This window comes from Papaver somniferum, chromosome 1, assembly GCF_003573695.1.
Source record: "Papaver somniferum cultivar HN1 chromosome 1, ASM357369v1, whole genome shotgun sequence".
Classification (NCBI taxonomy): Eukaryota; Viridiplantae; Streptophyta; class Magnoliopsida; order Ranunculales; family Papaveraceae; genus Papaver; species Papaver somniferum.
In genome coordinates this window covers 142,451,316-142,523,404 of record NC_039358.1, presented here as the reverse complement: position 1 = coordinate 142,523,404, position 72,089 = coordinate 142,451,316, and the positions used below count along the sequence as shown (strand labels likewise).

General features: G+C 37.7%; 2 protein-coding genes and 1 long non-coding RNA gene across 3 annotated transcripts; 2 read left to right on the top strand and 1 right to left on the bottom strand.

Moving 5' to 3' along the window:
- The first annotated feature begins 27,895 nt into the window (after positions 1-27,895).
- LOC113351662 (protein TANC1-like) lies at positions 27,896-42,635 on the top strand. The gene is made up of 14 exons (XM_026595607.1): positions 27,896-28,753; positions 29,233-29,292; positions 29,756-29,847; positions 35,094-35,159; positions 35,243-35,419; positions 37,635-37,766; positions 38,368-38,507; positions 38,645-38,728; positions 40,048-40,179; positions 40,545-40,697; positions 41,484-41,585; positions 42,151-42,321; positions 42,404-42,483; positions 42,593-42,635. The coding sequence occupies exons 1-14, from the start codon at positions 28,659-28,661 to the stop codon at positions 42,633-42,635; spliced, it is 1,527 nt and encodes a 508-aa protein (XP_026451392.1). The 5' UTR covers positions 27,896-28,658.
- A 3,884-nt stretch (positions 42,636-46,519) lies between these two features.
- On the top strand, positions 46,520-48,679 carry LOC113333222. Its single transcript, XR_003351832.1, has 5 exons — positions 46,520-46,709; positions 46,788-46,886; positions 47,615-47,814; positions 47,929-48,217; positions 48,329-48,679. It is a non-coding gene; the product is annotated as an uncharacterized LOC113333222 (long non-coding RNA).
- Positions 48,680-49,416: 737 nt separating this feature from the next.
- On the bottom strand, positions 49,417-52,989 carry LOC113302997 (ribonuclease Y-like). The gene is made up of 2 exons (XM_026551973.1): positions 52,456-52,989; positions 49,417-49,928 (listed from the first exon to the last, which is right to left on the bottom strand). The coding sequence occupies exons 1-2, from the start codon at positions 52,909-52,911 to the stop codon at positions 49,758-49,760; spliced, it is 627 nt and encodes a 208-aa protein (XP_026407758.1). The 5' UTR covers positions 52,912-52,989; the 3' UTR covers positions 49,417-49,757.
- Positions 52,990-72,089: the final 19,100 nt, after the last annotated feature.

Below are 72,089 nucleotides of genomic sequence, written 5' to 3'. Positions count from 1 at the left end.
TTAAACATGGGGATGCAAATATGATATGAAACCAATAAAAACAAAAAAAATAAAAGGGTTGAAGATACAAAACCTATTGGTTTCCTCCCATTTATCTCTTGTTTTAAAGTCGTCAGCCCGACTCTTTTGTTATCGTCCATAAACCAACAATCTGAAAATCTGGTAGTCTGCCCAGAAAACAATCTGCAAATATAGTAACAACTTCAAAAAAACATTTTCATAAGATATAAATAATGAAATTGTTATTTCTTGGAAGTTTCCCCCACACTTAGCCCTTTCTACACTTGGAAGTGGATAGAGAACATAAAATAAGGGAACTTCTTCGGGTTTCTCTCGGTGAGCCTGCACAATGCTAGAATCAAACACATCAAGTGGTGGATAATTAGAAGTAAAATAATCCTTAAAAATTTTAGAAGCACACAACTCCAATCCTAAGTAATGTCGATCAAAAGATTTAGAAATATGCAAAGGATTAGACAAACCTTCCACAATATCTTGTATTACAGGATCCTCATCATTCTTAAAGAATTGCAATGAATTATTTACCTCATTTTTATCGTGATCCTCTATCAAACTATTTATCCATTCTTCGTCAGTTTTTGCTTCAATCAAAATCTCAGCATCATTATAATCCTTGGCTAGCTCAATTGGGTCTTCCACAACTTCAACCAATTTGGTTTCATTCTCAATCTCTGGCTCTTCAACAACCTCGTTATCGGAATCCGAATCATCTCCTAGAAAGTCTAGTTCATTAGTGCAAATCCTAAAATCATTGTTTGAGTACGTTACACCATTTATAACAATGGTTATGTCATATCCATTCTCCTCCTTTTGAATAGGCGAGTGATCATTGTAATGATCCAGAGTTGGAATAACATTACCATTATTGCAAGGACTTCCCAAAGGTTACTCATCTTCAAGATACTCATGAATCACATATCCATTAGTGATCGTGGGAACGTCAGAATTGATTTGGCTTTGAGGCCAAAATTTTTCCTTAGTTATTCCCTTCTTAATTTGATCCATTTCTCTTCTTAGGTTTTCAATAACCTCTTGAATCTCTTGAAGTGTATCTTCAGTCTTTTTGTTGTGTTCATCCAGCTGTTGGTTTTCCCGATCCAGACTATTCATAAATTGGTGGATTAGATCTTTGAGAGTAGAAGAACTATCTTTAGGAGCATAAATTTCCATGGTCTGGCCGCGTTCATCCATCATTTGAATGTGTTGGTCCAACTTTTGACTTTCCCGATCCATATTATCCATAAATCGGTGCACTAAATCTGTAAGACTAGAAGAACTGTGATTAGAAGCATAACTATCCCTCCATCCTTGTGGTTTTTCACTTACATACCCGTCATAAGTTTGTTGATATGCATGAGAATAACCATATAGTTCCATAGAATATTGATCATAGCCAAAAGATTGGTTTTGATTATTCCCATGGAATGGTTGGTAGCTGTCATAATATTGAGATTGAAAACAAAATTGATTACCACTATAATATGATGATTGGTCTTGTGCTCCGTACATGTTATGTCCATAAGGAAACATGACAACTCACAATAACAAAAGAAAAAATCTAAAAACAAAAACAAGCTAAACAGATAACAAATCAATTAACAACCACTCCCCGGCAGTGACGCCAAAATTTCACTTTGAAGTTGAGCTGTGATATTAATGAGAATGATGCTCAGTGACGCTGTGATGTTTCAGATGAGCAGATGGATACGAATCTGATGATGTTGATCGATCTTGATGGACGTTGCTGAATGCTGATATTGCATGGAGATTGATGTGAGCTCGAGAACAAAATAGGGAGAGCCATGGCTGGCAGTAGTTCAGTTAAGAATGATGAATGGTTGGTGGCCGTAGTTGATCATTGTTGATGGAGAAGAGCTGAATAGCAGATGTTAGCAGTAGTGATGAACAGAATTTGATGACGAGGATTGATTGATAATGGGTGTTGTTGTTATTTTAGTTGTTTTCTGCCTTAGGTCGATGGTGTGAGTCATGTGACCAGAGAAGAACTCAAATTCAGTTACTGATGGAGCTAGTGGTATGGCAAGATGGTTGTGGTCGATGGCAATGAGCTTGAGTTCGAAATGGGAAACTCGAGTAGGTATATCTCTGGTAAACCCTCACGAGACTATAACTCGTCCACTAAGGACACCTAGGGGTTTAAAGGCCTGTTGCACATGCTAAGTGCAACCGTATCCTCGACGACATGGAGTTGTTGTATTTTAGATAATTTGCTTGAGGACTAGCAAAATCCAAGTGTGGGGGAATTTGTTAAGTGCATATTTTGCATATATTTAGTGTCGAATCCATGCTAGTAATTGCTATATAATCTTGCGAATTATTGTATATTACACTTGTTTTCTTTTATTTATGTTTTGCTAGGTGAATCGTCCAAAAGAAGTGAATTTGCACGTAATTGTGCAATAAAAGAAGTTAGCTACAAGTGGAGAAAGCGCAAAGACCAAGTGAAACTCGTTTTAATGCAGGATTTCTTGCTGTCAGCTCGAAGAGGGCGAAAAGACGAAGCAAATGGCAAAAGAATGAGCTCATTCCGACATCGTATGAAGAAGATATAGGTGAAATAAGAAATTAGGCCTGTCAGTTCCGCGGAACTGACAGCTTACCAAGAATGAAGTAGGAAAGGTTAAAGGCACCTTTATTATTGATCAGGGCACTTTATCCTTTTATTATTATCACGACCAGTTTTTCTGGTTCAGTATATATGAAGCTCTGCCGATGGGTTTTGACGGAGAAGAAGTTCAAACAAACTGCCATTACCTCTGACAGAGGGTATGAGAACGTCTGGACAGTGTTTGACCGAGAATGTTGGATACAGCCAATGCCGAGTAAAGATGGAAGAAAGGAGGAGAACATGGGATGGAGTTTGCTGTGGGTTTGTTAATGCTGGTGACGATGAGTCGAAGGCCGTGTCTGTGATGCTACTATGGCTTATGAAGAATGAGAAGAGAGATGTCAGTTGAGCTCGATATGAGCTAGAAGGAATGGTCTCTGTTGCAGCCGGACTGATGGGTGTTGTTGTGGACGGTGATTATGGCAGTTGACGGAGTGAGTGACAGTAGGAGATACTCGATTCTGTATGGCAGTTAATGGTGGAGTCGATATGATTTGATGGCTGTTGAGAGAGATGACGAGCTCTGGCTACGTACTACAGAGATTGATGCCATGCATCGATATTAATGGCAGTGATGAAGATCGATGGTTTCATCCATGAACGTAAATTGTTAAGACCGAGAAAAGAAGAAACAACAGTGCAGTCGAGAAGGATGATTGGTGGTGATAGAAGTTGATGCTGGTGGTTGAAATGCAGTTGGCAGAGAAGCTCGAGAATGGAAGATTCCGAGTTTGGGTCGCCGTTGATGGAGTTTGATGCTGATGGAACTCGAGCTGATGGTTGAGCTGCAAATAATGGAAGCTAAGGTGCTGGCAGTGATGGTGGTAGTGAATGATGGAGTACGAACTTGGACATCATTGAGCTATATCAGTAGTGATGAGAGGATGATGGAATGAGCTCAGCTCGATCGAGAGAAATCAGTGAGCAATATTCGCTGCCATTGATTATCGATAAAGAGGTCAGAAATGGAGCACGACTGCATGAGCAGTGTTGGTGGTGATTGAGAGAAAGCTAAGGGAGACAGTGAGGACGAGAATGGTGATTGATTTCCAATGGAAGTGACGCTGGACAGGAAATGAAGGTTGTTCGTTTCCATTGATGGCAGACGAGTCGGGAGAAGAGTTTCGGAAAACACCGAGATGGACTCAGTTTGGGTTCTGTTTATTAATGGAGTTGAGCCATGGTTCTTGCCGGTAATGGCTCTGCGTCGGTGATCGTGGATGGAAGGGAACAGAGAAGTTAACGGCTGGGAGGTTTTAGCCGTAGAAGTAGTAGAGAATGGAGAAAAGATACAGGAGAACTTGCGTATTGAAAGTCCCAGCCGTAATTGAAAGAACAGAAACCAAGAATGTTACAGTAGAAGTTACGGCCGGAAAGTCCTGGACGGAAGAAGAGAGAGCGGACATAGGCTGTCAGTTCCAACGAACTGACAAGCCAAAGACTAAGCGGGCTGAAGTTTACTGTTAATGGGCGAAGCCCATTGCTACTTCTTTACACGAACAGCCTTGGGAACGAGTTATGCTAGGCTATTTTTGGCGAGTTTGCAACCTAATTCTTGGGCCAGTATGCGTGTCCATAGTGTACGATTTGCAGACACGCCGGTTAATTTGTGAGGCTATAAAGTTGGTTTTATTAGACACGCTAGTATGCGTGTCCATGATGGGCGTTTTATAGCCACGCCGGTTTTATTGCGTGGCCAAAAAGTTCGGTTTATTGGACACGCTAGTATGCGTGTCCATAGTGGGAGTTTTAAAGACACGCTGGTTTATATGCGTGGTTAAAAAGTTGGTTATATTAGACACGCTAGTATGCGTGTCCACAGTGTGTGTTTTATAGACACGCCAGTTATATTTATTACTGGGATGGATATACATGAAATGGGTTGTAACTGCGACAGCACCGACCCGGCTCTGTTGAGGGCCTTTTTCTTCTCCGCCCAACAATCATTAATTGACTTTCAAAAAATAAATAAAAAAGCTTCTGCCCAAATTCGAACGCATGGTCTCGACTCGAAGGAGGTAGGTAACAAGACGAATCAATCCACCAAGATGCCCATCTATAGTTGTCTAAGATTAGTTACAATAACCTGTTTCTGCTATTCCATAGGGACCAAAGGATAGTTGCAATAGAACCTTGATGCTCCGCAACTCACAAAGAAGAAATTCTTCCTCTTCCTCCTCATGCTCTGCAACTCATTCATCTACTTTACCCCAAACCTATTTTTTCCATTTCCTCCTCCTTTACTACTCTTTCACCCCTTTAATCCCAAACACTAGTACTAATGCTTGGACTTAGTTTTGTTGTTGTTTCTTGTTTGCTGCTGAATCCATTAAAATATTTTGGTGCTTGTGTAAGTGTTTTAATGGATTCAACAGCAAACAAGAAGACAACAACAAAAACTAGTCCAAGATGCTCTGCCAAGTTAACCTGCAGCTGAATTGCTATAAATAACTCATCTGATAGACTTGCCTTCTATGAATGCATAAAACCAAACGGTTGGCCTAACAATGCACCTCTTAATTGGAGTAAAAGCTAATGAATAAAACGACTATATTTAGGCTTTGTAAATAGGGTACATTTAGCAGAGTAATGACGGCTTTGAAGAGGGTGCGCATGGCATTGAAAAGGCGTTAATAGCCAAGCGACAGACACTTGACCAAGCTCCATAAAAGACCATTTATGGCTAAGCTACTACCATTATCCTAGCATGATAGAATATTAATTCCACAATCAGTATAGCCAAATCCAAACTCATCCAACATTGCTAAAACCCATCTGCATACAAAACCCAACAATCCATACATTCATTCTCTAGTTAACAGGAAAATCTAAACTGCTAACTTAAATTTGAACCAAATTTAGTACCATGATGATCATCATTACCAAAATAGTATAACCCAAAATCAAAAACAAAGGCTAAGTGTGTATAATTTACACTAACCAATTCCTTAAACAAAAACCAAAAAATGCTCCAACCTAATCATTCATCTATTAGCAAACACAAACAACTACATTCTATCACCTGGCTTGATTATCGCTTAGTCCCTTGGAGATGGTTGCTCAGATGCAGTCGTTTGAGAAGCAGGGACTGGTGTTGGCTCAGTCGGTTGCTCTGGTGGTATTGCACTCGCTGGATTTCGCTGACCATTACCTTCTGATGCGTGTCGTAACCACAACAAATTAGTCGAAATATTTTCCACTAATTAAATAATAATATAGCGGTAGTAAGGATCGTTCCCACAGAGAACTATGTAATTGATATGTTATTTAGATAGCAAAACAAAGTAAAAGCAAAGGGGGATTGGTTTAAAGTAAAATAAAAAGAATAACAAATAAAAGAAAGAGATGATCAAGGAATTCTTCGCCGTTACCAAGCGATAACTGGATTAGTATACTTATCTATATTCGATAAACGGCGCCAAAATTTGACCGGTTGTCAGCCGTGCAAATATAATTCACTTTCTCACTCAACTAGATATAAATATAGTACGTGATAAAAAAGAGTTCGTTCCCACAGAGAGGCTTTTGTTGTTATAAAATTTCAGATTCTTAAGTAACCAAAGGGGGGGAATTTTAGTTTTATCTAAATAAACAAAGTAATTGAAAGCAAAGTAAATAATTGGAATAATCAATAAGGAGAAGATATTGGTCACGGGATAGTATCATTCACAAACATGTATTTTCATCAATGACTAGAATTAGAATTTTAATCTCTCATTTACTAAAAGTCCTAGGATATCTTGATCGCAAGAGTATCCCGTTTATTTCCCGATTTTATCATAAACAACATTAAAAGATGCTATTGTGAAATCTACCTAGAAAGCAACCTAAAGTGTAAAAGCACAATTAAGTTTAACTCCTTAAGAGCAATAAGTTCTATGAAATAAGACTAATCAATGCAAACAAACGTGTAAAAGCACTAATTCGTTTTAACAAAGGTTATGATTCATATGCAATTATAAAGATGTATCACTACAAGTAATAATGGTACTATGCTACTTAGAATCAGAGATAAACAACTATTTCGTATTGAAAACCCTAATCTAGCAATAGAGATGAAGACTAATCTAATTGATTCCGGACTCAACCAAACTAGCATTCAAATCATAAAACAATATCAACCATGAATCATAAACAACAAAAGTTTTGAGACAAAACTAATTCATTGATTTAAATAACATGCTTGAGAAATCAACTTTTATCCCATAACCAATAATTGAGTTTAGTTACTCATAATAATGGAGTTCATCATAATCATAATCATAAAATAATCGAAGAAGATGAAAAATAAAACGAAAGCAAATCCTAGTTGTAGCTATCTCCAAAGCTCCAAGAATAATACGTGATCCCAAAAGTTGTAGAAAACTTTTCTTTTGGTAGCTTTTCTCCCTTCCAAAATTAGGTCAAGTCTTCAAAAAACCAAAGTCCAATAGCAAGATGTCCACCAAGCCCATATGTGAGAAAAACCCAGGTAGAAAATATGTCCAAAATCGTCGCCGGAAAAGTTGCCGGGAAACAGCTCAGGTGACCGGCAAAGTCCGATCGGTCGGGTCAACTGAGTCGGACTGGGGTTAACTCGGTCAAAGTCAGACCGAGTCAGCATCTTACTCAGCTGGATGGGCTGAGTGGCTTTGTCTAGGCCATTGCACTGGCCTGAACTGCTGATGCACAATGATTGTGCATCACAGCTTCTTCTGCTCAGCATCTGTGGTGCACAATGATTGTGCATCACTGACAGATTGCCAGCCATGTTTTGATGCACAATGATTGTGCATCACTGCCAGCTTCAGTTTTCTTCTCAGTTCAACCACCACTTCTTTGCTGCTCAAATACCCATTGTAGTCCTTTCATTATCAGCACCACCTGAAACACCATGTTTTCTACCAACTTCAGATACAACTTCAGCTAAGCAGCATATCCATTCTTACACAACCCATCCATCCTAAATTCCATGTTCATCCTTGCAATCTTCCTTGGATTCCCTGTAATAACAACACAACTACCACCTGCAGTCTTGCATACATAACCAGCATCACCCCAAAGCCATTTCAGCTGCTCATCTGCCCAGCTCATACCCATTCTGCACTTACCAGAACAGCAATGCTCAGCTGCAATCTGAACTGACTGCCACAGCAGCAACCCAGCTCAAGCTTAGTTAGCGCATCTCAATTCATTTACAAACCACATTCATTCCTATTCCACCTGCAATGAGATAGTACAATCATCTCCTCAACCTCGACAACATCACCAAAATAATTTCGCCATTCCTTGTACCACCTTGAGTCAGTTCACACACTGCAACCTCAGCTCAATGCTCTTCTTTGCGACTGCAGCTGCAACTCCATTCCGTTCGGATGACCTGCAATCACTGCCATCACCTGTATTTCATTCAGCCCATCAGCTTACAGCTTCTGGCCAACACTTTAATCACTGAAGCCCAAACAAATCTAAGGCAGTAACTTCCATTTCCTACACACTGCCATCACAGCATCACCTGTAGTTTATACTGAATAAGAACTGAACCTGACAATCAACAGCACCAGATTCAGCCTCAGTTCAAATCCTAAGCATTCATCCCCATCAATTCCATCATCTCAGCTTTAGTCCCATTGCATCGTGTTGTTCCCCTGCACTAACATTCCTCCTGCAAGACCAACTCCATCTTCTTTCGAATCCAGCACCATAAGCTTCAGCAATCCTCATCAGTGCATGAACATAACTCAGAGAAACAACTCCCAACTCCAGCTGCAATACCCATTTCCTACACTGTGAACCCTTGGTAGCAGCATCTCCATTTCAGCTTCAATTCCACCATGTCAGGTTCTATCACACCATTCTTGACACAACTGAACCCTAAATTCCATCACCAACATCATTACTTACAGCTCAAATTCATCTTCACCGTTCAGTTCAACAGCAAACCCTAAACCTCCATTGACGGATGCAGTTCACAATCGAACTCAAAATCAAACACAACCCATCTTCTTAAATCAGATTCACAGCATGACACATAGAAACCCATCACCAATTTCTTCTTATCTGCTTGATTTCAAAATCTCACAGATCCCCTTTTATTCTTGTTCTTCATATCAACACCACCGGAATCAAACCCCTTTAACAGCAAATCCACCCTCTTCTCGATCTGATTCTGAGCAACAGATCCTCATCCTTCTTAAACTCTCGATCTCTCCCTTCTTCTGAATTTGTGTAATCTTTCAGATATCAGCCATTTTTCTCAGAAGTTTAGGTTGCTGTAATGAGACGGGCTTTTCTCGATGCCTAGGATAATAAGATTAATCCAGCCACCCTACACCTTTAGATAAGGGTTATCTGAATGATTCTAGGCATTCACCGCACAGATAAGGGCCACCCACTGAAGCAGCAACCCCTTAGTGATTTCAGTTCAATTGTCAGTCCTGCAAGACTGACAATTCAGTTAACAAACTCCGCAACTCTGATATGCTTCAAATGCTCGCAGCTTCTTCATACGATGTCAGAATGATCTCATGCTTCCATCACTGGCTTCGTCTTTTCGTCATCTTCAAGATGACGAGAAGAAATCCTGGATTTGAACTAGTTCCGTTTCCTTTTGCTCCAATGACTCCATTGCACCTAATATCTCAAAACTAAACATAAGAGATGCAATTCACAAGGATAATAGCAAAGAAAACATAAATACTAGATATGAAATTAGGTGTTTTATAACTCCTATCATCTATAAACACGCCCAACCAAAAATTAAAAGTTAACGTGACTAAATGGTAGATATTTGGACACGCTACTAACCCCGGCGTGGCTGAAAGCACTTATATTAACACGTTCTACCCTGTAGACACGCCAAAACCAAAAAGGCGTGAAAGGAAAATTTATATCTGGCGTGGATAAAGGCCATTTCTCTACTAGTGAAAATTGTCATTTTTCTGTTTGTTTTTTTAGGAAACATTAGATCGATACAGTTTGTACCAAAAATTACTTTCGGCACAAAACACTATTGATTTGATGATGATGATGTGAAACAAGGTTAGGAAAATCCAAAATAAATAATAAAGTTATGCCTACATGTCTATGATGGTATTTTTCAATGATGTTGTAGTAAGATGATTCGTTCACTCAGATTTGTTGAGAATTTGTTTTAAGACTTAATAAAGAAAATAAGGAAAAATATATATACACAATTTGTCACAAGATGAAGAGACGCTGAGACGCGGGATTCCACTACTTTTTATATTGTTATGGTTCAGTCATTAACTCTAGACAATATAGCTCAAACAAAAGAAGTTGTGACTCTAGTTCTTTGCCAAAAATAGATTTCGTAAAATATTATTTGTAAGTTAAAGCATGACGCATCTAAAGTATTTAGAACTAAGCATGCGTCATCTAACAAAATAACAAATAATTAATAGAAATCATAAAGCAATTAAATCTATGCAAAAAGTCAATAAAAGAATTAATTCATTTACCACAATCATGAAAAGTTGCTTCCTCCGTCGTCCCAGCGATGGGGTCTAGCTCCTCATACTCAAAACACGCTCAAAATAATTTTTCGTAGCTCAAAAAGGTGTTTTATTGAAAAAAAGATATAAAGCAGTGTGTTTGTAACAATTATAATTGTTACAAAACCTACTGTTACAAATGAGTTGTTAGAAAGTAGATGTTACAAGAAAACTATAGCTCAAAACTGTCGCAAAACAACTAGAAAACGTAACGGTTTTTTCGACACTAGAAAACGACTGCTTTTTGCAGTCTATTGTTCCTCGTGTTATTCTCTCATGGCAGCAACATCAACTCTCTCCAACTCTAATTCCTACACTCTGTTCTCACCCCTTACTCTTCATAACCATATACCAATCCTGTTTTACCGAAACAAGATACATCAAGTCCAAATCCTTTGAGAATCTCCAACAGAACTCGTTAAAATCTTCCCCAGAAATATCGCTGCTGCTGTATATTTCTTTCCGCCAAAATTTCATTTTTAAACCGTGAAGAAGAAGTGCCCCCTATCCAAAATATGAGAGCCTTTAACAGCTGGGGCGCCTGGGGGTGCCCTAATCCAAAGTGAGTGTGCCTTTAACACTTTTTCTGGGGTGCCTTTAGTAATTTTCTCCGGGGGTCCAAATAGCACTTTTCGAGCACTTTTTCCACACAAATGTATTTCTCCAAAAACACCTATCCAAACACAAAAGCACCATAATTAGTACAATATCGAGCACTAACAATACAGAACATTGAGAACAAAATAGACACATAAATGCGTCTATCAAATACCCCCAAACTTATTATTTGCTAGTCTCGAGCAAATTAAAAGAATAAAACCGAGTTAATCTCGGGTGGGTTTATCAGAGGTGTACCCACAAAAACCATGATTTCTAATTGGTCACAAGTATGTAAAGAGCTATGAGGACATACATATTCTCAACCTATCTCCAAGTAACTAGAATGCCAGAGAAATTAAAGGTGTCAGCTCTAAAGCTGACTGAAGAAAAGGGGAGACACATCCGCACCACTGCTAGATAAAGAGATATCCGCTACACAGCTAGATAACCATTGCAAGATGCGTCCGCTGCTTTACAGCTGGATAAGATTAGGAGAGAGATAAAAATGAGAGGGACATCTGCTACACAGCTGGACTAATTACGTGTGATGAGTTAAACCAGTGCTAGAAAGATCTTGTGCCAGATTGAAAGCAGACTAACAAAGCAACCAAATGTATCTTTCTTCGACTCTCTCATAGTGCTCAGTAGAAACAACGTCTTCTTCGGTCTTCAACTGTTGATGATAAACTATCGAACCTCATAGAACCTTGACAATTAACTCTTCTCTTCGATTTCTTCCTTGACTTGTAAATTTCTACTTCCCTTTGGCGTTATTGAACAAAACGTAACGATGATTTTTTTCATTTTTCATTTTTTTTTTTCATTTTTTTTTTTCATCTTTTTTTTTTGGAAACAAAAATTACAAGACAACAATTTACATGGCCATGAGAGAATGACTTTCAAAACTTGGATCTTCGCAACTTGTGATGTCTTAGTATCATGGATTCCAACAACTTATATCATTTGCTCTTATAACTTCAACTTTGATTTTTGAATTATTCTTTTCTATTGTTGCTTCTAAACCTAAAACGTCTTCAACTTTCTTCATAGATTTTGATGTCGCTCCGCTTGTTGATGATGATAAGTTTCTACTGAGAGAGAGTCGCAGTCCAGTAACTAAGACTACATTGTGAGGTTGCTTTGTCTTTCTGGCATTTCCTGACCTACTTGCCTTTCCATCATGTATGGTTAGGTCCATCACGGTTACCCTCTGAAAAAACAAATTCTCTTCTGAATTTCAAAGATCTCAATGTCTTTTTCTCTAATGTCCAATAAGTTGTTATCCTAGCATTCCAATTTCTATCTTTTCGGTGAGAAACAGTATGTAAACTTAGCTAACCAGATACCATGTGACGCTAGAAGTTTCAAAAATGCAACTAAAAAGTTTCTCACATACCCCCAAACTTAAATCTAACATTTTCCTCAATGTTCTAAAGATAAAATTAAAAGCATGTGAACAAGGAGAAACTATTACCATTTGAAGCAAAAGGGTTAAGGAAAGATATTACCGTGTTGCATGATATTGGGTTACCTCCCAAGAAGTGCTAAGTTTAAAGTCTTCAGCCAGACATCAGAAGGAATTAGTCACCTCATAGAATCATATAGAAGTAGCCGGAATAATTGTAGGTCATCTGGATCAAAAAGTGCTAACCACAAGAAGAGGAAACTGCAACAGACCAAGAAGATACCGAACATACCCTTATTTAACTTTTTGTTTAAGACAACTATCTCTAGTTGTGGCTCAGGTTCAGGATCTATAAAAGGGTCTAAATAAAAAAAATTCATAGGCAGGACTTCCTCAAAAGAAGGATTCTTAAGATCAGGTTGTAGAGTCTGGAAATACTCAAGTAGGAACTTAGAAGCACATAACAATAACCTGAACAACTGCGGATCCTTAAAGTCAATTAGACTTGACTCACAAAACTGACCACAATGAAAGAGTTGGTCTTCCTTAAGAAAATGTGTCGACCCCATTCTCCTAAAGTAATTAGGTTTAGTCTCAAAACTTAATAACCGACACATCTTAAAATCAAATGTTCCCACAATTGGAAGAAAAGTTTTTGGTGGGAAAACAAAGTCAATCTTGGTATCATAGCCTGGGTTAACCACATCAACCAGAGGATGGGTTTCTAACAAATGAGCTTCTCTCTGGACATCATTAGGTTCAGGAAAAAGTGTACGAAGATAATCTTGTAAGATAGTTGAGGCACAAATGTCAAGTCCTACACGAGGGAACTTTCTAAGAGTCAAAGCACACGGAGACTGATAATCACCCCCAAACTTAGAGTTTTCTGTGTCTCTAGAAAGACTAGTCACAACTTCACTAATTTCTAGGTCATCGGATTCCTGAAAGTGGTCAATTGATTCTTCTAAGTCGGGTTCATCCTCACTCATTTCTACGAGTTCATTTTCTTTTTCTAAGTCTAATGTTTCCAAATTTCTAGACTCTAAAACAATATTCTCCGAATAAACTCGTTCCTCAAAACTATCATCGGTTTCGTAGACATGAAATACTACATCATCTAAAACGGGGGTATCTCTAGTCAAATCCTCGTCCTTTTGAATAGGTGAATAATTAGTAAAATTATTTGGATTTGTACTAGAAACAGTACTATCATTATAAAGCTCAATCGGTGTAACAAATTCCTGATCACTATGCCTACATATTTCATGTTCTTCATCGATACTATCCTCATCATAATCATCATTATAATAACATGAAAATGATCGAACCTCGTCAAAACAAGTAGTGTTACCAATTCTAACCTCGTCATCTTGATTGTGCAAATAACTATCCTCATTTTTAAGGGCATTATTGGAAAGTAAAATTATTTCGAGCAAGTCTTTCGTTCGTCTCAGCCATCAACTTGAGGGATTCATCTATAGAAAGTTCTCTTTCGTCAAAAGCTAAGTTATTCATTTCTGCTAACTTACGTGTTGACTCAGCTAATTTACGTGTTGACTCTAGTAAAGAGGAATTATCAGAAGGATCATAAAAAGGACTACTTTTCAATAGTTTCGTTGCATCCTCCAAAGACGAGGAACTAGTGCTATAGTCTTCTTGCTCGTATGACCGGTGCGCATGTGGATAGTAATTTGGATCACCATGGTATGACCCGTAACCTTCAAAAGTTTCGCGTTCCCAATCACTATTCACACTATGGTCATAAAAAGGATAATGTCCAAGCTGCTCAGTCGGATACTCATTGTATTGGCTATTATAATACCAGTTCGACATCCTAACTGCAGGGGAATTCTAAACAAGCACAAAGAATGATGACTCGACCACAACAAGCCTATTTTATCTAGCAAACAAAAAGCATGATGGATCCACTTATATTGTTTCTAGACCAGCTTCTAATCCTTCGAAAGGGAATTCGTTACAATTTAAGCAAACCCCTCTGGAATCAATCCGAGTCAAAGCAAGTTGAATAGGGGCGAGGGAAGCTCAGTGGAGCTTTGATACCCAAGGCCTCACCGCTATTACAAGGCGGCGCAGTCACGCATTCAACTGACAGAAACCATCATGAACTTCGAAGTATGCTTAAAAGAGTAACCAATATTTCTCGAATGACTTTCCTATTAAGCTCGTTACCCTATCGGTCTCGTTCTAGTCAAAATTTTAGGATTAGGTTCGCGTTTGGTTTCGTTTTCCTAAGGCGTGCAAGAAGAGAACGGTAATGAAATCCGAACCCTTATCTTGTATGGCCAGGCCTTGCCCTTTACTGGGAAATTAAAACAGCCGTATTCGATTCCTCAACATATATGCATACAAAATCATCAAGTAAACCCGCTGACAGGAGATTAGCGGGAGTTTAGAATTCTTACCTCCCGTTCCAGACGGGGGATGAACCGTTGAAGTCGACTCGGGCCACAAATCCAATGTTGTGTACGAACCCGAGGGGCCGAGGTGATATCGTAATCACCGTCCTTCTCTGCAAACAGTTTATTTAAAATTACCCTTCCATAGGGTTTTAAAAAAAATAAAAATGTCCAATGTCCAAAAATAAAAAAGTCCAAAAATAAAATAAAAATTACAAAAATAAAAATCTACTTACAGTTTCTAAAAAAAAATAAAAAAAAATCTTTATATACAAAAATCTTCTTTTTCACTCCTCTTGATTTCTCCTTTTCTTTCCTTCTTTGGCTTAGCTTTTGTTTTCAACACTTTCTTCTCTTTCTTTAGCTTGACTCCAAATCTGAAAACAAACAAGAAATACCAAAAGGCGTAAAAAAGAACAAAAAATAATAAAAATGAAACCTAAAAACAAATCTATAAACAAATCCGCATCGGAGGCGCCAAAAATTGATGGTATTTTTCAATGATGTTGTAGTAAGATGATTCGTTCACTCAGATTTGTTGAGAATTTGTTTTAAGACTTAATAAAGAAAATAAGGAAAAATATATATACACAATTTGTCACAAGATGAAGAGATGCTGAGACGCGGGATTCCACTACTTTTCATATTGTTATGGTTCAGTCATTAACTCTAGACAATATAGCTCAAACAAAAGAAGTTGTGACTCTAGTTCTTTGCCAAAAATAGATTTCGTAAAATATTATTTGTATGTTAAAAGCATGACGCATCTAAAGTATTTAGAACTAAGCATGCGGCATCTAACAAAATAACAAATAATTAATAGAAATCATAAAGCAATTAAATCTATGCAAAAAGTCAATAAAAGAATTAATTCATTTACCACAATCATGAAAAGTTGCTTCCTCCGTCGTCCCAGCGATGGGGTCTACCTCCTCATACTCAAAACACGCTCAAAATAATTTTCCACAGCTCAAAAAGGTGCTTTATTGAAAAAAAGATATAAAGCAGTGTGTTTGTAACAGTTATAATTGTTACAAAACCTACTGTTACAAATGAGTTGTTACAAAGTAGTTGTTACAAGAAAACTATAGCTCAAAACTTTCGCAAAACAACAGTCTTATCTGGAAGAAAACGTAACGGTTTTTTCGACACTAGAAAACGACTGCTTTTTACAGTCTATTGTTCTTCATGTTCTTCTCTCATGGAAGCAACAACAACTCTCTCCAACTCTAATTCCTACACTCTATTCTCACCCCTTACTCTTCATAACCATATACCAATCATGTTTTACCGAAACAAGATACATCAAGTCCAAATCCTTTGAGAATCTCCAACAGAACTCGTTAAAATCTTCCCCAGAAATATCGCTGCTGCTGTATATTTCTTTCCGCCAAAATTTCATTTTTAAACCGTGAAGAAGAAGTGCCCCCTATCCAAAATATGAGAGCCTTTAACAGCTGGGGCGCCTGGGGGTGCCCTAATCCAAAGTGAGTGTGCCTTTAACACTTTTTCTGGGGTGCCTTTAGTAATTTTCTCCGGGGGTCCAAATAGCACTTTTCGAGCACTTTTTCCACACAAATGTATTTCTCCAAAAACACCTATCCAAACACAAAAGCACCATAATTAGTACAATATCGAGCACTAACAATACAGAACATTGAGAACAAAATAGACGCATAAATGCATCTATCAGTCTACGGACGAATGCTCGTAGTGAGAGACGTTTTATTGATATAAGTATTACATTAGTTTATCTCTTGTTAGAAAGCATCCAAAAAATTCTCTAGACCCGCGTATTTTTGTAGTCTATGTTAGACTCTAATTCTAAGATAAACTTCATAAGCACGTAACTTGGGAAACAAAACATCTGAAAACTTTTGGAACCTTCATCTGGATTAACGGAAATGAACACGGTTAGGTGATGTGATTTTAATTGTTGTTGTAAAGTGGTAGTAAAGATTCGTTCACTCAGACTTGTGAGACTCGCTTTTAGACTTAAATTATAATTCTAATAAATATATACAAAAAGATGGTAGCAATATCAGAAGATACTGAGACTCAATATTTCACTATTTTCCATATTCAAGTGGTTCAGAAATTAATCCTAGGAAATTATAACTCAAAACAAAACAAATATTAACTCTATTCTTTGCCAAAGTAGATTCCATAAAATATTACTTGTAAATTAATTATAAGCATGGTGCATCAAGAATCCCTAGGACTAAGCATGCTCAATCAAACAAAGTCACAAATAATTAATCAAAGTCTTAATTCAATTAAAATCGGTGCAAAAAGTAAATAAAGAATTAACTAAATTACCACATGGATGAAATACATCTTCCCCCATCGTCCCAGTGTTGGGGTTTAACTTATGACTTAAAATACATCTTCCCACATGGATGAAATATATGTTCCCCATGGTGAAAACACGCTCAAAATAATAACTTATGGCTTAAAAGGTGTTTTTATTCAAGAAAATACATAACACAGTGATTCTGCAACGATGTGTTGGCGTTACAGAAGTCACTGTTACTGACTGAAGATAAACTTGATTAATGGATTGTTGCAAAACAGTTTAAATATAAGATCGCGATTGTTCTCTGCAACTATATATTCTTCGGCCTGGGGTTCTTGAGAACGACACTTCCGGTATGCCGTCTGCAACTCTTCTTCTTCATCTTCTCTGCTGCTACTGCAGAATCGCCCTGCAACGATTTTTCTTGCTCTCCAACTGCCCCAAACTCTCGACACCCTTTATGGGAAGCATGAGAAAGCAATTTTTGGGGTGTAAATGCCACTTTTTAGCACATTTGTGGGGTGCCTTTAGTAATTTTTATCCGGAGGTTCAAATGCCACTTTTCAAGCCAATTTCTCCACAAAAGTTTATTTCTTCAAAAACACCTACAAAGATATAAGAAGCTAAATAAGTAAAAAATTGAGCACTAACAATACACACAATTGAGATCAAAATAGACACAAAAATGTGTCTAACATTAGGCGGCATGACTAGTTGGCTTTGAGGCTATTTTATAGAGGGTACAAACAGATACGAATGTCAATATTGACTGATTCTAGAGTGTGGTTTTTAAACAATCGGTTAATATGGATATCCATATCCACAAATTCCTAGTGTTCTTCGTGAACGAAGAACATCAACTCATAATCGGCCTACATGGGCATGAACATCCACCTATTATTGGTTAATGTTCTTACAAGAAAAAAATATATCACATTTTGATGATCAACTACATTAGTTAATTACAAAGTTAAGAAAATTAAACATCTACTGATCGGCCGAATTAACACAAACTGATCAGAGACAAATTAACCACACTAGTACAAAAGTGGCATTTAGACACGCCATATATAAATTTCCATGTCAAGCTTTTTGGTATTGGCGTGAATATAAGTGTTTTCAGCTACGCCAGGGCTAGCGTGTCCAAAAGTGGCATTTAACCACACTAATATAAGTGTTAATATAATTGGAGGCCATAACTTCCAATTGGGGGCCATGGAATTTTGTTTGTCCCCCAAAATTTTCAGGGGTGTAAATATCGCAATATGAATATACTATTTTACACTTCACTAATTGAAAATCAGTTTCACTAATTAACTACCCTAATTAAGGCCCCTAATCTATATACCCTAATTAAATCAAAGAGAAAATCAGTTTCTCTTTTCATCTTCATCTTCCTCTCCTCCCTCTCTTCTCCACCTCCACCATTAACGACTCCACCTCCACCGAGGAAAATTCTTCGAACCGATTCATCGCGTAATCGTCGATGATAAAACTTTAATCGACGATTAACTTCTTCTACAAATATGGCTAAAACAAAGCAAACTGCTCGCAAAGCACTTCAAATTCCTAATCTTGTAGATACGGTGAATGCAAAGGTGTACGTGCGAAAAGCTCCTGAAGCAAGCAAATCGAAACCCAAAAAGGGAATGGCTCCAATTAGAGGGTACGTGAACTTAAACCCACCTCCTATTCGATGTTTTGGTTGTTTTTTGATTGTGTAATCGAGATTGGTAACTGAAAAATAGAAGTTATAGAGTGAGAGTCGTTAGTATCGAAGAAATAATACCCTAACGACTCTTACATTGCATGCTTTTTCTATGAAAAATCGTTAACCTGTTAGTGTAAATATGACGACCCTTGTTCTGCTACTTCGACCTTTTGTGCCCTAAAATAGATTCGTCGCCATATTAGGTTGAAGATGACGAATGTAGTTTGACGATCCCAAATTAGTGCGTAACGACTCTGGGTTGAACTTGAACTGCCTTATGTTGGAGAAAACGATAGAGTCGTCAGTAGTATATAATCCCTATACTAGAGTCGTCGGTAGTCTATAATCCCTAGAGTCGTCATCTCTTTTATAGGGTCGGAAGTTACTTGTTTGACGACCCAAGTTTAATCTTTAACGACCCTTTAAGGACCAAAATCATCCTCACTGTCCAATTTTTGCAAAGAGTCGTTACCTTATAAATTACAGTCGTTACTTTGTAATGAAGAGTCGTTAGTTTGTTAGAGCATATCATTGACGACTCTTTAACTGATAGAGATAAAGTTGATGTCTTATAAAAAAAATAATTCTTGTTTGGAATGTAGTGACAAGAAAACGAAAGACAAGGTTGAAATCACGATAACTCCTCCTTCGAAACCTCCCCGCAACGATAAATACTTACTTTCCGGTCCATTGCGCGGAAGAAGGCCGAGTGAGGTATCATTTTATATCACCGAACCAAGAGACAAAGGTAATGAGTTGTCCGATTCGTCAGAATCAGACACTCCTGTTGTTTCAGCTAAAACTAGTGCTGAAGAAGAAGATGAACAAGAAGAAGAGCAAGTAGAGGAGGAACAAGGTGTATAACATGAGATACAAGAAGAAGAAAAAGAGGAACAAGAAGAAGAGCAAGAAGAGGAGGAAGAGGGTGAAGGTAATGGTAGTGGTGATGATGAGGATGATGGTAATAAGGAGGAACAACATAATGGTAATAATGGCAGTGATGATAATGATGATGAGGAGGAAGAGAATGAAGGTAATGATGATGAAAAGGATGAAGGTGGTGATGATGGTAAATCCACTTTTGAGGATGAGGAAGAGAATGCAAAGGCGAAAAAGCCGGTAAAGAGGGTTAAGAAGGATGGAACAGATATTGCACCCAATGCGAGACACGTTCCCGCTACTCATTTGATGTTGCCTCCTCTTCGGGTGGTAAACTTAGAGGAGAACCTAGAGATCGGGGCAAAGTTCTATTTGGATATTCTGGATCGTGGGCTCATTGCATTAGTGAGACAATCGTAAGAATCCCAAATTTGCTTGCTATTTGATTATTTGGTGTTAACTTGTTTATGTTTTGTTTTTTAAATACGTGTTTGTTTATGTTTTGTAAGATCATAAGGATGCCGCACGTCTTTTCCGGCACCAATCTTCTTTCAAGAAAATGGAGTTGTGGCCGCTATAAGATGAATGTGCAAGAGTTAGAGATTTGGTTGAAAACTCAGGTTTGTACAATGCCGTTGTGAACTCTGTGATTGTGTATGACAAGGTCGCAGTATCTAGTTTCTGTGAAAGGTATCACGCTGAAGTCGACGCATTCCAGCTTCCTTTTGGTGAGATGGCGATAACTCCTGATGACGCAGAACAGATATTAGGGTTGCAGGTCGAAGGCAAATCAACCAGTGAGAAGTTCAATAGAAGGCCTAGTTGGGAAGACATCTATACATGGACCAAGAACTTGTTTGGATGGGATTCCGAGAAGATTAATGGTCTTTTCGAGAAGGGACCTAAGTACCCGAAGAAAGAGTTCAAACTTGTAGATATTAGGAACATGTTTTCTGGGACAGAAAAGAAGGAAAAAGAAGGAGGTCTCTCTGATATGGAATGTCTCTATGCGGCGGATGGGTATTTGTTTTATGTCCTTGCGTCGGTTATATTTCTTGACAGCAAAGGTAACCGGGTGAGCGCCAACCTTATTCAGCTTTTGGATCCCTTAGAAGATGTGAGCAAGTACTCATGGGGGACTGCCATAATTGCACACCTGAATGGTCAGCTTTCTCAGGGATCTCGCAAACTAACTTCTCAAATTAATGGGAATTTGTCTCTAATCCAGGTATTTGGATTGATGAAAGTTTTCTTATTTTTGTACATTTTAAAAATTAAATTATTTATGTTTATTTCATTGGTTGCTATAGGTATGGATTTATGATCATTTCCTATCACTGATCAAAGATAATGAAGATGTGGAACTCAACCCAAAATGGAGCAAAGGTAGTCCAACGGGAACCAAATACTTGTTCACTGGTTCTCAAGATAGGGAACAAACTGATGCATTGATACAAATGCGTCAAAAACTTGACAACATCACTGCTAAAGAGGTAGTCTCCAATCCGTACAAGAATAATAGAGTTGGCGCAATGGAAGATGTCGTGTATTACCATGGACCTTTATTTCACCCTAACGGTTTTTCAATATACAACCCGATAAGAATCATGCGTCAACTTGGTTTTATTCAAGATTCACCCGATGAGGATTATGTACCTCCATTCAAGCACAAGTTGGAAAAGTGCGAGGCTGACGAAGCGGGTATAAAGGTGGCTTATGAACCTGAAGTTGATGTCAAACATTGGAATGATAGACACTCTAGGATTGTAGGCATCTCATGTGGGTGAATGCGGATGAAGGTCATGAGGCAACACCGGATTACGTCGAATGGTATGAAGGCTTCTCCCATGGTAGGGTGATATGGGTAGATCCGACTCCGGGTAGGAGGACCAATAGAGCATCCACCTCTTCTTCTTCTCAAGTCGACAGTAGAGATGCTACTTCCATTCTGACACTAGTGGTGAGTATTTAATTTTATAATTGTGTTATTCATATACATATAAGAGAGTTAATGTGAAATTGTTTTTAAATGCATATAGAGGGAGCGAATGAAGCTTCTTGTCAAGGCTTTTTGTTGCTCGGATGACAAAAGAGAAGTGATGGATCCTGCGAAACAACGTCGGTACGCTGATTACTGCACGCACATTGAAAATCCCAATGCAAAGAAGATGTTCAAGGAGCTGGCTAAGGAAGGTAAGAGGAGCCAGAAATCACGTAGCCAAAGAGCACAAGAAGTTGCTGAGCATGGCCAAAGTAGCCAACATCATGATGAACATCCCTCAGAGGTACAAGAAATTACTAGAGAAGATGTTGGTTCCCCAGAGGGTGCTCCTCCTAAGAAAAGCCGGAGAGTTAGCATGTCAGGGAGGCAGTAAGGTGGTGGTCGAGGTCGAGATGGTCGACTTCAACTTATGTTAATTTTACTTTATGAATTGAACTTAAGTGTGTGTTGAAACAACTTATGTGTTTGGTTTGGAGTCTTTGTTTCGAGTACTTTTATGTTTGGTAACTCATGTGTTTGTTGAAAATACTATGTTTTCAAGTATGCTCGTTAGAATCATGTATTACTCCAATGCAGACAACATTTCCCTTCCTCATACCAAGGGTCGTCATCTTCGTTTTATAGTACTTTGACGACCCTAATTGTATTTACCACTTCAACACACATAGTCATTAATATCCTCAAATAGAGATCTAACAACCATTTTTCCCAAAACATCCAGGAGATGGAAAGAGTATTTATGGATAGAATCGTCAGTACTTATAATGAATGTAACGGCTATTTTTTATGGTAAAAAGTGTATAGAAAAAGAGCCGTTGGGGGTTTTTGCAAACAGTCGTCATTGTATACACTATCAATATGACGACTGTTGTATAATCCACTACAGTCGTTTAGGTATCTGAATATATAACTGGCGACCCTATGTTGAAAAACCTTCCATGAGACCACCTAATTTGGACCATTAGAGTCGTTAGGGTATCTGAAAATACCAGTGACGATCCTATGTTGGGAAAACATCCAGGAGACAACCTAATTTGGGCCATTAGAGTCGTTAGGGTATTTGAAAATATCACTGACGACCCTACAATTATTAAAACCTTCTAGGAGACCACCTAATTTGGACCATTAGAGTCATTAGGATTTCTGTATATATTAATGACGACTCCAAGTTGGAAAAACATCCATAAGTTTAACTGATTTTTATGCCGCAAGATAAAACGCATTGTATTTATTAGGCATTCTTCAAAATACAAATATAAGGGTTCAGGATACAACCATTATCAAAAAGTATGCTTAAAAATGCAATGCATAGTTTTGAATGTACATCTTGTCTCACGATCTACATAAACCGGGGTTGGGTCCATAGCATTCCAAAGGTTCATTCCATACTCGTACTGATTTGTCCACTCCTTGGTGTAGTCTCCCCAATCACCATAGGCCACCCGTGGTAAAGGAAATTCTTCGGAAATCTTCAAACCTATGTAATGGTTATTGTTGACATGTGCCATTACAATTCTTCTTTTGTTATCGTCGCGTCGCACCTAGTTCTTGAGGGTACGTACATACAAGACGCTTCAGGGAAGCCTTTGCTGAATACAATTACCACACAAGTGAATGTGTCCTCTAAGAGTTGACTACCAAAAGGCATTTGCATCCAAAACTTATAACCGTCCTTTTTCGACCCCGTTCTCCATTTCACGTACAAACCAACTCCCTAAACTTCATTTCCCTCTCTTTTGGATCTCTTTCCATGAGCATTATCAAATACAGTTGTTTGTCCTGAACAAGCTTTTCTGCCATTTTTTTCCTTGCATATTGGATTTGGGTGAGCTTAAGTTCGTCGGCCTCGTTGAAATGCCCTAATTGTTCCGTTGCAACATGGTAACCACAATTTCCATCGCCGTCAACGTCGTCGGTGGATATAAGGTGATCCAAGATGACGTGAGGAAGTTGATCGGTATACTCTTTATACAAAGTATAAGTAACACGATGTGGTCTTCCTTGAGAATCTCTAGGGGTGCGCGGATTTCCCTTAATTCCTCTTATGGTCACCATGGATTTTCTGGGTACCGACCACATGCTCTGCAACATCCATGTATTCCATTTGTTTCACTTCTGTTTCACTTTGGGTCAAATCATCCTTTTTTGGTCGACCCTTTGCCTTGGGGAGGAGAGACTTCTCATACTCTGTATATTCCGCCTGGACATAATCATGACGTGACGGGTCACTTTTGCAACTCTTGGCCGCCTTCACGGTTTCTCTAAATGATTTTTTTGTTGTTGGTCTGCCCGGTGGTTTTTATTTGATTGGCTCTTCTTCTACTCCCAACCTCTTACGGGCAGCCTGCCACAAATTAGAAACCAATATCTGTCTTCCTGCACAATGCGATTTTTGATATTTCTCACTGATATACTTGCCAATCTCAAGGTCTCCAAATTGTTCATCAGCGACTCCTGTGGGATTAGGGGTGAATGAAAGTTGCTTCCAAAAAGGATCGATATCTTCAATAGGAATGAGCGACTTGTAACCACCAAGCTTATGTCTACACGGGAGGCCAAGCCACGTCTCAGTTGTACAATTACAGTTCATCACTTTTCCACTTGAAGCTTTCACTCGAAATCTGTTGAGTTCAGCCATCATATGCTTTATTTCCCACCGTGACACTTGGTGCGAAACCCCGCGTAGCAATTGTTGTCTTCCAGGTATTGCTTCAAAAAACGGTCCTTACTATACTCCATCTGAGTCACTATCTTTCTAAGATCATCCTGGGCGTGCTCATGAATAGCTTCCTGTACAGTAACTACCCCACCAGTGTTTTCTCGAAGAATTTTCTTCAAACGTCCATGGGACTGCTCTGCGATACTGGTGGACTCATTTTGGTAGTGTTTGTACTTATTGGTCCATGCATAAACAAACTTCTCCTTCCAAGGATTCAAACAGGTATCTTGGCATAGTCGACCACCTTCTTATAATCCGTACTCCAAACATCGATGAACTTTTGCAAATTTGCATAGTACTTTACTTCGGTCTTCGAATGGGCCAAAAGGTCTCAATCTTTGCAGAAATCCTCCCATACATCCCCCTCTTCATCAAATTTTTCCTTGGCTTTCTTTTTCTCTTCCGCTATCTCTTTTTTTGAAAGTTTACTAAGACGCTCGTCTTCCTCCTCGGAACGTTGATTACCCTTTGCAGGTTTGATCTTTTGGATTTGATTCTTGCAATTATTAAAAAGATTCTTTTGTATGTGCCACGTACAAAGAAAATGTTGAGCAAGGGAAAAAACTTGACTAACGTCACTCATGACTGCAAAATCCCTATCCGTAAATATAACCTGCGGTGTCTCTTCGCCACGGTAAATCAACCTAACTTGTTCCAAAACCAAAACATAGTCTTCTATTTCTTCCTTTTCCATAAAGCACCATGCCACGGTGAATGATTGCTTATCCTAAGTATGACTAGCCACGTTCAACAACGGCATGTTATACTTGTTGGTTTTATAGGTGAAATCTATGAACAAGACATGGTAAAAGCACTGTGCCAAATCCATCATCCTAGGATGGCAAGAAAAATATGAGCTACTTTGTCGCCCGGACCGACCCTTGTTTGCATGGCATAGTTATGTTTTTATGCCAACCACTCTGATTGTTGCATAATTAATCTACCATCCCATTCAGTTCTCTTGATCGTTGCTTTGGCAGCGTAGATTGTGGAAAGAATAGACAAGTTTGACTTATCTTCCGCCTTTATTGCATTTAGAATCTTAAGGGGTCTACATCGCTTCATCTGCCGAACCTTTTCCATTTGATGTGGTTTCAATCGGGCATATGCTGGGTTCCCTAAAAGAGTACTAGGTGGAGGATGGTTGTGACGACCGTCCGGAATACTATACATCCACCATAGTAGAGTTTCGGGATGCCTTCTGAAAACAATCCTGAACGGGCATTTTATCTTCTTCGACGAAGTTTTGTAGACCCTCGTCGTCTTCTTCACATACTTGTAGTTCTTCCCTTTGTGACTTTCTTCCTTATCCCCCGCTCTCTCGCATACCATCTCCATTTGCTTACAATCAACGTGTTTGCTTTGAACAGTTACGCACATATTCTATTTTGCCTTGGAAATAATCCATTCCTTGACCTCAGCCTTTGTTTTCCACGTCTACATTAAACAAATAACACGTTATTATAAAACACTAATTAAACAATTTTCGTATGGATATACATTGACTCAAACAATAAAAACGTACCAAATCGGTCATATATGCTTGGGAGGTATCCGGGCCGACAGTGTCGAGGGGTTCAGGTTGAGAGCTCACCCGTACAACCAACTACAGAAAAAGAACAACAAAATCAGTATAGGGTCGTCACTCTATAAGATGTTAATATGACGACCCAGACAGTCGTCAGCATAATTTACAGGTGAACGACTCTTTAAGTCGTCACCAAGATTTTCTGTAGACAAACGACCCTTTTCTCGATATATGACGACTCTTTTTATAAAGTGACGACTCTACATTGATAGATATAACCAACTCTGCCCAGTTTTCACCTTGAATCGTCACCTTGTATACATATAAAATAACGACTCTAAGAGTCGTTCTCTGGTACATATGAAGAGTCGTTTGGTTTTAATATTTACGGATTAACGATTCATGTTAGTGGTTGCATTTATTTTTGAATTTAACTCAACCAAATGTGGTTGAGGCAGTTTGGTCGCTCCATTCTATATATAGAGGCCCATATCTCACCTATTCCATATCAAAACCCTAATTATCAACCTCCTCTTCTCCTTCTCATTTAATTACCATTTAAGAGCAAAAAAAAGAGAAACATCATGACTCCATTCACTAATGAAGAGAATTGTGCCATTACAAGAGCTTGGAAAACAGTCACTAACCACTTTGAAAGTCTAGACAAAGACACTGATGAAACATCGGATGCTTGGTGGAACCGCGTATTCATCGTTTTTGTGGCGTTGGACGGAAATTGCAACTCAAGGTCTTTGAAACAAGTCAAGGAACGCTTCAAGAAGATACAATTCGAGTGTGATGTTTTGAAAAGAGAACTTAAGGTTGTTAGGGAAGCCTTTCCGGATATGCTGAGTGTTGTAAGAGTAAGTATTTGAACAAGATCTAAAACTTATAAAAAGCTTTGATCGATATCAACTAAGTATATTTTCATTTTCAGTTGGGGAAGGTGTATCGCTATTATGAGGAGCTTCGTGGGGAAAAGTTTGAGCTCCACGATTGCTACTTTATCTTGGAAGGAACTAGGTATAACTACGCCATATATGATTAAGTGTATAAGTGCACTGTTATCATCTATTTTATTTCATTTCCTTCAATGTAATGCTATGCAAGATGTATCCATTTTATGAATCAATGAAATGATTCTACGAAATCAAAAAATATGATATTCCAGCCCAAGAGTCGTTAATATATATAACTATCCAACCTAACGACTACAAAAAAAATTCATAGGGTCGTCAGTAAATATAACTAAATTTATGACGACCCTTGTTGTTCTATTTACAGGAAGTTTTGGCTTTAGAGTCGGCAACATTAAAAGAAAAAAGTTAACGACTCTGCGTGACCTAGATGAAAGAGTCGTCAGTGTTTATCAAACGCTAACGATTTTTCATAGCATGTAAAAGTTGCAGGTGAAAGTCGTCAAAATAATCTCAAAAAGGCTGACGACTACAGAGAGTCGTTAGTTTATCCTACACCCGACTATAACGACCCTAACACTGGATGTTTCAATGGTGGCCATGAATCGACCACTTGGAGCACCATTCAGACAATTTGAAGAGTACAGGAAGTTTACCTGATTGTTTTGGCCTTGGGGTTCCTCATTTTGAGTGTTGGTTCCTTCATCTTGAGCAATGGGATCTTCATTCCAACCACTGTTCATGCGTTCCTCTATCAACATATCCTCATCAAACATCAACCCATATCATTAGTTGAGACAATCTTACCATCAACACAATCATTGTTGTTATTTGAAGCTTCACCAATCTCATTCCCTCCACTTGAATCACTCATTTGTAAAAACCCTAGGTTTTCCTCTCAAAACTCCTCTTCTTCTCAACACATAAAACACATAAAACACATTTTCCACAATTTTTTTTCCTAAAATCATATTTTAATCTAAATACACTTACCACACTAATCAAACTAATTAATTCCTAATACTAATCATATAAGGGCAGTTTTGCCATTTAAAAAATATTTTTTTAAGGATGACCCAAATTAGGATTGGGTGACCTTTTTTGTCCTGTAATACATCGCCCTCAATTAGAAGTTATGGCCCCAATTAAACTAGGTTAATAGGCTATAAATCCATTCGGGTCCATTAACATTCTTTTTTCTTTCCATATTTACCCTTCCCCTTTAACTTTCGAATCAAAATTTTATTTCTATCTCTCCTTCTCTGTTGACCACCACCAGCACCTCTGCAACTACCACCACCACCTCTGCCGCCGTCACTAACACGGCCTCCACTAGCAGCAGATCTATCACCATGTTTGTGTTCGATTTTCAACCTATATTTATTTTTCTTCATCTTCTTAGGTTAATGATTGAGTTTCCAGATTCAGAGATCGACGAATTTGATTTTTTGGTTTTCGATTTCATAATTCGAGCTGGAGATTGAAAGAGATCTTTGCATGTTCGATTCATTGAAGTCAGGTACTGATGCAGTTTGGATGATTTTTAATTTGATTGCAGATATTTTGGAATTTTAATTTGTTTTGATTCAACTGCAATTTGATTTCTTCGTTTATTTCGAATGAATTGAGCTCGAGATTGTTGATTCTGAAACTGGTATTATTCAACTTTATTTCAGATTTGGGTTCCGATCCTAATTTTAATTTCATCGTATTTGTAGAAATTGTTTATTTTAAATTTATAATATTGATGTTGTAGTGGTGGTGGTTGACCTGGTGGTGGTGGTGGAAGGTGTTGTTAATAATAACAATTATTTTGTGGTTTTTTAATGGGGTTTGGAGGTAAAGTCGGAATTCGAGGGGATTATTGTTGGTGGAACTGTAGTTGGTAGTGGTGGAGGAGGTGAGATTGGATTATGGATGGAGTTTAAGCTGTAATCTATTGCCCAAGGTGAGAATTAGTTGCTCAGACAACCAGAGTGCAGAAAGTTGGCTAAAGGAAGGGGATTTTACATTAAGTTGATGACCAAAGAACTTGTGACAAATGGTGACTTTAAAAAAAATGTGTTGTGACATTCTTGTATCTACACCTCGTCACTTACAGTTCGCTATCTGGAAAAGAAAGCTTAATCTAAGCAGGTATTGTTTGTATCTATTTATTTTGTGTGGCTAATGATAAAAATAGTTAAGCGTCTGCTGCATCTTCATAAATATCTAAAATATGGCACATTCATGTATATATCACCAGTAGCGTACCAATGTTTCTGATCCCGGATATTAGAATTACACGTACCAGAACTTATTATAGCAAGGTTACATACATGTTATGAGGAGTTTATAACTTAATTTCTCTGGTAAAATAGTGTATGTTTTATCGTTGATATACTTCTGGTGTTTATGAATGAAAACAAGCTAGCAATATATAACTAGCACGCCAAGAAATAGCAGTCTCATACTTATGAAATTTATCAGTGACCTATTTTGGTTTTTGCAGAGTGGCGTACCTTGTCCTGGATGAGTCTGACAAGCTATTAGAGCTTGGATTTATTAAGCAAATTTATTTGGTGGTCATAGCATGCTCAAATCCTTAAATAATCCTATTTTTTTTATTTTTTCAGAGTGGTGTACCTAGCCCGATCCATCATGCACGACGCAGTTCGAGTTATTCTTGGATGGAAGTAAGTATTAGAAGCAACTATTATATCTGAGTGTGGTTTAAACGACCGAGAATACCGATGTTAGTAATCTAATATGACTTAGAGGCAAACTTCTAGAAGGCATCATTATCATTTGATGGCATAGTACAAATGTAGAATACATTGATGGTGGTGTAGGTTGGATGGATCTTGTATTCTTTTCTTCTTATAACTGACGTATAAATCAAAATGTGGACCAGAGATCATTTGGAATGCTTTCTGGCAAAATTTGAATGATGATAAGATTTTTAGAACATTTAATATATAAGACATACTGGTCATGTTCTTGCAAGCACGGGACAGATATACCTTTCCTTGAGTATTGTTGGATTCTTGTAATATAGCTAGATATTGATTAGTTTTTGTGGGGAACATTGAAAGCACCTTTTTTAGTTGGGAGACCCATATTAAGCCTTTATGCTAAAGTCTCTGCTTCGTGGAACAGGAATTCTGCGTCAGAATTGATTAAACAAAAACTTGTTTTCACTGGATCTGAAAAATGTAAGGTGTTTGCTACTCGACAAAGTTTTGGCGGAGGTATAGTATTTTATTTACTTGCTTTTCTTTAGACGGTGCTAACTTAATTAGTTATGGTTTGTTTTCTGTGTCATGCATCAGTGATTTAATAAGATCACCCCCAAACTAATTCTAGGTGTATCTGAAATGTGTCTGTAGAGTTTGAACCTACCTGTACTAGTGTTTGTCCAAAGCAAGAAACGAGCGTTTTGACAATATTAGGATCGATTGTATACATGCAGACCTGACCCAAACAGAGGTGAATCTCATCCATTCCCTTTTGAATTTCACAAGATTCTTTGCTATGCTTAATATCCGTTTAGCTTTCTTACCAGTCAATTTGTAAGTAATTACACCAATGTTGTCATAGTTTCATTCTATACTACTTTTTCCTTTCCTATAGTCTCCAACACTGACATAAGCAATTAAGTGTTGTCTCTGTATTTAAGAGATTTTGCAAGCCAATATCTTGAATTGCAGAAACATGGAAATAGTTACATTAAAAGAATCTGTGGTGTAATGGTATCACAACTGACTCTAGTCAGAAAATGCGTGTTCGATTCACGTCAGGTTCACTTATTTGAATATGTCAAATTTTTGGGGTCAACATTGGTTGTTGACACCATATTTTGGAATCAACTTTAGTTGTTGACACCATATACACTTTCCTAAATTCTTAATTTTGATATCAACTTTGGTTGTTGATACTAGATAATGTATTGGGTCAACAATGGTTGTTGACACCATATTTTTGGGATCAACTTCGGTTGTTGACACCATATTATTTTCTGATTTTTTTTTGGACTAACTTTGGTTGTTGATACCAGATTTTGGGACCAACTTTGGTTGTTGAGACCATACATACTCTGAATATTTTTTTGAATTTTTAATTTTGGGGGTCAACATCGGATGTTGATAACATATAATTTTTTTTAGGGATAATTGGCGTTTAGTACCCAGGTTTTGCCCAACACTAGGGCTTTGGTCTAACATTTGTCCAATGTTAGTGCTTGGTACATGGACCAGACGTTGACTGCTTAGTTTTTCACTTCCGTTTCATAATTATTTAAAATTCAATTATTAAATGAGATTACAGTTATATCCTTCACTCTAAAAGATTTACACACCAACCATTCAATGTTAACCCTAATTCTTTCATTCACCTGCTTCTCCTTCTCCAAATCGTTGTCGCCTCCTCTATCATCAAGAGAGAAGAAAAAAATCGTCCCCCATTATAACAGCAACACCAGCTCATCCTCCATCAAACCCATCTTCGATCGCTGTAGATGGAAGATAGTAACACGCCCTCCACTTCAGAACCATACAATCCTTCCATGTTGTCTTCTTCTCAACATGAGCAAGGAATTTAATCTCGTTCAATCATCTATACCTCCCAATCCATAACCAACACCAGTTCAAAAAAATCAACCACAAAATTGGATTTCCATTTAATGAAATTAGGGTTTTGATTCAGTAAAATTAGGGTTTCAATTCAAAAATTTGGTTTGTGATTTGATTCAGAAAATAAGGGTATTTTTTTGATCGAGGAATTGGTATTTCGATTCAGCGAAATTGGGATTTCGATTTATTTATTCAGTATTGTTTGATTCAGAAATTGGTTGGGGTAATTTGGTATGTTCGATTCAGTAAACTGATGCTTTGTTTTCTGGATTTGAGAGAGTAATTTGAAGAAATTGTGACTGCAATCTGAAGAACGATGATATGGGAACCTAAGTCTGGTTACCAGTTTGTGTTGGAGGCGGAAAAAATTGATATTGGACGTGGAAGAAGAAGAGAAAGTTGGGGATCTTAGGGTTTATGATATTTTATCACTATCTGTAAGCTAATTGTTTGATCAAGGCCGTTAGATTATGGAGCCACTTCAGGGCATAATTGTAAACTCTGAATTTTTGTTTTATAAAATTAATTAAGTCTGGTCATAAACAGTCAATTTGGGTCAACGTCTAGTCCAGGTACCAAGCCCTAACGTTGGACAAATGTTAGACCAAAGCCTAGTCTTGGGCAAAACCTGAGTACCAAAGTCTAATTATCCTTTTTTATTATTATTATTTTCTAATTTTTGTTCCAGGTATCAACTTCAGTTGTTGATACCATCAGCGGTGGTGGTGGACTAGCGACGGTGGTGGTGGAAGCAGTGCAGTGGTGGTGCTGCTAGTGGTTTCGGTGGAGTGGGAGGTGGTGGTGGTTGTGGTGGTGGACTGGTGGCGGTGGTGGTGGTGGTGGACTGGTGGCGGTGGTGGTGGTGGTGGTGGAGTTGGAGGTGATGGTGGTAAACTGGTGGCGGAGAAATGAGAGATTTATTTTTTTTGAACGAAGAATTATGTTTGTGTTATAATATAAGAAAAAATTATATAATAAAGGGTGTTAATGTAATCTATCTCTAAGTGGATAAGGTAAGGGTTATATTTATTATATGGTAGGGGTATATTTGTAGAGTATGAAAACTAAGGGTATTTAATTAATGTACCCTTAAAACCTTCACATATCTTATTAAGAGCAGATTCAAGCACCATTCCAGAAAAATCAAGTTGGGTAGCCAAGTCAAATTGGGATTCAAACTTTGCCATTTTGAAAGATAATAAGATAAAAAAATAAAAAAAAATTGTGTAAAAAATTTGGTGTAATTTTGGTGTGATTTTTTGTCATTTTTATAGCGGCGGAGAAAGAGTCGTTGGAGATTTCAAATCCACCGAACGGTTGAGACTAGACCGGTAACGGTCTAGATTACACCTCTAGCGATTTAGTCTACACCTGGTGGTCGCAAAGAAACCTCTAACGGTGTAGTATCGACCGGTAGGTGGAAACTCGACCGTTTACTCATTTCCCCATAGTGGCGTGTGCAGTTTGCCAGGCCAGCTGGCATGGCAAATGGGTGGGTTAGCCATTTTCCATAGGAACCGGCCTAAAGGAAGGCAGTTCAAATTTAAGTTAGAAAATATCGTTTCTTATGGGTCGCATGACTGCGATGCTTATATTCAAACCTCAGATGTCAGAATGCTTTGATTTAGCACGACCGGTCAACTGACGACGTGGTTAGTGAGTAATGGCTACCTAGCTCTGTGTCGTATCGTCACTCCCCGCGCACTTTTTATATTTCCAAGAGAAGAGAGAAGCATCATAAAACCCTCTAAACCCTCATCAAGATGTTCGTCTTCTTCGATTTCACCGTCTTCTTAGCTTTGATCTTCATTTCATGATTTTCCATTTGGAGTTCAAAAATCGAAGTTTTTACAAGCTATGGAATTTTCACTAGGTCTGCTCCATTCTCATTTTAAAATTCTTTATGAGAAGTGGAAATTGAACTATTGTCCCTCCTTTTGATGGGACTTCACAAATATCCCTAACAGACTTTATATATGTCCCTAGTGGCATAATTGAAATTTTATCAAAAAAAGTTATTTTCATGGTTTCATATTTATCCTTTATGTATCAATTCCACGCCCTTCCTTCTTTACTTCTCAGCAAAACACGAACCAGCATCTTCATCTCGTCCTCACCGTCTTCATCTCCGTCGCCACCACCATCTTCATCGTTCCCATCACTAACACCATCTCGATCGCCTCCACCACAACCAGCACCACCACCTCCGTTACCTCCGCCACCGTTATCAACAGATATATTAAGGTCAATATATTTTGTTGTTGTTAAATTTAAACTGAGTTATTGAAGAACGAAAGGTGAATTTAGGGTTCCTGAGATGAAATTAAGATTGGGATCGAGTTAGATTATCAAAGAATCATCATCATCTCGAGTTCCTCCACCAAAACCAGCACCATCACCTCCGTTACCTCCGCAACCGCTATCAATAGATCTATTAAAGTTAATAAGTTTTGCTGTTGTGAAATCTAAACTGGGAGATTGAAGAACGAAATATGAAATTAGGGTTCCTAAGATGAAATTAAGATTGGGATCGAGTTAGATTAACAAAGGAGATGAAGTTTTTGTTTGATTTGGGTCACATTTGGTGATGGGAACTATTGGTGCTATTTTTAATGGAGGTTTGAATCTGTGTTCGAGATCGAGTTCAATATGTTGATGGTGTTCCAGGTATAACAATTGTCCTTTCATTAACCTACTTACTTCAGTTTTTATTGGATCAACTACTGTTGTTGATCCCGTTTATTGGATCAACTCCTATTGTTGATCCAATTTTTATTGGATCAACTACTGTTGTTGGCGCCTTTTTTTAGGTTGGTGGTAATGATTGTATTATAATTGTATTTTTGTTGAATGTTTTTGATGGTGGTAGAAGGTATAGTTGTGCTGGTGGTTGTTTAAGTTTTGCGGCAGTGGTGGTGGATGTTAGGGCAGTGATAAATGTTGCTTTGAATGGTGTTTATGTTTTTATGGGATTAATTGTTGTTGTTGATCCATTTTATAGGATCAACTCCTGTTGTTGACCCAATTTTTTATGGGATCAACTATGGTTATTGATCCATCTATGGGATCAATTCCTGTTGTTGACCCAATTTTTTATGGGATCAACTACTATTGTTGATCCTTTCAACTCCTATTGTTGACAATATTTCCTTGGATAAGTATAATCATGCTTGTAGCTTAAATCATGCTTTGTAGTTTAAATCATGTAAATTTCTTCCAATGTTGAACTTGTGGTGCAATGGTAGCATGACTGACTCCATGTCAGATGATGCGTGTTCGACTAACGCCAAGTTCACTACATTGACATGGATCAACTTTCATTGTTGATCCACTAAATTGGATCAACTTCCACTGTTGATCCTTTTTTTTTGGATCAACTATCGTTGTTGATCCCCTAAACTGGATCAACTTCTACTATTGGTTCTATTTTTATTTGGATCAACTACTGTTGTTGATACAAAAATATCTGAACTAGTGGCGGCGGCGGCGGTGGTGGCGGCGACGACGAACTAGTGGTGGTGGCGGCGACGGATTAGTGGTGGTGGAGGAATGTTGGTGGTGTAATGGTGGTGGTTGTTGTTGAACGGTGGTGGTGGAATGGTAGTTGAATGCTGGTGGTGGTGGTTCTAATGGTGATAGTGAAGTGGTAGTGGAAAAAATTTGTTCCATTTTGAAATAAAGAAAAATATTATATGGGTGAGGGTATTAAGGTAATCAAATTTTAAATGGATAAGGTTATTAAAAAGTAAAAACATATTTATTGTTGTATAAGGATATAGTTATTGAGTGTCAAAAGTAGGGACATATAGTTAACGTACCCTTACGAGAATAATCTTTAAAATAATTTCCCTAATTTTTTTATGCAGACTCGAGCTCACCACATTTTGAGTTGTTTCCTGCTGCTTACACTGGCAAACTCAATCGTTTCAAGAGTAAGAAAAATAGTGTATAATTTTATCTATTTGTTTAATTTTATTATACTGTTTTATTTGATTTTGATTTGGTTGTTTTTTAGGGTTGGCTTTAGATCATGCTAAAGGCGAAGGGATTGCAGTAGAGAAATCGATCGCAAAGGCTGTAGATGAATGTGGACAAGGATCTCTTCATATTGCTGCTGAAGGAGGAAGTTTAAACGTTTGCAAATACTTGCTCGAGACTTTGAAACTTGATGTGAATTCCAAAGATAAAAGTGGTATTATGTCTCTCTTTATGAAATACTAACGGGGGGTTAGTCCTCGAGTGATTTCGGGGGAGTTGAGTGTATTTTAAATCTCAGGGATTTTGAGAGAGTTTGAGAGAGTTTTGTGTTTTTGAGTTCAGGGAGTTTGGGGGAATGTAGGGAGTTTGAGAGAGTTTATTAGAGGGAGTTTGGGGGAGTTTGAGAGAGTTCACTCCTAACTCATTCTCTTTTAAGAAACAATAAACCCTTATTTGCAAATAACATTGATCTTTAATCAAAAGGAAAAAATAAATGAAAATGATCATATCTCTGTATCAATAGTATGTTATTTTGTGCAACGAGATAATTTTTTTTCCCTTCAATTTAACGGTCTCCATACAATTCTAACTCCCTTTGTTCACGAACATTTTCCCACATATCATCCGCTATACTCTTTCTCCATGCATTAGCTTCTTGACGTTGTTGTTCTTGAGTTTGTTGTGTCAAAATTTCATCGTCATTTACAAGCGTTGATGGATGGCTATCTTCCTCTTCCTCGACCGGAAACTCATTTGAACGACATTCTTTTCGTAAGAAGTTGTGTAGGCCTGCACAAGCTGTCATTATCTCTGCTTGCACCTGATACGGAAATGGAGGTTGAGACTGAAAGATCAAGAAACGAGACTTCACAACACCGAACAATCTTTCAACTACATTCCTCAAAGAAGCATGACGCATGTTAAATAAAATCTTTAGCCTTTTTCGTATGAATTGGCTAAAACACGCCAATACGGAATGAAGTACACCACTGTATTGAACTTTGGCATATAGAATAGAAGAGAAGTATGTGCCTAAATAAGAGGACTTAACAAGTGATATTGATTCTCAATGACACCCATGCAAAGTAGCAAGCCAATTAATGCATGATGACATAACAAATTATGAAGATAGTTGTAAAGGAATTCTGTTTCACCGAAACACAGTTTCAGATTGTCCAATCTTTGCAGTACTAATACTTACCAGATCCTCTTGAAATTTTTACGGTACACTTACAACTCAATATTCCACAACACACTCAAACATCATAGCATTCCAACGGTTCATTAAAAAGATACATTACTCAGAACCCGATTACTTTCAATACGTGCATACAGAATTCAGTTCCGGATTTCTCACACTTTGGTGTACCTAAAGTGATCAGAACTTCATGAAATTTCTACAGTAGGAAACCTTCATATATACAAACATCATACTAAAATTTCAGCTTTGTCCGATAAGCGGAGAATGAGATAAATAGGAATCAGTCCCCTATTCGGGATTTAAACTCAGCAGACCATAGTCATATATTGTGCAAGCTTTGCAGTAGCAAACGTGACCTGATCCGCGTAAAATTTTTATTGTACTTCTATAACAAGGTAAACTACGACATACTCAAATTTCATCATATTCCAACGGTTGAATTTAAAGATATCATTATAATCAAATCATGCAATTTCTTACCAAGATCTTTTGAACCACAAATTAGGGTTTTGACAGAGAGAGAGTACCCACAAAAAAAAACTATACACACAATCAAAATAAATAATCATGGGGATCAAAGATATGAAAAACAATCAAAATAGTACACAAATCAAACTATCATAAACAATCATGGAGATCAAAGAAGAAAAAATACATACCTGGAAAAAAACGTTTCCTCTTCTTTCTCCTATGGTTTTCTACGCACCAAACTCCTTCCCAAATCTCTACTCTTTTGAGAGATCTGTTGTGAGACCAAAATACACTAAAAACTCCTTCGAACTCCCCAAAGCAACCAACTCCCTAGTATTGTAGGGTTTTATGACTAACAGGGAGTTCAAGAGATTTTTTTAAACTCCCCAGCAACTAACAGGTGTTTTCTAGAGAGTTTAGGAGACTCCTCTAAACTCCTCCACGACTAACGGAGATTTGGAGAGACTCCCTCAAACTCCCTCAGGACTAACAGGAGAAAACCTAAATACATTAAAATCTCTCGAACTCTCCCACGACTAACCCCTGTTAGAGATTTTGTCTCGTTTCAGGAATGATATGCTGCTTCTCAATTGGTTTTTATGCTGATGAAATCTGAAGAATATAGAATTGGTTTGGGTAGTTTTTTTTTGGTTCATAGTGGTCCGAAATATGAGAGATTCATCTTCGTTTAGACTGTTCATAATTTGCTATTGTGGTTATGAAGTAGATATGTCTCTTTGTTATATGTATTTAACAGGTATCACACCCTTGTATACTGCAATTTTGAATGGCCATTTGGACACATTTAGATATCTTTTTGAAAACGGTGTCAATGCTGATGCATCAGATGATATGAATTTCACTCCTTTACATTGTGCTGCTGTGAAAGGTACTCCCTCTCTGGATGGTACTTTCAGTCTTCAGCTAGATAGTAGACCTTCGTTGGTGCCTTCAAGTTTAAAATTTAATTACACCTTATATTTACTTATTACAGAAAGTTGTGGCTGCGTTAAAAATTTCACTTATCTGGAAACACTGACAGATCTACCTCATTAAGTGAATTAGGTTACTAGTTCCCGTATGTGATCTCTTATTTACTAGTAGACCCTGCTACATGCTAGGATTAGATTTCCTGTTAATGAGGTCCTGCCCTGGCCAATTTGTTGGATCAGTTAATTAATAGCCAACCAAAAGGATGTCGTAGTTAAAATGTTCTCCTTGCCTGCCTTGATAGTCGGCCTACTACTGACTAATGAGCCATCCTAATCTTACACCGTGATATGGATGTTAAGATCAATGTGTATATAATTGAACCATGGCGATATACTCCATTTGGTGTAGTTTTCACTAGACCTGTCTAGAGCCTATACTTCCTCGAAGTAGGATATGAAGTCCGAGTAACAGTAAGATGTTTCTTAACTTCTTACCAAAAATCTTTATTTGTATAAAATGGAATTAAGCATGCAATTCTTATGAGGTATTATCTGTAGGTGATACAAATATTATAACCTTGTTACTTTCAAGAGGTGTTCACATAGATGTTGCAACTAGAGCTGGCACTGCCCTTCACTATGCTGTTGTTGAAGGTCACCAGAATGCCGTTAAAGTATTGTTGGATCACGGTGCAAATGTAAGTTGGGTTCTTCTGCTGGTGTTGAAGAGATTTCGTCTGTAAAGTGGTCGATCATGAAGAAAAACTAACATGTCCTTAAAATGTCAGCTGATTCAATTGTTGTCAAACTTAATTAATTTTATTTTACCATGCAGCCTAATGTTGTTAGCAGTCAGGGTAGGCCACTAATTTCAGCAATTTTAAGAAAGTCATGGGAATGTGTGGAACTTTTACTACAGGTAACAAAATTCCTAAACCCTCTGGTGGTACAATGTTTTTTTTGCTTACTCAGACTAAGTCATGATCCAGAAGTTGTAAGTTCGTAACTATATGTTCCTTCATAAACCAGAAAAGGCAATTACCATTAGTACATTTATATTGTTGAGAATTTTCTAATTGTAATAAACGACACTCTGGGCATGACATTCCCTCGTGTAATAACTCACTAGTTCATCGATACATTTTCATGCTTCAAAAAAAATTGTTGAGAATTTTTACTATTTACTTCTTTGGCCCACATCTAACAGGGTTTACTTCAAAGCATTTGTTTTTTTGATTTTTGTTTCGCGTATTACCCGCGATCTCAAATTTTAGACTTGAGTAGTGAATTTCTGACTACAAAAATTGATGTACAAGTATTCCAGTTTTCCAAAATTCTTTCTCTGAAGTGGTGGTTTTTGTCTTTCAAGTCAGATATTTATTGTTTCCCGGGTCATCATTGTTTATTTGTTTTTAACTATATGAGGCATGTCATTAGTTGTATTTTTTCTATTTTGACCTTGTAGAAAGCCTTGTCTATCTGGTTCATTTGGATTCAGTTATAGTAATCTAAATGTTGTTCCAACTGAATGTGGTGAATTGTGGTGAACAAAATACAGTGTTTCTCTGCTTGACCTTGTGCCGAACCATAAGTTTTTCTTCTTTTTGTGAACAAAGCTGTCAATTTCACCATAAAGGTTATTCTTATTTCTTATTACTAGCTGCTAACAAGCGAAATTAGATACCAAAAATTGTGGTCAGCCAGTAATTTTTTTTTTCTAATTATTTTAAATTTTGCCTTTTTAAAAAAATATACTTTTATGTATTCTGTCAAGTTCTTCAAATATTAATAGGTTAACATTGTTAGCTGCAACTAGATTTGTGCAATTGCTTCCATGTATGTAGCATTTTTTTTATGCTTGATCATTCGTTTCTCTTATATTATGTTATCTCGTTATTCAAGCTCCCAGAACTAGTATTGAAATTCTGAACAAAAACTAAAAGGGTTAGTATGGCGCCTCATGGTACCCATGGACGTGACAATTTGTAATTCTTATGGACCATGATAATGGGAGTAATAGTTTGGGAGGTCTGGAAAAACTCTCAATCTTATTACTTGGCATTCGCGAAACCAATGCTTCTGTAAATTTTCATCCCATTATCTCCTGGAAGATGTAACGTGTTGATCAAAATATCTTCAAAATGTATCTTCCGTATATATATATATATATATTCACCTTTCACAGCTTTTCCATGCTGGAGTATGTAATAACTCCCTCCAATTCCGATGTATATATAGGCAGGCGATGACCCGAATGCTGTATTATATGGACAAACACCTCTGGCACTTGCAGCAGCAGCAGTGGATGGCCGCGCGGATGGCATTAGACGCTTACTGGAAGCTGGTGCAGACCCAAATTATAAAGTGAATGTACGGCTGTATTAAACTTTTCTACTTGCTTCGTTTTTGTCCAAATTTTGGCATCTTCTGAGAGTATGTGTTATCTCCACACATAGATGATTATGCAGGTCCTTGCAACTTTATCATAAATTCTGTACCTTACTGACTACTCTGGGACCTGGGTATTAGTTCACGGCTTATATGAGATATCTTTGGTAGTTGATGTTTGTTTTTATATCTATGTTATATCTACTGAAGAAAGAAAGCAATTTGTATTTCCCAAATGCTTTAGACCTTGATGCAATAGAACTATAAGTAACTTGTTTGTTAGTACTAAAACGTTTTGCTGTATGACATAGTTTCTTACCTAATTTTGTTTCTGTTATCCATCGTAGTCAGGGGCGACAGCATTAGAAATTGCAGCTCTTAATTGCAATTATCCAATTGTTGGGGTTCTTTTTCCTGTGACATCTCGTCTTCCAACTTATCCTGAATGGAACATTACCGGACTAATGAGGCATGTTAATTCTGATGCAAACAGGATGCAGGTATGACGTTTATATCGTACATGCTCGTTGTGTTGTCTAACTTGACTTCATTTCCTTACTTTCACGGTAACTTAGCAAATGGGTTTTTCTGTTTCATTACGTTTATAAAAATCGTTGACAGCTTCATCTTTTCCTTCCACCAGTTCATAAACCTCTAGCGGACTTCCCTTCTAGTCTATGCCTTCAGTACGAGTCATCAAGTTTGTAGTTCTACTTCTTATAAACCTACAACACTACTGCCTGGTTATTGAAAACTAAATAAGCCGCCACCATTTTCTCAGAAGCAAGTATGGCTCCATGATATGGCTCATGCCCACATACGAGTTTTGCTATCGTGTTATTGCCTCAACTACACAATTATCTGTGGAGCATGGCGTCGAGTTTTAGGCTCGTTCACCCCGTAATGGAGTCTCATTCACGTACTTTGAGATGGCTACATATACTTCGAAGTTGAATATGAAACATTGTTCTACTCTATTTACTGTCTCTCGCACGAGAATTTGTTTTCCCCAAAACGGAACAATATGTACACAGGCTATCCAAGGGGTATGCCCACTCTATAGCAAGCCAGGCTGCTGCTGGGCTTACCTGAGTTGTTAGCGTGCTCGGCTGTCTATGGCTGTCACTAGACAGGTGGACCTGTTTGACTCTCTAGTTATGGTGCACCGATACTAAATTTTACCATCTCACATCTCTTACGTATATCCGCTAATTCCGAACTTTGAATGTACTGGAATTCCCTAATTTGATGTGAGTTTATCAATAATTTTGGAAAGTCTTTTGCAGAGGGAAGTCTATATGAAGGAGAAATTTGATCAGGCAAAATCAATAGGAAGATATGCATTCCAGGCAGAGCAGTATCTATTGGCAGAGTATTTCTTCGACGAGGTAGTTTCCAATCGGTGAAATTCTTTGCGCTTTTGCATGGTATTCAAACGGAAATAATTTTCCTTCTTTGTTACTTATATATTGGATGTTCTTGGATCAAGACCAAGGAGTGAGTGAGTAACCCTACCGTTGTTGGTATTATAACCGTTTCTTAGCCACTGAACTGTTCTCACATTAACTTAAAACATATAAGCATATAGTGTCTGGATAACAGTTTCTTTTATATGTATTTTCCTTTGTAAGTAATGATTTGAATTTGTCAAACCTTTTATGGTTTCAAATTTTGCAATGAAAACTTATACTAGTTTCTGTGTGTGGTGTCATCTGCTCAATTCTTTTGATAGATTTTGACATCTAAGCATATTTGGTTCTGATTTTCTGGTAGCACATGGACCTATAGGAAGAGTTGGGCTCTTAGAAAATTTATTAGCTGTATTACACATTGTTGAAGCCTCACTTTTCAGGCCAGTGACTGGATACTTCTGAGTAACTGATTCAACATCATCTCCTTTTCCTATTGTGTTAATTACTTTAATGATTTTGTCTTCTTTTGTAATGGAAATAGGCCTTGATCCTTTTTCCAAAAGATCCAGCAGTACTATGCAACTTGAGTGCATGTTATGCGCGTCTAGGTGACGGAACCAATGCGCTTGACTATGCTACTAAATGCATGATTGAAAGGCCTGAATGGCCTAAGGTGTACTATAGGTTAGGCGTTGCGCTCAATATACAGAAAGTAAGTATCTGCCCCTCAATTTCCTTATTCTCTCCAGTAAACAACATCGAGTTTTAACGTTCTGCTGCATTTTTTGTCACAGAGATATGATGATGCAGCAGATGCCTTTCATAAGAGTTTGATGCTCGATTCAAGAAACAGAGAGCTTAAAGATGCGTATAAGTAAAAGTTGATACTTTCACTTCCAACATTAAGAATCCTGATGTGATATTTTTCAGCTTTAAGGATCTATTTTGTTTCTTCATACTATTATTGTTTCGTCTCTTTACAGGAAAGCTGTTGAAAATATCAAAGTGGAAGAAGATAATGCTTAGTAATGTAGATGTGAAAGCATTAAAATGACGAAAAGATTTACTCACTTGATCAAACTATCCCAAATTACTATATAGCTAGGAGATTGTAGTGATGAATTAGTTATCTTCAAACTTCTGAAAAGTCAATTTTGTATATTCTTAGGTTAGTGCCACTTACCAATGAGGAGTGTGACATGTTGGACATCTATATCTAGGGTTATGAAATCTCCTAATCCATGTGAAGGTTATAACTTTTGATGTGCAAGTCTTTATTGCCACTGTTCGTGAACACACATTGCGTTGTTATTGTCTGACTGCAGCTTCCACTGGCTTTAAAGTTGCACATTTTCTAGTATTCTTTTTCTGCCGTTACTGCTGGTTATGACATCGTGTTTTGTAAAAATGAGGGTCTTCTCAACTTCCCAATGCGTCACATTTACCTTTCGCCGATGATCTTTTTTCTTTTATTCTCTCATGAGCAATTCTAGTTGAAGTAGGGAATCTCAAGGGCCTTCTGTATCATCTCCAATGGAAAAACTTCAGTATGGTACAAGAACAGAACTGAAACACCTTTATCGGCCAACCTCTGTCTTTTTGACTGGCAATTAATGGAGCAATCTCAAACACCTTTGGTGGAATTGAATAACCCCGTGTTCAAATGGATTATATTTAATAAAAATATGGGTTACACTAAAGACTAAAGAGATGACAACATTTTTTTTTTTCTTTTTTGATACTTATCAAAAGAGAAGTTTACAGGAAACTGGTTGGGAGTCTAGCAACAAGCTGGTCTCCAACTCCCTTCTGAATAGCAATACCTATCCTGTGAAAAAGAAAACTACCCACTTTGCCATTCATGGTATGGCTTGACAAACAATTTTTAAGCCTCTTTAGAAGGACTACATCATCATCATTCAGTTCGCCTAAGGTAGTGAAAGCAAAAGTATAAAAACCGTAACCATGAGCCAAACACTTGTCTAAGTAATCCTGCATTTGCGGGTAACTGCGTTGGAGATAGCTTCACCAGGTATAAAAGTACGAACCCCACCACCTGTGAAAGGTGAGACACCCGTCACATCGTAACACACATCTTGACCGTTCTCCCAATTGTGCACAAGAATGTCCGCTGGTCTTAGATCTTTGTCATTATCTGATAAAAATCCCAAAGCAGCTTCTTTCTGGGTAGGAACTCCAGATTTAAAACATATATCTGCAAGCACATCGCGAACTAAATCATGACGTAATTTGATTCCAACGTCTTTAGTACAGTGCAGCGCGTTATCACCAAAAGTATCCATCTTTTTGCCGCAACTGGGACAAGTACTATCTTCATCAATGAGTGGTATACCTAATCTATAGCACAATATGGAAGCAAACTGTCTTGGCCCCACAGACTGGTTGAGCCCACTAATGGGGATAGCCATCAAGTAGTCTTGTGTATGTTTGGATTTGTTACATTGCCATAAAACCGAGTCTATGTCAGTCATCTGGAATTTATTCGGCATCTCCTTCATTACGGCATCAAAGTAGGGTACTGCCAAGGTCTGCATGGGATGGGGGGCGGTGTCATTGATGTTGTAGTTTGAAGGAGATAAGCCACATACCTGTAAGTAATCGTGCAAGGCATGTTGAGAGATGAAGCTTGACTCTGAGACATTTGAGTTATGAAGAATAGTACGTTGCAGCTGTCGTGTTTGAACTTGCGATGCTAAGTAGCAGTAATGGACTGTGTCAGTCATTTATAGATGCCTAGACCACCACATTTAATCGGCAATGATGCAATACGTTGTTGCAAAAGACCGAACCCGACACCATCAGCTGTGATGAGTTGTCTCAGGTATTGTAGGAGATGAACGTCAAAGTGAGTTTTAGCTTGTTGTAGAGCTAATGGATCAGTAGTGCGCATTGTAAAGTATAACCTGGATATCCTTGTACAGTTGCGCAATAGTAGAAGTTCACTTTGAGGATCCTTTAACTTCCTAATGGCCGTCATCAGGTCGATGGTTTTCTTCACCCTAGACATTACCATGTCATTGCAGAATTGCATGTCCAAGCTTACAGGGACCTCTAGGAGTTTGACACCAAGTTAAGGTCTACTGATGTTGCGTGGAAAAATGCCATCAGCAAAACTTCGGGGATCTTGGATGGGCCAAAAGAGCTCAGTTTTGCTGACATTGAGATGTAGCCCTCCAGTTTTACCATCACTTTGTATAATGTGTAAAGCTTTGGATACTTCCAATGTGTCACCAATAATAGTGTCGTCATCTAAATACCATGCGTGAAGATCCAACGTGCACTGAATGGCTATTTTTTTAACTAATGGATGAAATGCCAAAGCAAAAATTAATGGTCTGAGGGGGTCTCTCTGCTGAACACCCTGAGCCGAAGATAGAATGGTGTTGTTATAGTACAGTCTTGCCGGTGAGGCGTAGCAAAACTCCACCCACTTAGAGATAGCAGGACAATGGTTCCTCACCTCTCTAATGATGGTTGTCCTATCAACTAAATTAAAGGCATTGGCAAAATCAATCAACAACATCGAATTACCTTGTAGGTGCCCTTTAGTCTCCAAAAATCTGTTAACGAAGTGTAGAATGCCTTCTCCTCCACAAACCATACCGACGCCAAATTGATAGTCTCCCAAAAATTCTGTCATATCTTTACCCACTGAAGATGCAGCCAGTTTTGACGCTAATCTCCTCCATATGGTACCCACTGCAATGGGGTGAATGCCTCCACCCGATTTTAATAATGGGGTAAGAGGTGCCCTAGCTATAAATTCACCCAAAATTGTCGGGCAATGACCAAGAACCCCGAGTTTGTTTGGATCCCTGGTCAATGAGACTCACTCTATAAAGCATCAATATTCAATATTCAAGACTTCCAGACTTGCATTGTTTAAACATTAGTTGACTCTTTTGATTTGGACCCATTTTTAGCACGGACGGTCAATTAACGACGTGGTGAGTGGGTAATGGTTACCTGGGAATGTACCGTAACATCACTCCCCATGACACTTTTTCTTTTCCGAAGAGAAACATTATAAAACTAAAACCCTCTAAAACCATCTGGAAGACACCACATCTGGATGTCCGTCTTCTTCCTTTATAATACTCTCTTCTTCAGTTTCACTGATCTTTTTGTGATTGGTAGTTTCATCCGGAGTTCAAAAATCAAAGTTTTTACAAGCTATGGAGGATCTGGAATGTTCATCAGGTCTGCTCCATTCTCATTTTAAAACTCTTTATTTTATATTTTACTATTTTCGTCTTTTTTTAAAAAAAATAATTTCCCTAGTTTTTTATGCAGATTCGAGCTCCCTATATTTTAAGTTGTTTAGGGCAGCTAACACTGGCGAACTTGATCTTTTCAAGAGTAAGAAAAGGGGGTTAGTCCACGAGTGAGTTTGGGGGAGTTTAATGTATTTTGAATCTTAGAGATTTTGAGGGAGTGTAAGAGAGTGTGGGGAGTTTGAGAGAGTTTGGTGTTTTAGTGTGGGGAGTTTGAGAGACTCTCCAGAAATCTCTACTTTTTTGAGAGATTTGGAGTGAGGAAAAAATATACTATAAACTCTCTAGAACTCCCTAGAACTCCCCCCAAAACACCAACTCCCTAGCATTCTAATTTTAACGACTAACAGGGAGTTTGAGAGTTTCTTTCAAACTCCCCCACGACTAACAGGGTTTTCTAGGGAGTTTGGGAGACTCTTCTAAATTCTCCCACGACTAACAGAGATTTCGAGAGACTCCTTTGAACTCCCCCACGACTAACAGGAAAAAACCAAACTACACCCAACTCCCCCAACTCCCTCGAGGACTAACACCCTGAGTGTATATCTATTTGTTTATTCATTAATTTGTTATTATTATTATTTTAAAAAAAAAATTGGTTTGGTTATTTTTAGGGTTGGCGTTGAATCTTGCTAAGCTAAAGGGATGGGAGTAAAAGAAGTGATTTCAAGGCTTATATCAGAAGATGGAAGCGGATTTCTTCATTTTGCTGCTCAAAGAGGAAGCTTAAACGTTTGCAAATACTTGCTTGAGACGTTGAAAGTTTGCCAAGGACTATTTTCGAGATCTTTTAACTATTGATTTGGTAAGTGCTTAGTTAACTTCTTACCCGTACCCATAGTATGTCTATAACATTTATGTTTAATCAAAAAACGTTTTGTAGGTAGGATGTTCTATGGAGATGGTCGATAAAGGAATTAAATTGTTCAAGATTGAAGCAACCATGGAGGGAAGGGAATCAGTCTTGCGTTCTTTAATTAAAGTAAGTTCTGATCACATGCGTTTTATGTGTTAGCCTTTATAAAGAATGTCGTCTTCCATAATTCATTGTATTTTTGAGTTACTAATTGGTTACAATTCAGTAGAGATTTTCATTTTCTAATTGTGTTGTTGCAGCCTGCTTAGTAATGGGATTCTTATGACATGGTAGTGATTCGAATGACTAGGGTTTTGTGATTTGATATGTGTAAATGTTGTTTTAGGTATGATTACTTGTAGTGGCTGTTTTTAGGTTTAATCTTTCTGAGATGATGAGGGGTTTTGACTTTAAAATTCAGATTAGCCTTTGTTAAATGAGTGATCCTACCATGGATTCGGATAGACAAATTAGGGGAATAAAATATCTGAACATGGACTATGCTTCTTAAGACTATGGCTCGAGGTGTAAGGATAATCAGAAACACTGCCGTTATGTTTTTCTTAAGACAGCTGACTCATTCAACCAACTTGACCTACCAAGTCTAAATCATTCTCATTTGGCATAATGGGGGCATCCGCTAGAAACAATGTCAACAGTTCAGTAGCCCCATCAAAGCTATACATAAGCAATTAACAGCTACTGATCAATCAGAATGTTTTTCATGGTTTGATTTTTGATAAAAAGTTCAGATAACTTTGATTTTTGTAGAGTCTGTACAAAAATGGTTTGAGTTAACATAGATGGTTGATTCATGTGTTTCTTATTGAATTATCGCTGTCTTTGTTTGTTAGGGACATGCAAAAAGTGGGAACACTATTGTTTTCACAGATTCGCAAACAGAGGCTAATCAATTAGCTTCCGTATTCAAGTGTGAGGCGCTAAAGGTGATAATCGACGAGACACACTTTTACTTTTCCAAGATGGGGAATTTGATTTATTATTTGCCTCGGATGATGTTGCTCTTGGAATTGACTTTCCTAGAGTTGAACTTGTAAGTGTTCATTGTTACCCAGACTTGCGTTGATCTTGCTTTATATTCAGCAACTTTACCGGTTGCTTAGATGCACACTTTGTTTCTTCATTATTTGATAATTTAAAATTCTAGGTTATACGTTTGGAGCCGCCGAGAAATTCGGAGATCTTTGTTGCTAGATCTAGTCTTGCGGGAAATCAAGGGACTGCAATTCTTATCTATTCTAAAAAAGAGACTACGCAAACCCAAGAGATTCAGAGAAAATTGTGGCGCAACAATATCAAGACTGTGCATATGGACTAATCGATAGATTACCCATTTTAATGTTCATTTTTTTTCATCTTCAGCTGTCTAAGGCAGATACATATGATAGTTGGTGAAAGGGGAAATAACAAGATGACACTTGTTCAAAAAGTGATAGGTATTGGAACATGCAAGTTTCGTTAATCGTTATCATTCTCTAAATCTTGTGCGGTGTTCTTAAAATTTGTTAAACACGTCATGAAGTGCTCTGTTATGTTATTTTTGGCAGGTCCAGGGGACGGGCTAGGTGGTAAAGGAGTAGTTCATTTGGACCTGAAGCTTGTTCGTTCTTTTTTGACACCAAAACCTGGCCTGAGAGTTCTTTTTGGATTTGGAGGCTGTTTCCTTGTTTACTTCTCTTTCTGGTTTTTGCGCTGCCATAGTGGGGGAGAGAACTGAGTCAGGAAAAATCAGGATTAACTTGAATCCATTTTGCATAATTTATTATTTACACCTTTAGATACAATGTAAAGAAATATTTGACATTTGCCCTCATGTTGAGGCTAGCAGACCCATTTTTGATGGAAAGGAAAAATATCACAAATCAAGTAATAGTACACTGATGATAGTTTATGCTTCATTCCTCTCTTTCTCTTTGTCGACAACATGTGTTGTTAAAATTTCTGTTAATTTTTTTTTTTGTGTTTAAATTATTATCATGTACTTCTCTATTTGATAAGATCAATGGGGTTGCTAATTTACTTCAAAGGAACTGCTGTCTGACAGTCTTGAGCAAAATATTGCATAGAAGAATCAAAAGATGCAGTATTTTTAGCTTCCACGCTTAGGTTACTAAATAATTCCTTCTGGCGTACTAACAAGCTCATCTTATCTTATATATCTTATACTAATACTCATAATCCCTCCGTCCCAAATTAGATGAGTTAGTTGGTTTTAAGTTTTGTACCAAAATAGATGAGCTATTTCTCTAATCAAGTGGGTATTTCTAAAACTATCATTTTAATTAATTAAAGGGGGTATTTCTAAGGCAGTGACTAAATACAACCCACACTTGTGATAATTACAACCCTTTTTTCTAAAAGTCCAAATATTGTTAACCTAGTTTATATGGGTAATGAAAACTCACCTCCATCGTCTTTCCAATGATGAGATGAATCACTAAATCATTGGAGACTTAGACAATAGATTGGCAATGAGACTTAAAATTTCTGAACCGGTATTTTTATGCAAAAATGCATAACATCAGACAATGAGACAAACAAAATCAGTTCCACATCTCTTCACCACCAAATGATATCAGAAAAATCCTACAGCTGAGCACACAGTTGATACAAGAAAATGATGGACTACTGAGAATTAGAGGAAAAACACACATCAAAATTTAGATAGGATCAGCCATATTTATTACAGTGCATCAAACCATCAGCCCCCATGATCACCTTCTTAATAAAAAAGAAGAGATGAAATCTAGTATGCTATTTGGAAAGTACAGATATCAAAGAGTAACAAATTGGTTTTCACAGCTACAGTGAAAGTAACATACAGATAACAACTAACTAACTCACATTTATGACCAAAAGAGCTTCATAAACGAAGTCAGCTCCCAATATTTTTTGTTGATGTTTTAGAAATAAATTAGTAAAAGAAAAAACAAAGCTAAACAGATTCAGGGACTTTCGGGAACAATAATATAGGCTTTAGAGAGTATTACTGTCAACAATAGCCTCGAGGATCTTTTTCTCCATATCAGCTTCCTCAATCCACACAGAACTCTGCTTGCGCAGTTCTTTCACCTTTTCAAGCTTCTTTTCCTCTCTCGCTCTCTCTTTCAGTCTCCAGCTATCAAGATTTTGAGCTCGCTCTTTCATCTGTAAAAAGATTGTGTCATCCCAGGAATATTCAGGCAGATAAATAACAAAGTTACTCGGAGAGGAAAAATAAAGAAACACACGTAATGTTGAATCCAGTTGCCTTTTTAGGGGAAGGTGGGATTGATTTCATAATACGCCCAGCCAGCAGCAATGACCAAGAAATCCTGCCTTTTGTTAAATTACTAATTTATATAAATACTACTGTACACATATCCATTACCACTTATCTCTCCTTCACCCACTTGGGTGTGTAAGTTCATGTCATTTATTTCTAGCCTAGTATGGGAAAACTAGCTCAAAGACCCAGAGCAATAACATAGAAGAAAATTTTCTGAACTAAAATAAACTAGAACTGTGAAGACAAAGTTCACAATCCCGATGAAGGAGCTCCACCATATAAGATGAAGACTGCACACGTACTTTCTAGAGGATACGAAAGTACAGACGAAGATCACTACTTTTTGAGAAGAAGTGATTCGTTTTGTAGGTATCGTCAAAGACCATGTACCCATGGTTACAAACAAGAGAAACATTCTCCTAGTAATTCTAGAAGTAGTTTCCTGACTAGAATAGAGAAGTAGTGCTACCTATAAATATGGTGCAAGAGAGTACCTGTAGGAGAGCAGAGAAAAATACAATGAAGAAGAAAAAGAAGAAGGGTACAAGTACAACTCCAAAAGCAGAAGTTACCTTGAAGGAAAACGTTGTAAAACTCTTTCTCTGAAGCAATTTTAATTAACATTTCTATTGCAATCTTCTAGTTTTGTCTTTCTACTCCCGTGGCGATTCTCTGACTATCATATTGGGGTCCGAAAATTGATCAGTGGTATCAGAGCCAGGTTGGTAAGTAAGCAATGTTTCCGGAGATGTATGGAAGGGCTTCGATCCAAGGGTAACGAAGTGTTATCATTAGATCCTAGTATTGATAGAAGAAAGAAAGCTATGTTTATTGAGATGAAGAATCAACCCTATGGAACAGAGCAGTCAAAAACCGAAGAAGGCGAGATTGTGAAAACTGTCCATCAAGAGGGGAGAACTAATCAATGACTTTTGGCTACACAACAAACCAAACACTTGGTAAACGCTGGTCGGAAAATTAGCCTATCTGGCATCCGCGGTTCGACCACTGGTCAAAGAACCTAGTGAATTGGTTTGTGCAAACTCTTGCGAGTGCACTAAGATCAAAAAGAACGATCTGCAACAGCTGTTAGAAGACACCCTGCAATAGCTGCAGAAGGTACCACCAAAACAGCGCGTGGAACCAGAAATCAAGCTACTTGACGAGCAAAATAAGGCGCCATCATTACAAGTTGTGCAAGACTTAGCCATAAGTGAAGTACCAAAAGATGGTCTGATTCTTAGCAAGAAGACACAAGAGACTAGAATTGGAGAACGAGTATTGTTTTAAGAATGTCTAAACGGGAAAAGTTTGAAGCATGCAAAGTGGTACTTAAGAGTGCAGCTGCAGGCTAAACTTCCGCGCATCTTAACTCAATGCTTTTGAGGGACCAAAAGCCTCCTAATGGGGGAGGTCTGACCCGGTTTTAGGTATGGCCCATCAAAGACCATGTACCCATGGTTACAAACAAGAGAAACATTTTCCTAGTAATTCTAGAAGTAGTTTCCTGACTAGAATAGAGAAGTAGTGGTACCTATAAATATGGTGCAAGAGAGACCTGTAGGAGAGCAGAGAAAAATACAATGAAGAAGAAAAGAAGAAGAAGGGTACAACAACTCCTAGGGCTGAAATTACCTTGAAGGAAAACGTTGTAAAACTCTTTATCTGAAGCAATAAAATTAACGTTTCTATTGCAATCTTTTAGTTTTGTCTTTCTACTCCCGTAGCGATTCTCTGACTATCATATTGGGGTCCGAAATTGATCAAGAAGACTATGCAAAACCATGAATGTAGCTTCATATGAATCATTCTAATACACTTACCTAGATTTTCAGCTCCGAATATTAATAAGCTACACAACTATCAGCGTATAAGCGTGTAAGAAACTAAGTAATCTGATATAAATTGGGTAATGGGTGCTGTGTAAACAAGTTATCTGATATACAACTATTCAGCGTGTAAGAAACTAAGTAATCTGATATCAATTGGGTAATGGGTGCTGTGTAAACAAGTTATCTGATATACAACTATTCAGCGTATAATACAACTATTCAGCGTATAAGCATGTAATAAACCATGTCGATTTCTAAGTAATCGACCATTACTGTTCTTCATTTCCATGTACAAATGTCAAAAAAATGTGGATGTATAAGTAAGTTTGCAGTTTTGCCGCAACCTCAAAAGCATTTTCTGATTTTTGGCATATTACTTGTTTACACAGCACCCATTACCCAATTCCTATATATGTCATGGCTACACGAAGATAATACACGGATATACCAATTCACATCAAAAGTTTTCAATTCTGTACAAGATTGCTATAAATTTGTGTTTGTTCATCCTGTTGAAACTAGGGTTTCACAGTACAGAAAATAGAGAAGAAGTGTATTGCATAGGATCACTTACTAGGGTTTGACGAAATTCCTCTTCAAAAACCTGTCTCTCAGCAGCTCTAGCTTTAGACATTGCAGCTTTAGCAGCTTTACGTTCTTGTTTAGCAATACGAATTGCTTCTTTTTTAGCTTCATCTTTAAGTTGTTTCTCTTGTCTTTGTAATTCCATTTCATTGAAATAATCCTTTCTTAGTTCTCTAACTTGTTTTGCATAATCTCTTCTTAATAGCCCTAATTTTGCTTGTGCCTCTTTTGGGTCTTTTGGTGCCTTCCAACTTCCTAAGAAATTACACGGTTCTGAATATTCTTGTTCATGTTTATGATGAGAAGAAGAAGAAGGTTTTGTTGTTACTAATGAAGGGGATGATGAGGATGAAGTGGTTTCAAATCGGAGGAAGGTTTTGAGACAATGGGATGGGGATGAGTGGGGAATGGAACGGAAGATCTGACGAGAAGAAGATGCCGCCATTGATGAATGTTTAGAAAGAGTAACTGTGTTTGATCCAAAATGGTGGAAATGGGGCTTCTGTGTTTCTTATGTTCGTAGGGAAATAGAATCGCATGTGAATGGGCTTTTTCAGTCAGGACTCGGGTTAGGTACTACTACAAGCCATGTTTCAGTAAAATTGCGCATGAAACCCAATCCGCAAGATCTATCGATCGGGCACGGGTGAGATTCTCAAATCCGTACTTTTAGCGGTTTGGTTGCGATTGGATTTTGAAATCCGTGAATTTACACGCAGCGTAGGATACAAGAAAATTTTGATATCTTATTGTTGCCGAACTTGTTTCCTTGATCTTTCTTCTTCTCAACCGCAACAAAAATTTTGATATCATATCACGTGTTGTGAAAGTTGGAGTATGAGGGCTAAGGTTACCGACTGGAACTTATTTGTGACAGTTGAGTTAATTTCACTGATGCCCTGATAATTTTAGCACAACTCTTGAATATTTTGATGCCTTCATCATAAAACTCCATTGTTTTTTAGCTTCAATTGCTAGTTGTTCAATATTAACTCAGACAGAAATACTAGACTTAGTTCAATGTTTTCTACCTGTGAGGGAGTTAGAAGTTGTTGTCGAGCTTATTTGTTCGTCTATATATCACTCGACAGTAGCCGCTCAAAAAACTACTCCCTCCGTCCCAAATTAGTTGAGCCATTTGTAGTTTGCACAATTATTAAGGCAAGGAAAGAAGAGGAGTATGTTTAAGTATTTTTTACAAGTATGCCCTTATACATAATAACTTGTAAAACTTCGAAATGATTTATCTCTTAAACTATACCACGATTTTTCGTAAACTTTATATCATTGAAAACCATTTTAAAACACCTACGTAACGAATATAAACATGGCTATCAAATTATATATATATATATATATATATATATATATTTCTTATAGAAACAATAATCAATTAAAAGGGTAGTTTTAGAAGTATATCCTTGATTAGTGAAATAGTTCATCTATTTGTGGGACAAAATCTAAAACCAATTAGCTCAACTAATGTGGGACGAAGGAAATATTAGTTAAGTATCGGATTTGACAAGTTGGTGGAGCAGCTTCATATTGCTGCACGCTTCCCATGAGGTGACTGACTCTGCAAACCACAAACTTAAATACTAATTGAGCGTATTTGATTTGACAAGTTGGTGGAGCACGCACTGGGCAGGTTATAACTAATGGGTATAATGGCCTAGTTATGTGTACTTTGTTAACAAAATAGGCCTAGTTATGTGTAACTACTATGAAAAGGAAACGACACGGTCCAAAAATACTTTTTCTGTTTATTTTATTTTACTTTTATTTTTTCATTCTTTTATGTCTATATTGTAATTAATCCATGCTAAAAAAATTTACAACTCAGAAAGATTATCTTCTGGTAAGAAGTTGGTTGGAAGCCTAGCAACAAGCTGAGTTCCAACACCTTTTTGAATGACTACACCTGGCCTATGAAAAAGGAATTTTCCGACCCGAACATTAGCATCATGACTAGCAATATAACTATGCTTACGCAAGCGCTTCAGAAAGTCTATAGTTTCATCACCAAACTCTCCCAAAGTGGTAAAAGTAAGTGTCCCAAACCCATGACCTTGGGACGTGCACTTCTCTAGATACTTAGCATTCTTGCGAGCGACAACATTTTTAATAGCGAGGCCCGAGGCAAAGGTACGAACTCCACTACCAGTAAAAGGCGAAACACCAGTTACATCCAAGCACACGTCACGTCCACTATCCCAATTATGCACAAGTATGTCAGCCGGTCTCAAAGAAGTGCCATTATTTGCAATAAAACCCAAGTCAACCTCCTTCCTAGCTGGAACACCTGCACGATAACACATGTCTGAAATAGTATCACGCACCAAATCATGTCTAAACTTAAGCCCAACCTCATTCGCGCAATGCAAAGCATGATCACCAAAGACATCCATATCTCTTTTGCAAAAGGAATAAGTACCATCCACCTAGAAAAGAGGGATCCCAAAACGGTATCGGAGAATTACACTGAATTGCCTAGCTCCAATATGTTGATTAAGCCCCAAAATTGGAATCTCCATCAGAAAATCCCAAGCATGTTTTTTTTTTTTGTTACATTGCCAGAGTACAGAATACCGCTCCCTCATAGCATAACTGGTGGGTATGTTTTATTCACAACATCAAAGTAAATTATTGCCAAAAAGTTCATGGAATGGGTGGAAAAATTACTATGGTAAAGAGGAGAAACAACCGCGCACAATGAGTTGAAGGAGTCCAAGGCACACTGAAGAGAATGGCCACTACCACTAATGCCAGCACATCTCAAAATCGTGGACTGCAATTCTAGGGACTGTAAACATGATGCAAAAAAGCAAGAATGTTTGGTATCCTGCATAGTATACACACCCATACCTCCATGTTTGAAGGGCAAGGTAGAAAGCCTTTGCTGAAGGAGTCTGTAACCAGAGCGATCTCCAATAATAATGTGTCTAAGGAATTGAAACAAACGAGCGTCAAACAACTCTTGAGCTTCTTGTATAAATGTGTTATGTACCTACGGGCCTTAAGTTATTGGGCTTTACTCTTCTCCATTTTTATTGTACATTTTCCTATGGTCTTTTTCTTAAATTGTAAGGGGCTTAATTTTCCTTAGAAGGAATAAGTGGATTAGGTTAGAGGATCAACGACTATTGGTCGTAGGATCACCAATAGGGAGTAGAGAAGATAATTATGGTGAATAATTGTTTATGTCTGAACCAGATAATGAAAATATTCATTCGAGGCTCTATCCTTTGAGGAAGAGAAGGTTATTATCTTTGTAGTGTCAACTCTCTAGTCGATCACTACATTTGGTATCAGACTCTTGATCCTGTGTACCTGAATTATGACGGGGGGGGGGGGGGGGGGGGGGGGGGGGGCGATCAACCATCGACAATAAAACAGGTTGTTGTTGTTCAACAACAGCATTCCGTTCGTTTATCAGTTTTGGAAGATAAACTTCAGGGTTTAAACTCTGAAATTGGTTTACTTAAAGACACTATGGGGGTTCAATTTGCAGTTCTTTGTAAGCATTTGAGTATTATTCCCACTACTGAGTCACCAGAGTCGAGCATAACAGAGCCTCAACAACCAATTCTTCGTCTCACCTCAGGTAACCTTCTTCGTCATCCTAAAATCGATTTTCCTCATTTTGATGGTACTAATCCTCGAGGATGGATTAGGAAATGTGAACGATTTTTCAGCTCAATTCTGTGGATAATTTAAAACGTGTTGACCTAGCTTCCGTTCACTTTGATAGCAAAGATGATTCATGGTTCTTAGATTACCAAGAGGGTCACACAATTCTTGATTGGGATAAATTTGTTCATGATGTTTTTATTAGATTTGAAGATGTTGCTTATGATAATTATGTGGGTAGCTTTAATAAATTATCTCAAACTTCCACAGTTGAGGAGTATTTTGAACGTTATGAATCACTCAAAGTTGTTATGAAAGCTAAGCATAAAAACCTCTCTGAGGATTATTATACATTGAGTTTCATCAGTGGTCTTAAGGAGGAGATCTGTAATCCAGTACAAATGTTCAAACCTGCCAGTGACACTGATGCCTTTTACCTTGCTAGAATGCAACAGGCTTCTGTAGAATTTCAGAGAAAACGTTATTGATACCCTAAACCATTTACACCTTCCAATACCTTTTCTTACTCCCCTCTACTTCTAGACCACCTTTGTCACCTTTAACAACCATTCCTGCAGCCTCATTCTCCCCTTTTTGTTTAAATCCTTTGTAACCCCCCCCCCCCCCCCCCCCCCCCCCCCCCCCCCCCCCCCCCCCCCCCACCCCCCCAACAACACCCACTAGAGCTGACTCTCTTATTCCTCCTATAAGAAGATTGACAACTGCTCAGATGAAGGTAAGGAGGGATAAGGGATTATGTTATAATTACGATGAAATGTATAAACAGGGACATATGTGCAAGACTCAGCAATTGTTCATGCTAGTTGCTTCTGCGGAAGAATCTCCCCTATCAGTAGAGGAAACTGAAGAGGATACTGGCTCACCTACTCCTTATGTAGAATCCATCATGGAGATCTCACTTCATCCCCTCACTGGCTTAGTGGCTCAAAACACTATCCGAGTTCCAGGCAGGCTCAATAACAAGGATATCTTGGTGCCGGTGGACATGGGCAGCACACGTAGCTTTGTGTATGCTAGACTAGCTGAGCAACTGCATCTCCACATTAAACCTACGGGTCACATGCTCGTCACTGTGGCTAATGGTGATACTACAATGAGCTCAGGTGTATGTACTTAATTGTCGTGGTCCATGCAGAATTATGATTTTTGTGGTGACATCAAAGTTCTTCCCTTAGGAGGGTGCGATATGGTTCTCAGAGTTGATTGGTTAAAACAACTGGGTGATGTTGTTAGAGAACTGCTCGATCGAACTCGCATGCGTTGCTATCTCAAGCATGTTTGTCAATGTTAGTGATCAAAACTATAAGTCTTGATTTCTAGTCTACTATTAGCTAAGTCTCGGACTAGGATAAAAAGTGTAGTTGAGCTCAAGACTCCATGGCGATCATCATACAAAAACGAAGAACTACTCAAGGAACTAGTGGAACTTCATCGACTAAAAGGTATGTAGAGACTTGAACTTATCTATCACTCAAAAGTCTATCTACTCTATCTCCTATCTTGAGACAAAAGTCGTTTTGCTATATAGACTTTGATTATACACATTTGCTATTTCGAGTCGAGTTTATCTCGCTTATCTATTTCTCGAAATATGTGTTGGTAAGCTTTCGCTTTAGCGAAGTTCATCTTTACTAGTGACGAAAGTCATGTTAAGTTTCAATCACTTGAAAATGGCTTTGACGAAAAATGGTTTGTGAACAACAACTATATAACGTCCTCTAAGAATGTCTCAATGATTGAAATGAGAGTTTAGATTATATAACCATTGTTGGATATAAGCATTGTGTGATAACTCATACATGTATAAGTCCTTATTCCTTGAACCAAAGTATGCATACTTTGTTGATCAGGAAAACCGGAATAGAGTCCGCGAACCCAGTCCGCGGACTGTCGGAGGTTCTCTTCCCGAGAAAATCTGCTGAAGTTTGTGAACTGTTTACAAACTTATTCCGGGTACTTAAGTCTGTGTACCAGTCCGCGAACTTAAGTTGGTTATTTTTTAAAAACAATTATTCGTGAAATTAAACTTATATAAACTAAGGAATGCAAGTTTGCAAACCGTGGCTATAAAGTTCATGAATCGATTCGAGTGAATCAAATCGTTTTTGTTTCAATTGTGTCTATTATAAAGAACTAAGCAATTGAACAACTCTCTAACTAGTTCATTTGAGTCATTTGAACTAGTTATGGTAAAGAAGAATATGGTTGATATGAAAATGCTCATATGCTAACTATTTGGTTACGGTTACACAAACCTAGATAAACGTGCATTTCATTTGTGTGTAACAAGCTAAGTTTCCATCTAACGGTTGAAAGATATTAACTTGAGTCTAATCATGTTTTCATCCAACGGTGTGAAAAAGTGGGGGTACAACAACCACACCCAATATTTCGCTTAGCAATCTGTATGGACAAACTCCAATATACTTTCTAGATAATCAACTAGATAGTCAGACTCAATCTAGATAAAAAGTATATCAAAGAGTTTATATCTCAATCTCTCGATTTGATATATACTCAAACAAATAGAAATCTGTGAGTCTTTATCAAATACTAGAGAGATAACTTGGATGGTACCAAAGACCAATATCCAAGTGCCAATCAATTTAAATCAACAACCAAAAGGTCGGATATCTAACTGATTGAACAATACACAACCTGTGATATTTCAATTATATAACAAAAAATAATGCGAAAAAGAAATAACACTGACACCAGAATTTTGTTAATGAGGAAACCGCAAATGCATAAAAATCCCGGGACCTAGTCCAGATTGAACACACACTGTATTAAGCCGCTACAGACACTGCCTACTCCAAACTAACTTCGGTCTGGACTGTAGTTGAACTCCAATCAATCTCACACTGATCCAAGGTACAGTTATGCTCCTACGTCTCTGATCCTAGCATGATACTTCCACTACACCAAATTCAGGGAATAGCAACCTAGATTAGCAACAGCTCTATCACTGTTGCGAATTCGCAACACAAGAAAATAGTTGCCAAAGTTTAGCAACAACTTAATTCTGTTTCGAAATTAGCAACAACAAATGAGCAGTTGCGATTAGAAACTACTTGGAGTGTAGGCATGCGAGTCACATGCTTAACAGGGAACACTTTTAACCCATTGACTAGTTGACTTCTTGACCGCAGAAGGGCGCGATTTATCCCTCCAAAAATCGGGTACAGGACAGCTGCACCCATTTCTATCCACATATTTTCTTTACTCTCTCCTTTATCTTCTGTTTTTCACTTCACCGTCTCTCTCCATCATCTTCTTCTGGATCTGAAGAAAACTCTGCTGCCATTAATCTCTTCTGCTGTTAAAGTCGACCAAGTATAGCTGCAAGTTAGGTAATTTAATTACTGCGGGGTTTCAATAGTTAGGGTTTATCTTTCAATAGTTAGGGTTTATTATGTTAGATCGACAGTTAGGTTTGGGTATTTTTTTTAATGACTTTCACTTAAATTGCTGCAGGAGGAAGCACAGTTTTGAAGGAACTTGCTAAGCATAATTAACCTAGGTATGGTTTCTCTTTTTATTCTAGTTTTATGTTTTAGGTCAATAACTTGTATCTGAGATTTGGTTGTTAATTTGTTTTGATTTTTTATGAGTTGGGTGTTTCTTATTTTTGATTTTGAATGGCATTTGGGTCAGATTTGATTTTGATTTGGGTGTAACCTAGAATTTAAACCTAAAAACTCAGATTCTATGCATAAAGTTTGATTTGCTTGGTTAGTTCTGTCAAAATTACAAATTGTTAGCAGTTTAATGTGAGTTTTAGTTTTGTGAAAACTTATTAAGTTATAACTTAACTAAAAACCAGATTAAACTGCAGATTTAGTTTGTAACTTGAAAAAATGTTTGTATGGGTAGACTTGAAGTAGATTCAGTAATTTTTCATTTGATGTGATCTAGATGTACTGATAGATATGATTGCTGAGTTTTATAAAGATGTTGGATATAAATATTGTCTAAATTTTAACATAGATGTTATCTTTAGGAATCACAAAATGTCATTGATACCTGATAAGAAGTGGATGAAATGTGACAATAAATCATAGCAGTACATAGAAGGTGTTAGGTTGTTCATACAGTTTGTTAAGAAAAAAGGTGGTGCAAATGCGTTGTTCGCATGCCCTTGTGGTCGTTGTAAGAACATTAAAGGATTGGTGACGCTTACTGAGACTTCACTTCATTTACTGAAGTATGGTATTTATCAGTCGTATACAACATAGCGCTTTCATGGGGAAACCTCAGAAGTAGAAACACATGCACATAGGGAAAACTCTAGTGAGGAAAATATAGGTGACAATGTAGCTGAGAATGTATCAAACGTAGGGGATAATGTAGGAGTTGTTACTAAGGATGTTGATCCTGTTGTAGGTGTAGATGAGAATGTTGGGCTATATAGTAGGTATCATGTTGATGCTGGAACCAGCAGAAGCAAGAAAAAGAAACTTTTATATGAGCGGGCTAGAGCATCGTTATACCCTTCATGTCCTAAAGGTAAGACAACATTATATGCTGTCGTAAAGCTTAATAACATTAAGACTCAGTATGGGTTTTCAGACAATGGTTGCACTGCGCTCTTAGAATTGATTAAAGAGTTGCTTCTTGAAGAAAACACACTGCCTTCTAAGTACGCAGATATAAAAAACCTGATCCAAGAGCTAGGAATGGACTATGATACTTATGATGCATGCATAAATGATTGCATATTATATTGGAAGGATCATGCATTATTAGTGAAGTGTCATGTTTGTCAAGAACCTAGGTATAATAAGGTCTTTAATGATGAGAGGAAACTGACTACGGTTGCTCAGAAGACGTTAAGGCATTTCTGTGATTAAAAGGCTGCAAAGGTTTTATAGCGAACCATGGATAGCAGAGGCAATGACTTGGCATTCTAGAGCCAAGTCAGATATAAACATTATGTGTCATCATGTCGATTCTTCAGCCTGGAGATGTGCAGATAGCTTCTCTCCTGAGTTTGCTAATGAACCGAGGAATGTTACACTTGCCATATCAACTGACGGGTTCAATCCGAATGGATGTTTCAGTGCCGCTCACAGTTGTTGGCCGGTGATTATGCAACCTTTAAATTTTGCTCCTTCCTTGTGTATGAATCGTGAATTTTCATTGCTGGTGTTGTTCATATCAGGACCTAGAGCACCTGGTAAGGACATAGATGTTTATTTACAACCTCTTATAGATGAGTTGAAGAAGTTATGGAATGAAGGTGTATTAACATATGACTCATTCACTAAAACTGAGTTTGTAATGGAAGAAAGATTACTATGCGCTATACATGATTTCCTGCGTTGGGGACTTTGTCTAGATGTGTAACCCATGGCTACTATGCATGTCCTACTTGTGGAAAAGAAACAGATACCGATTATTTGCCATTCAGTAAGAAAATTTGTTATATGGGACACCGTAGATGGCTGCCGTCAAAGCACAAGTATTGAGATGATAAAAAGAAATTTAACAGGGTGGTAGATCATCGTCTAGCACCGTGGACACTAACAGGTCTGCAAATACAAGAGATTGTTTGTAATATCAGCTGTAAGAAGGGTAAGGGGAAACAACCATCTGCAGCATGTTTGAAGCGTAAAAGGAAAGCTGAAGGGGAAAATGAAGACGCTGCTAATGTAGAAGATGAGGTCAGTGACCACTCATTGTTTTCACAGAGGTCTATTCTTCATGATTTTCCGAATTGGGGTTCAAACGCGATCCGACATATTACTGATGTTATGCATACAGAGAAGAACATCACAGAGCATATACTTAACACTTTGATGGGAAATAGCAAGTCTAAAGATGGTCCTACTGCGCGTAAAGATATGGAAGCAATGGGGGTTAAAAAGAAGTTGTGGCTGAAAAAGGATGATGTTACTGGTAAAACTTCTATGGAGAATGGTACTTTTGCCCTGACTAAGAAGGAGAAAGTTGATTTCTGTACCATTTTGAAGAACTTAAGGGTTCCCTCCAGATTCTCTTACAATCTTCGCAATTGTGTCAACGTGAATCCTCCCGAGTTAAAGAACTTTAAGTCTCATGATTACCATGTTGTTATGCAACATCTGTTACCATTGCTGATTCATAATGCAACTTCACTACCTAAGGAGCTGCGAGTTTCTCTTCTCCGGATCAGTATCTTTTTCAATGCTCTGTGTGCGAAGGTTATCAACCGACAACATCTGTTGAGAGATAAAGCTAGTATGATTGAAGCAATGTGTGTGTTTGAAAAACATTTTCCTCCTTCGTTCTTCGTTATCAGTATTCACCTGATGGTTCATCTAGAAGATGAAGCTTTGATCAGCGGTCCGCTCAGATTCAGGTGGATGTATCCCTTTGAGAGGTAATCACCACAACTGACTTTGTTTTTAATTTTTTTAATGATTTGAATGTTTTTGTAACTGAGCTGTTATATTTTCTTACTGATATTTGTAGTTTAATGAAAGGTTTCAAGGGACTAGTGCACAATAAAAGGTACATTGACAGGTGCATTGCAAGAGGATATACACTGCGAGAAGCTAACTTGTATTGTATGGAGGAGTTGTCCAAAGATGGTGATGCTACTCACAAGCATACTCGAAAAGCATTTTTAGATGATGACGATGAGTTTGCTGATGAGATGCCTTTAAACAATGCTAAGAATATTACTTTAACCCAAGTTCAGTTTGAACAAGCTCGCAAGTGGATTCTCTCTAAGTATGTCGGATTGGATGAGTGGCAAAGGTACAATTTATACTTTCACCTTTGATCTGTTGTTTTGTGGATGAAGTAAATCATAAAACAATAAAAAACAACTTATAATCATGTTTCTTGAATTCAACCAGAGTTTATATATGCATTACTTGAATAGTAGGTGGCCACAATCGATACTAAGAGACCGATTTCTTGAATTATGTTTGATTGTAGGAAGTATGATTCCTATGTTGACAGCGCCAGGTCTATTGATCAGACAAATAGTTCGTCCAATGATACCTTAAAGAGTTGGATGGCTTGGTTAAGCGACGAGGTAATATACTAGCTTCCATTCTGGTTTATAGTAAAACAAATTGTGGTCTTGGTTAAGTAACTGACTCACACATTACAACTTGCAGTTGTGAAAAGCTAATGATGTGGATTCAGTACTTTGGCGACTAGTGCAGGGACCTCTCTTCAAGGCGCAGTCATATAAGAGATACCAATTAAGTCAATGGATTCACTTTCTGTTCACAAGACTATGAGGGGAAGGCTATATCACAGAACAATGGTGTGTCAATGAGAGCTATTACAATGCATAGAGCCAAGTCCACTGACAGAAATTTCAAGGAAGCAGAAATAACCTATTATGAAATTGTCAGGCAAATTATAAAGTTGAATGATGTGAAATTTGAAGAAATAGTTTTATATTGTGATATATTGGGTCGGGGTTGAAGATAAGATTAATGGATGCAAAGTTGATCCAAATTCACACGTGATAAAGGTTAACTTGTCGAAGATGAAAAGCATTGGTAGAATTGTGGATGAGCCTTTTATTTTTGCATCTGAAGCGACACAAGTGTTCTACTCAAAGGATATTTCTGAAGCTGTCTGGTCTCTTGTATTGCATTCTCGTCAAGGATTAACTAGTCGTGTTGATGAATTAGAAGTTCATACTATTTATCAGTCAGCTCTCACTGACAATGAGAGTTTAGAAAACCTTATATTTGTCGAGTCTGTAGTTTAGAGTAGCATGTCTTCCATCAGCTCTATGTGTTACTTATTGTGTCTATCTTACAGTCCATGACTTCCCTTTTTATGATAAATTTTGTTTTATCAATTGCATAATCTTGACAGGTTCTTATTATTTGAGAAGTTTGATTGATGTGTTTATGGAAAGTGACAAAGGGTGTTATCGATTTATTTTGCTTCACACAGATGTTTGTTTCATGTTTTTTATAGGTCATTATGGCAGCAATTGAGGTGGATGAAAATGGACTTCCCATTTCAGACAACACAACAACATTCGACCACTTCAAGGGCGCGTTGGTTCGTACCCATGTCCCTATTTCATTCAAAACCTGGAAGCATGTGACTCAGACTTTCAAAGAGGATATCTGGACTGAACTAAAGGTACAAATACTTAGAGGAATCTGATTTATGTTCACATATCATTTACCATTGCTCAGTTAGTAAGACATTTCTCTGTTTTTTCAGAAATCATATCACATACCTGAGAGTTGTAAGGTATCTATGATTAAGGAGATGTCTGCTCCATGGAGGATACGTAAGTATGAGTTACGAAGAGACTATATTGATAAATATCCTACTCTCAAAGCAAGGATTGCTCATATTCCTTCAGGTGTAAAAGAAGAGGAATGGACTACATTCTGCAAGAATTAAGAGGAAGTAAAAGCAAAAGAACGTAGAACTGAAAACAAGAGGAAAAGGTCACAATATGATTACTCTCATACATCTGGTTGTAAACCTCATTCTTTGGTTAGAGCTGAACTGGTAAGTAATTATTTCATATGTTCTCTCAATTCTGAATATCAATATTTATGGACAATATGACTAATCTCATACTTATGTCGATTGATTAATGTTAAACGACTCGTGGTAATTGAAAACATAGGAGCGCGAGAATCCTGGAGCGGAAGTCACTACCTCTGATGTGTGGATTAAAGTTCATACTCAAGAGGGTGGGAAAATTCTACATAGTGCACAACCTTACTTTGTGAGTCAGATTGCATTTCATATATACCATGTCTTTCTGAAATATGTAGCAGTCATCTTTATATTTTGCTCAGCGTTATGCTCGACATTGCATGAGGGTCTTCAGAAGGCGCAAGAAGAGATCAAGGAGAAACAAGATGCGGGTATTTCTGTAGGAGAACTAGATGCATTGACTAAATCTTTTGGAAAGGATTCTAGGGGACGGGTTCATGTTGTTGGTCCTGTTTCTCGTACACAATTTATATATTCTGGTCCTGCGCGTTCTAAAGTTCAAGAAATAAAGTCTAAGGATGGAGGTATTAAGCATCAGGTGGAAGATCTAAGTGGAAAAATAGGGCTTCTGCTCCAAAGCTTTGGAACGTTATGCCACATTGTGCAGGACATACAAGATGCAATGCCACCATCATTTATTGGCTCGAACTTCATGGACAGTTCACCTGCTAGAGCTGCTTCTGTTGCTAATACAAATTCACCTGGCCAACCACCTTCACATGCTCAGCCCATATCACCAGCTCGATCAGCAGCAGGTCCTGACATGCCAAAGTGTTCATTGTTCAACATGGATGGTGAAAAAGCGGGGGTCTAACGACACCACCCAATATTTCGCTTAGCAATCTGTATGGACTAACTATGAAATACTTTGCTAGAGAATCAACTAGACAGTCAGACTCAATCTAGATAAAAGTATCTCAAGGAGTTAATATCTCTCTATTGATTTGATTTTTACTCAATCTAAAATCAATGGCGAGTCTTTATCAAATACAAGGAATAACTTGGACGGTACCAAAGACCAATGTCCAAGGATCAATCAATATCAATCAACAACCAAAGGTTGGATTTCCAATTGATGATCACGAACGCACAACCTGTATTATTTCAATTATATAAAATATAATGCGGAAAAGAAATAACACAGACACCAGAAGTTTTGTTAACGAGGAAACCGCAAATGCAGAAAAACCCCGGGACCTAGTCCAGATTGAATACACACTGTATTAAGCCGCTACAACACTAGCCTACTCCAAGCTAACTTCGGACTGGACTATAGTTGAACCCCAATCAGTCTCCCACCGATCCAAGGTACAGTTGTACTCCTACGCCTCTGATCCCAGCAGGATACTGCGCACTTGATTCCCTTAGCTGATCTCACCCACAACCAAGAGTTGCTGCAACCCAAAATCGCAGACTTGATAATAAACAAATCTGTCTCACACAGAAAAGTCTATCAAAGGATAAATCTGTCTCCCACAGAAAAACCCTAGGTTTTGTTCTGTCTTAAGATATAAAATCAAGGTGAACAGGAACCAATTGATAATACGGTCTTATATTCCCGAAGAACAGCCTAGATTAATCAATCACCTCTCACAATCCTTCCTGACTACACAGGCGGTTTGTCGAGGAATCACAAACAGTGAGACGAAGATGTTTGTGACTTCTTTATCTTGCCTATCGGAGAACTCACGATCTCAAGCCAATCAAAGATTGTACTCGTACGATAGAAGATGCAAGATCAGATCACACAACTACGATAAAAGTAGTATCGGTCTGGCTTCACAATCCCAATGAAGTCTTTAAGTCGTTAACCTGGTTTTAGAGAAGAAAACCAAAGGTTAAAGGAGAATCGACTCTAGCGAGCGCACTAGTATCACACAGACGTGTGGGGATTAGTTTTGCACAATGCTAGATGTCTCCTTTATATAGCCTTCAAATCAGGGTTTTGCCTTAGTTACAAAGCAATCCATATTCACCGTTAGATGAAAACCTGATTTAGATTCAAGCTAATATTTCTCAACCGTTAGATCGAAAACTTAGCTTGTCACACACACTTGGGTAGACGTTTACTGGGTTTGTGAAAACCATGCCCAAACGTGTACGTGTATGTTGGTTCAACATAGTAACCCAAAAGGTTAACCATATGAGCATTTCATATTAACCTTGTTCTTCTTCACCATAACTAGTTCAATTGACTCAAATGAACTAGTTAGAAGTTGTTCAATTGCTATGAGATCTTATGTAACTACACAAGACACAATTGAAACAAAGATGATTCGATTCGATTGAATCGGCTCATGAACTTTATAGCCACGGTTTGCATAAAGCATTCCTTAGTAATTTAAGTTTCATGTTCAGAGCACATCTTTAGATCATAACCTCTTAAGCTCACAAACAAGTTCGCGGACTTAAGACAACCGGAGTTTTCCAAACTCAGCAGAAATCTCGGCAAAGAGACTTCGCCAGTTCGCGGACTACACACAAACGAGTTTTTGGAAAATCCCAGCAGAAATTCTCGGTACAAGAGAACTTCCGTCAGTTCGCGGACTGAGTTCGTTTCGCGGACTTGGCAAAGCCAATTCCTCCGGTTTCTCTCAATCAACAAAGTTCGAAAACTTCGGATTAAGGAATACATGGTTATGTAATCTAAACTCTCATTCCAATCATTGAGACATTCTCAGAGGACGTTATATAGCCGTTATTCACAGACCGTTTCGCGTCAGAGCAATTCTCAAAGTAATTGAAACTTTTCATGACTTTCGTCACTAGGTGAAGATAAACTTGATCAAAGCGAAACGCTTTACCAACACATGATTTCGAGATAGATAGGCGAGTATACTCGGTCGAAATATCAAATGTGTATGATCCAGTCTATATAGCATACGACTTTTGTCTCATAAGAAGTAGGAGATAGAAGAGATAGACTTTTGAGTGATAGATAAGTTCAAGTCTCCACATACCTTTTTGTTGATGAAGTTCCACGGTTCCTTGAGTAGATCTTCGTCGTTGTATGATGAATCGCCATGAAGTCCTTGAGCTCAACTACACTTTTCTATCCTAGTCCGAGACTTAGCTATGTAGGCTAGAAATCAAGACTCATAGTTTTGATCACTAACATTGACAAACATGCTTGAGATAGCAACGCATGCGAGGTCGACCGAGCTATGCTCTAACAATCTCCCCCTTTGTCAATTTTAGTGACAAAACTATTAATACATATGGAATACAAAAAAGATAAACTTTAGTGGCTCCTATTCCATAGTCTAATCTTCAACGTTCCCGAAATCTTCGTCCTTCCAAGTACTCCAATGATCCCAAAGGTTGTAAGTTTAGATCACCTTGTTGAAGATCCGTAGCTATAACAATGAGAAATCGAGATTCTCGATCATTATTATACAGTGTCATAGTATTATGTAACATCAAAGTCCAATTGCATCACGACTTTAACAACAATACTATGGTGATATGTATCACTCCCCCTTAGTCAATACTCCATCTCGATCATGGAAACCACTCCCCCTTACACAATGATCCGAAAACCATATGTATTTGTAGTGTGAACTACATTATTTCTCCCCCTTTTTGTCAATAAAATTGGCAAAGGTAAAGAACGGGATCATAATGAAATTTCCACAAGAGACATTTCATAGACTAAAAGAAAAATACATACCAACTTAATTTAGATGCAATCATAAAGCCGAAGCTAAATGCATTCATCAAGGAGTTTTAAGATACAAGATAACCCCTATAAAATTCCACAGCCGCACCCCCGCAAGATATTACCATTAAGCACAAGTTCAAAAGAACTCTCCCCCATTTGATGTCATTCCCGAAAACAACAAGAGCGACCTTAATTTCGAAAGAAAAGAAGGATTTTTAATTGGACACCAAAAACCATAGAAATGATTTTCTATATCCAAAACTCAACCAAATTAATCACAAGAAACCCATGATTAATTTAATTGGAATACGCAACTAAATCAAACCACAAAAGTGATCAATTTAATTGAAGTGCTCAACATAAGTAAACTTACGGAGCTACGACTAAGGTATCATACGGAGATGACTAACTTAATCGTTCACATACTCAACATAAGGAAAACCTTACGGAATATACGACTACATCAACCAATAGAACATGATTAGTATAGCCGTTCATATACTCAACACAAGAACTTGTGGAATATATGAAAACTCAACTAGACTAATTACAAGAGAACTATAATTAATCTAATTGGAATACAAACAACCAAACTAATCACAAAGTAATCAATTTAATTGTCAAAGATTTGCTCGACAAAAGAAGACTTTCGGAGCAAATAACTAAATAACCAACCAAGATGATTAATTTAGTTCAAATGCTCAACATATAGCATCTTATGGAACAACCAACAAGGCCAATAAGATAATCGACTTAGTTGTATCGTGCTCAACATAAGACACAATGGAGCCTTCACGGTAAAACATAACAAAATGGATCAATGAAGATCAATACCGTGGATAACATACAAGGATCTATTCTATTTTCCATCATAATGACATAATAGACTTTATCCTTGTCAAACAAAAGATTTTATCATATTTTCCATCAAATACATGACTGCATAGGCATAACTTTTGTAATTGTCAAAAGTCCATTCGTCCTTTCATTAATACGAATACCAATTCATGAACGACTTTACTTTTGACAGCATATGGGACCTTCAAATTCACGGACGCAAACAATACATATCCCATAATCAAATTGCAATATCATAACAATCAATACTGCAATAACATCATCCTCCAAATATTTTTAGAATTTAAAAACCAATAAACCTAAAAAATAATATAAGAAGATGAAAACAAAAAAATCTATGTGTAGTCAAAATCATCGCTATTCAAAGCACTAGTTATTCTTCCAACTAATCCAAAAAGAAGATATACTAGGCAACAATTCCTTTGAGAAATTCTTTATCATTCCCGAGCTCCTTGTTATCGACAACCATCGGGACATAAGGTTCACGGAGATAAGTGTCAATACCCACGAACTGTCTTGGCTGAAGAGGTCGAATTAGGGTCCTCTGAATTTCCAAAGATTTAGACACGAACGTCTTTATTTCATAAATCTCCCTTCTTATTTCCTTTAACTCATCAAGAACATCGGAAAACTTCTGAGAGTTAGAAGGAACATCCCTGGGTTTTCTTGAATTCCTTCTTTTTCTTTTCAGGGACTTAGAGACAGGAGATTTTTCTTTTCCCTTGATTGAAGACTTAACAATCATGTTGACATCCTTTCCATCTGACGACATAGTGCTTTGAGAACAATTATAAAAAATTGGATTTGTGTGATTGAATCACTTAACTCAACAAGCAGTCTTATATAGGATGTCAAGAGAAAAAAGGAATGTAGGGTTCGAAACCTATTGACAGGTTTGTATACGCCCAACTCTAAAACCCTATAAAGAGTAGAATTGTCGATAATAACCCTTTCTTTTATTTGATAGACAAAAAATAACAAAACAAAGAAAGAAGGAAAAACTCTTCTGAAGCCTGGATCAGCACTCAATCTTGTCTCTTTTATAACAAGCACATGAGAAAAGATGTTCCCAACAACACAATCAAGTTGTGTTGCGATGAATAACGATTTGTCCATCTTTTTCCTCATGGGAGGAATCATCTGATCTTTGTCTATCAAAACGATTTGACCATATTTTCTTTTCAAATGGTCTTATTCTATCCTTGGAAACCAACTTCTTAGACGAAGATAAGATCCTACATCCCTCGGCGGTCTTCTGAGCAAGTTTCAGCTTCCTTGCTAATCGATCTGCTCTTCGTTGAAGTTTGCTGGCGTGCTTTATTTGGTGCTTGTATTTATAACACCTTGATAGTTTGTGTCCCTTCATCGAACAAAACGAGCACGTCAAACTTGGATAGTATTCAGACATCTGAGATGTGCAAGCAGACTGACATACAGTTGATCCTGAAACATCACTGACAGGGTTTCCAGTTATCGGATTCAAAGAATCTTCCAGCTTGATTGGGTTTCCCTCTTCTCTGAACCCATTGAGGTTGATATATGTATTGCTACAAGTATCAAAATCAATGTTTTCAAAAATAAGGACTACACTTGATATCCTATCTTCATCGGAATCATAGGTTTCAGACATTTCATCAAGTGTTACAGCTAGACCTTTGTTCCCAGTGTATTTTCTACGATTTGGGCATTCGTTAGAAAAATGGCCAAAACCCTTACACTTAAAGCACTGAGGCATGTCCACGTCATCAGCCTCGTCAGCATCCCTATTTTTAGGAGGTACGCGACCGTGAGGTTTGTCTGATGACTTAGGTTTGTCTCTTGAAAATTGTTTACTTCTCTTCAACAGAAGATCCCTAAACTGTCTTGTGATCAAGGAGACTGATTTATCAAGATCTTCATCCGAAAAATGATCCTCAGACTGATCATCCTCAGAGACATGAACACTCTTACCTTTGACCAGTAATTTAGTGTTCTTGTGTGCTTTAAAGGCAACATCCTTATCGACTTTGGATGTATGCTCATGGTCAAAGATCTTAAGCTTTCCAACCAAGGTGTTTCTGGAAAGATTATCGAGGTTATTCTCCTCAACGATGGCATGCTTCTTAGACTCGTATCTAGATGGCAGCGATCTGAGAATTCTTATCACAATGTCCTTTTCAGGAATAGTCTTACCCAATGCAAAAGATGCATTAACAATTTCAGACACTTTGTGATTAAACTCATCAAATGTTTCTTCATCCACCATACTAAGGTTCTCCCAATCGGAATTAAGATTTTGAAGCCTAACATCCTTTTCACTGGAGTTGCCTTCAAATACGGTTTCTAAGATATCCAAAGCATCTTTAGATCTAATGCAGTTTGTCACATGATGCTGAAGATTTGGGGTAATGGCATGTATGATAGCATTAAAACCGTCGGAATTTTGCTTTGCAGCAGTTATCTCAACAGCGGTGTATTCACCAATAGGTTTGGGAACATTTACATCACTGAATGCCACAACGGGAGCATCATAGAAATTAACCACATATACCCATGATTGAAAATCACGCGATTGAAGAAAAGCTCGCATAGCAATTTTCCACCATAAATAATTGGAGCCATCGAAGACTGGTGGTACGTTAATAGAGATAGCACCTCTGTCCATAGAGTCAGATCGCTACAAACACGGACTTGTTAGGTCTTAAACGTGGTTTCCTGCTCTGATACCAATTGAAAAAGCGTGGGTCTAACAACACCACCCAATATTTCGCTTAGCAATCTGTATGGACTAACTCCGAAATACTTTGCTAGAGAATCAACTAGACAGTTAGACTCAATCTAGATAAAAGTATCTCAAGGAGTTAATATCTCACTCTTGATTTGATTTTTACTCAAGCTAAAATCAATGGCGAGTCTTTATCAAATACAAGGAATAACTTGGACGGTACCAAAGACCAATGTCCAAGGATCAATCAATATCAATCAACAACCAA

Excerpts from the sequence above, each read along its gene's own strand:
- LOC113351662 (XM_026595607.1), top strand. The coding sequence starts at position 28,659 with ATGGTGACTTTAAAAAAAATGTGTTGTGACATTCTTGTATCTACACCT. Across the intron at positions 40,180-40,544 it reads ACCCAAATTATAAAGTGAAT|TCAGGGGCGACAGCATTAGA; the intron begins GTACGGCTGTAT and ends TATCCATCGTAG. Across the intron at positions 42,484-42,592 it reads GAGCTTAAAGATGCGTATAA|GAAAGCTGTTGAAAATATCA; the intron begins GTAAAAGTTGAT and ends GTCTCTTTACAG.
- LOC113302997 (XM_026551973.1), bottom strand. The coding sequence starts at position 52,911 with ATGGCGGCATCTTCTTCTCGTCAGATCTTCCGTTCCATTCCCCACTCA. Across the intron at positions 49,929-52,455 it reads AGGAATTTCGTCAAACCCTA|ATGAAAGAGCGAGCTCAAAA; the intron begins GTAAGTGATCCT and ends ATCTTTTTACAG.